The following is a 72089-nucleotide window of genomic DNA, read 5'->3' as shown; positions in this document are numbered from 1 at the left end:
AACGGCATATAAAAAGAATTATTCACCATGATCAAGTGGGATTCATTCCTGGGATGCAGGGCTGGTTCAACATTCGCAAATCAATCAACGTGATACATCACATTAACAAAAAAAAAGAGAAAAACCATATGATCTTGTCAATCGATGCAGAAAAGGCCTTTGACAAAATCCAGCACCCTTTCTTAATAAAAACTCTTGAGAAAGTCGGGATAGAAGGAACATACTTAAAGATCATAAAAGCCATTTATGAAAAGCCCACAGCTAACATCATCCTCAACGGGGAAAAACTGAGAGCTTTTTCCCTGAGATCAGGAACACGACAGGGATGCCCACTCTCACCGCTGTTGTTTAACATAGTGCTGGAAGTTCTAGCAACAGCAATCAGACAACAAAAGGAAATCAAAGGCGTCAAAATTGGCAAAGATGAAGTCAAGCTTTCGCTCTTTGCAGATGACATGATATTATACATGGAAAATCCGATAGACTCCACCAAAAGTCTGCTAGAACTGATACATGAATTCAGCAAAGTTGCAGGATACAAAATCAATGTACAGAAATCAGTTGCATTCTTATACACTAACAATGAAGCAACAGAAAGACAAATAAAGAAACTGATCCCATTCACGATTGCACCAAGAAGCATAAAATACCTAGGAATAAATCTAACCAAAGATGTAAAGGATCTGTATGCTGAAAACTATAGAAAGCTTATGAAGGTAATTGAAGAAGATTTAAAGAAATGGAAAGACATTCCCTGCTCATGGATTGGAAGAATAAATATTATCAAAATGTCAATACTACCCAAAGCTATCTACACATTCAATGCAATCCCAATCAAAATTGCACCAGCATTCTTCTCGAAACTAGAACAAGCAATCCTAAAATTCATATGGAACCACAAAAGGCCCCGAATAGCCAAAGTAATTTTGAAGAAGAAGACCAAAGCAGGAGGCATCACAATCCCAGACTTTAGCCTCTACTACAAAGCTGTCATCATCAAGACAGCATGGTATTGGCACAAAAACAGACACATAGACCAATGGAATAGAATAGAAACCCCAGAACTAGACCCACAAACGTATGGCCAACTCATCTTTGACAAAGCAGGAAAGAACATCCAATGGAAAAAAGACAGTCTCTTTAACAAATGGTGCTGGGAGAACTGGACAGCAACATGCAGAAGGTTGAAACTAGACCACTTTCTCACACCATTCACAAAAATAAACTCAAAATGGATAAAGGACCTGAATGTGAGACAGGAAACCATCAAAACCTTAGAGGAGAAAGCAGGAAAAGACCTCTCTGACCTCAGCCGTAGCAATCTCTTACTCGACACATCCCCAAAGGCAAGGGAATTCAAAGCAAAAGTGAATTACTGGGACCTTATGAAGATCAAAAGCTTCTGCACAGCAAAGGAAACAACAAACAAAACTAAAAGGCAACCAACGGAATGGGAAAAGATATTTGCAAATGACATATCGGACAAAGGGCTAGTATCCAAAATCTATAAAGAGCTCACCAAACTCCACACCCAAAAAGCAAATAACCCAGTGAAGAAATGGGCAGAAAACATGAATAGACACTTCTCTAAAGAAGACATCCGGATGGCCAACAGGCACATGAAAAGATGTTCAGCGTCGCTCCTTATCAGGGAAATACAAATCAAAACCACACTCAGATATCACCTCACGCCAGTCAGAGTGGCCAAAATGAACAAATCAGGAGACTATAGATGCTGGAGAGGATGTGGAGAAACGGGAACCCTCTTGCACTGTTGGTGGGAATGCAAATTGGTGCAGCCGCTCTGGAAAGCAGTGTGGAGGTTCCTCAGAAAATTAAAAATAGACCTACCCTATGACCCAGCAATAGCACTGCTAGGAATTTATCCAAGGGACACAGGAGTACTGATGCATAGGGGCACTTGTACCCCAATGTTCATAGCAGCACTCTCAACAATAGCCAAATTATGGAAAGAGCCTAAATGTCCATCAACTGATGAATGGATAAAGAAATTGTGGTTTATATACACAATGGAGTACTACGTGGCAATGAGAAAAAATGAAATATGGCCTTTTGTAGCAACGTGGATGGAACTGGAGAGTGTGATGCTAAGTGAAATAAGCCATACAGAGAAAGACAGATACCATATGGTTTCACTCTTATGTGGATCCTGAGAAACTTAAGAGAAACCCATGGGGGAGGGGAACAAAAAAAAAAAAAAGAGGTTAGAATGGGAGAGAGCCAAAGCATAAGAGATTGTTGAGAACTGAGAACAAACTAAGGGTTGATGGGGGGTGGGAGGGAGGAGAGGGTGGGTGATGGGTACTGAAGAGGGCACCTTTTGGGATGAGCACTGGGTGTTGTATGGAAACCAGTTTGACAATAAATTTCATATATAAATAAAAAAAAAAGATGATATTGCTAAAAAGAAAAAAAAAAGAAATTATGGATTCATTCTTGAACTTACTTGCTGTAGCTGACAGGTCTCATGCCCAGTACCCTTATTAGCCTCCCATGGTTAAATTTTTACAACTAGTTGTTATCCAGCAATATTCTATACTTTGCCAGGCTTAACAAACAAAAAGTATATAGGCAAACTACCCATAGGTGGGACAGCAACCACAAGTTGAAGAATCAAACTATTAAGTTAGAACAAGATTTCTTACAACTTTGGTACTATTGACATTCAGGTGACACTGTTTGACATAATTTTTTGTTGTGGGGTGGTCCTATTCATTGTTAGGATGTTTAGTGGCATCTCTAGCCTCTACCTGCTAGATGCCAGTAGTGCCCCCCAACTCAAGTCATGTCAATCAAAAATGTCTCTAGATGTTGCTAGATGTCCCCAAGGGACAAAGCTGCCCCCAGCTGAAAACCCCTGGATTAGAAATAGAATTTTCCATGTGGTGTTTGTGTTCTCTCTGCTTCCTTTTTTAGAGGACATACTAGGGGATTACTACTGGGGGAGGTCATGGCTATCCTTTTTGGTAATAGACTTAAAGTGTTTCCTATTGGACTGAGATCCTCAGTTCCTCAGGAGCAAATGACCAGAGGCCTCCCTAGGTTTCCTTGCTGCATTGACTTTTTCATGGGGTGGCTCATTAAATTTTTTTTTAATGTTTATTTGTTTTTGACAGAGAGAGAGAGAGACAGAGCATGAGCGGGGAGGGGCAGAGAGAGAGGGAGACACAGAATCCGAAGCAGGCTCCAGGCTCTGAGCTGTCAGCACAGAGCCCGATGCAGGGCTCAAACCCACAGACGGCGAGATCATGACCTGAGCAGAAGTTGGGCACTCAACCAAATGAGCCACCCAGCACCCCAAGGGGTGGCTCATTAAAAAGATAGTTGATTTCATCAGAACAAGGAAGCAAGAGAAAAAGAGAAAATGCAAGCAAGACCAAGTCAGTCTTTTGTAACTTAATCTCTGAAGTGATATCCATCAATTTTGCCTATTCTGTTCATTAGAAGTAATGAACTAGGGCCAGCCCATACTCAGGCAGACTCACTGGGGGCCACTTTAGACACCTGACTACACTGGGATGCAAGGGAGGTAAAATTTTTTTGAAAGTCTGCATGTCTTAAAAAGGTCTTTTTTCTACTCTCATATTTAATCAATAGTTTAAGCATAGAATTCTAGGTTGAAGGTGATGGGCTGGCTCTCCTCCCCTAACCTACCTGAGGGTGAGCTGCCCTAAGAAGATAGGAATGGGAGAGCTGGACCTGCAGGGAAGGGACACCTAACTCCTTCACAGCCTCCACTGCACAAGGAAGAGTCAGGCCTGTTCTTCTTCAGGCTCCCCGGGGGGACCTGGCCAGATGCAGAAGTAGCTGAAGATTATAGAAGAGCAGACTTAAAAGATAAAACTTAGAAGAGACAACATTACTGATTATGTGCCAAACACTTGGAGACCCCTACAATCTGCAGAACTAGTCCTTATAGGACAAATTTTTATCGTACAAGTTGTCTGAACAATCTGCATTATAAACATAGAAAGTGAATAAAAGAACTGAGTGAAGATGAAATCAGGACATTGAAACATAAAAAAAAAAAAAAAGAGAGAGAAAAAAATTGATGAACCTTCTGTCCAGGAACAAAACAATAAAGACATACACAGCTATGCCTAGAACCCCAATGCGGGAGGTAAAGAACTGGATGAAGACATTTTACCTCTAACTCTTGAAGAGAAGGAAAACAATACCTAAAATCTTTATTTGAAATTTTGATTCTTATGTAAACAAAATCTACCTCTGGAAGGACCTGAAGCTGATGAAATCCCATAAACTCTCTATATTCCTGTATCTTTCAAGCATTGCTGAAGTGCAGGATAAATTCTAGTGAAGAGGTCTTGAGAAAGCACTTCAAGGCACCAACTAACAAGTTCCATTGAAAAACAGCAAGAGTCAGACACTGGATCTGTGAGTGCTGCACTCAGGAAGAAACCATCAGGCAACTGAGATTCACTTCCCTTTCATGATCACTGGTGGTATGTGGACATAGTAGGGGAACACCCACCTGTTGATGAATCCATACCTGGGAGAAGAATTTGTGGGCTTCTTGCCCTATGAAGATAATGTCTGCCTTAATGAAGATAATTTTGGGTGTGAAATTACACACAGTAATAACTGTGAAGTGGGGACTAAATATGGAGTACTGTCAAGGCCAGGAGTACCATATGTCCAGTAGATTTTCATCAAAAATGAAAACTGCTTCAAGACTTTTAGAGAAATAGTCCTAAGCTCTCTACACACTCTGCTCTTCCTGTGCCTTAAATATGTGGTTGGCAAACCAGTGCCTGTTATGGCAGTATCAGTTGCATTGGGAACGATTGAGGAAGTCTGTTCTTTTACCCATCAATCACCACAACTCATATATGACAATGTAATTTCTGTATTTTCTCAGAACAATGAAGAAAAGAGTAATGACCTGAAGGAAACTTGTCATTCTCAATTGAGAGATGAGCATGGTGTTTTTGAAATTTTTATAGATTTCCTACAAGCACTTGTTTTATGTTTAGATGGTATAGTGACATAAGTATTAGATGGAATAACTGTAACTGGCCGAGAATCTGTCCCTCTGCCATCAACAGATTTTAATTTTATTTTTGTCATTACTGTTCTTAAAAATAGCCTATCTTGGGGCACCTAGGTGGCTCAGGCAGTTAAGCATCCAACTCTTGGTTTTGGCTCAGGTCATGAAATCATGGTTTCAAGCCCCGCAGTGCGCTCTGTGCTGGCAGTGCAGAGCCTGCTTGGGATTCTCTGTCTCCCTCTCTCTCTGCTCCGTGCCCCCTGGCCCCCACTCACGCTGTCTCTATCTCTCTCAAAATAAATAAATACTTAAAAAAAAAAAAAAGTCCTATCTTTTACAAGAGTCCTTGGACAAAATCCCCACATGACAAATCTTGGATGTTTTCTTTGCAGCTAGCAGCTTCTCTGCAGTTTTGCATTCACTAATAAGGTGATGGAAAACTCTAAAACTTACCACCGATTTTGGCTTGAGGAAGCCATAAATTTGATAACCAACCTGATATTCAAATGAAACTCCCTAAGAAATTCCACAGAGCTCAGCAAGGTAACTTGGAATCTCAACTAACCTCTGAGAATTACTATAAAAGATTCCTAAGTGTTGCAGGACAAGTAATAACAGGACAAGTTATTACTCAGGAACTTAAAGATATATTCTCAGAACAACACCTCAAAGCCTGAAAATGCTTATTTTGGGTATTGTCTGTCAGGGGACAGCTCAAATTCAACGTAACAGAGAGCCCCATGCTGACTGACTTGTACAGAAGTGACTTAGCCAATCCTGACACTCTCAGCCCAGCTTCCCTGTTAGAAAATCACATAGAAACACAGAAGGAAAGAGGTAGAGCTCCCATCCACCACTTAGGAAGCCCTCCATCTGCCTGGCTTCAAGTTTCTTCCTAATGTTTATGCATTGCTGAAAGTCTTGTGTATTCTTCCTGTGATTTGTTTGAGAATGACTGCTGTGAAAACACTCAAAAGCATCTCAAAAGCATTCCTGGGGAACACTTTGACAGAATGAAGGTTAAGGAACTTGGCTTTGCCTAACATAAATGTTTTATATAAAACATTATCTGTATTTAATGGTAGACCCATATATCAATCTCTACACAAACAAGTCAGTGCTACACAAACAAGTCAGAATTGCCTACAGGTAATTGATAAACCATAAAAAAATACCTTTAAAAATGCTTAAAAATAGGTTTTCTTCTATGTTTAAAATTTGAAGGCAAAGTTGTAAGATATATGTAGGCTGTTTAATCACTGAACATCTTTTTCTATGGGCCTCTTACTGAATATATCAGCCACTTGGTTCGTTTGAGCAACCACTATTTTAATGCTCACACCTTGAAGATATATTTGTTCTTCCAGAAGACAGTATTACAAGTACCATATTTCATTTCTGCATGATCTCCAGTTCTGGCACTCTAGGAATGTTTAAAATCATTTTGGATATAACATTTATTATCACTGAAGATCCAATTGTATTGAGTTATCACTTCTTTGAAGGAATAAATTTTGGGGAGGTGTGGGAGGAAAAAATAGATTTTATAAAATGTTACAAAGAAATTTACAATTGACCTTTGACTAGTTGGGTTTTTAAGTATATTGTTAAAGATTTGTAATGTACAGTTAATGGAATTATCAAGGAAAGGAAAACGGTGAGCTCATTAAACAAGAGTGTCAGTGCAGGTTTTATCTTTGTTAAGTGAACCTAAAGCAACAAGTTACAGTTGAAGTTCAAATGGAAGTGACTGCCATCCCTGTTCCATATCTGGTTGTTGTATTTGTTATTTTATTGAGCGTACACCTTTCTGAGTCTTAAGCTTTTAATCAGGTATATGTTAAACACTTCTGTTTCATGATCAAACCAGAATCAGAGGCCATGGATACTGACAATTGGTATATCTATTTTCTTCTGTCTTTTTCTGTGACTGTATCTACTTCCTCATCTTGATCTGGAAAACTTACAAAAATAAGGGGCTTGTGGTTTATCTAAGAATAATGCAGAAAATATGGCTATTATTTTTAGTGAGGAAAATCAATTTTATTTCAATCTAAATAATAAGTGAATTTTAATTTCATCTTATTTCAGTGAAATAAGCTTATTTCAATCTAAATAAAATATGGGTTTTTTTTTTCAAATTTGTTTTAAAGAAAACATTATTCCCAGATGGGTTCACTGGTGAAATCTACCAAACATTTAAGGAAGAAATCACACCAATTCTCCATAATCTCATCCTAAAAATATAAGCAGAAGGAACACTTCCTAACTGCTTCTAAGAGGCCAGAATTACCATGATACCAAAACCAAAGACATTACAAGAGAAAGAAACTATAGACAGACTCTCATGAATATAGATGCTAGAATATTTAACAAAATATTAGTAAACCAAATCCAATAATGTATAAAGAGAATTATATGCCATGAACAAATGGGATTTATCCCAGGTAAGCAAAGTTGGTATAAGATTTGAAAATCAATTCATGTAATCCATTATGTCAATAGGTTAAAAAACTTACATGATCATATCAATAGATGCAGAAAAAGTATTTGACAAAATCCCACTCCCATTCTTCATAAAATCTATCAGAAAACTAGGAATAGAGGGAAGCTTCCTCAACTTGATAACAACTAACATCATACTTAATGGTGAGAACTAGAAGATTTCCCACTAAGATCAGGAACAAGGCAAGAATGTCCCTTTCCACCTTGGCAGGGTGGAACATCACTCTGGAAGTCCTTGCTAATGCAATAGGGCAAGAAAAGGAAATAGAAGGTAAACAAATTGGGAAGGAGGAAATAAAACTGTCTTTATTCACAAATGAAGTGATTGTCTATGTAGCAAATCTGAAAAAATCAACAGAAAAACTCCTGGAACTATTAAGCAATTATAGCAAAGATGCAGGATAAAAGATTAATACAAAAGCCAATCACTTCTCAATTTACCAACAATGAAGTGGAATTTGAAATAAAGCAAGGTTCTAAATGGCTACATAATCATCCCAATGTCATTTATTTACTAATTCTTTTCCACATTGATTTCAAATGATGCCTGCATCATACAAAAAATTCCCATATATATTTTCAATTTTTAGACTCTCAAATACTATTTCATTTAAGTGTAGATTTCTGCATAATATACCAAACTGTTTTTACCATTGTAATTTGAAGATTAAATATCTAATTGGGTCAGTGTATTAGTAATTATTCCTGCATAGCAAATTACCCCAAAATGTAGCATCTTAAAACAACATTTATTATTTTGCACAATTTCTAGAGTCCAGGAATCTGGTAGCAGCTTAACTGAGCAGTTTTGGCTGTCTCTTACAAGACTGCCGTAGAGGTGCTGGCTGGGGCTGCAGTCATTTCAAGGCTTGACTGGGGTTGAAGAACCCACTACTAAGCCCACTGACATTGTTGACAGACATCAGTTCCTCACTTAATGTTGACCAGAGGTTTTAGTTCCCTGTCATGTAGGACTCTCCATAGGGCTGCTCACAACATGGCAACTTGCTTCCTCCAGGGGAGAGACTGGGGAGCGGGAGGATGCCCAGGATGGCAGCCACAGTCTTTTATAACCCTATCTTGAAAATGACATACCATTACTTTTGTCATATGCTACTGGTCAGACCAACCCTGGTTTAATAGGTTTCCAGATTTAACAAATAAAAATATAGTACTCCCAGTTAAACTTGATTTTCAGATAAAAACCAAGACTTTTTATTATAACTATGTTGCATGCAATATTGAAGATACACTTATACTAAAAAATATGCATTGCTTGTCTGAAACTCAAATTTAGTTGGGCATTCTATATTTTATCTGTCAACCTTACCCTGGTACAGTGTGGGAGGGGACAACATGAGGGTGTGAAAACCAGAAGACAGACAGAGATCATTAGAATCCATCTTGGAGGCTGGCTGCCAGAGCTAAGTCTTCCCTTATAAGTCTTTATTTATTTTTTTTTCTGATCAGTTTCATGTAATTACTCTTCTAGTTGAACTGAAAATTAAGTTACAAAAAAAATGCAGTTATAGTTTTGGGGGGATTTCATTGAATCCATAGATTAAGGCAGTAAAAATAGACATATTTATAGCACGGAGTCTTCTGATCAAGACTTTCTACATCCTTGGGGCACCTCAGTGGCTCAGTGGGTTGAGCATCAGACTTCGGCCCCGGTCATGATCTCATGGTTCATAGAGCTTACTTTGGATCCTCTGTCCCTCTCTCTCTCTGCCCCTCCCCAGCTGGTGCTCTCGATCTCAAAAATAAACATTTTTTTAAAAAAGACATTTTACAGGCTCTACTAAGTTTTATATTTTTATTCATCTAGATTCTGTATATTTCCTATTACGGTTTGCTGGTATTGCTGTTTTGATTTGATATTGTAATAATTTTACCTATAATATTTTGAACAGGTTGTGGTTTAAATATAAAAATGCTACTGATTGTTACACATTTATTTTCTAAGGTTGACTTACTGAATACTCCTCGTGTTTCTTCTTTTTAAAGTTTATTTTGAGAAAGAGAGAGAGAAAGAGCGAGCATGCACGGGCGGCAGAGAAAGAGAGAGAGAGACTCACAAGTAGACTCCGCGCTGTCAATTAAGAGCCCAGGCAGGGGCTTGAACTCACAAACTGTGAGATCATGATCTGAGCTGAAATCAAGAGTTGGACGCTCAGCCAACTGAGCCACACAGGCGCCCCAAATACTCTTTAACTCTTAATAACTTTTAAGTTGATTCCCTTAGGTTTTCCGGTATATTGTGTCATCTGCAAATAATAATAATTTGCCACCTCCTTTTTAATGTTTAAACCTCTTATTTTGTTCTTTTGATTGATTACACTATAAAGCAGTTATCACTTTTATGAGAAAAATTTAGGACTAGGAAGTCTTCTGAATTGGGTAAAGTAATATATCGGAAAACTATTCTACACATTTTATTATTTAAATTGAGATATAAATGTGCTATGCTGTTTCCAAACTACCTTCCCCAAATGCTTAGAACCAAAACTTGCGACATTAAAAGCTTCCCAGAATTTTTGTTTGTTTAAATATCCCATATCTGCATTGCAACAGAGTCTGGCTTCCAGACAGTATCCTGACTTTTTCCTTACTTAACATTTCAGGCAAAATGTTCAAGGAGGACTTTTCACAGTACTTTAGACATGTCACTTCCCAAAGAATTTAATACATAATAAGCTTTGGATCCGAATCACACTTGTAAAGATAAATAAGAGCAGAGTCCTTTGAAAATCCAGAATATAGGCCACAGCACAAAAACAACATAACCTAAGAGGAGAAGGAAAGACAAGGAAATGAGAGACTCAGCTCTCAGGGGAATGCTACATCCTTTGCCAGGCATTGGCTCCCATTCTTTATTTTTGGCTCCCATCTTTAACAAGAGTTGTTAACAATCTCTTGAGCATTGGGAGTGTCAGGTTTCTTTCCCATGAACCACTAAGGAGTAGCAGTCTGGTGGAAAGGGGAAGCTACAGGACTTGTCTTTTTTTTTTTTTTTTAGTGTTTATTTACTTTTGAGAGAGAGAGACAGAGCGTGAGCAGGGGGAGGGGGAGGGGCAGAGAGAGAGGGAGACACAGAATCTGAAGCAGGCTCCAGACTCCGAGCTGTCAGCACAGAGCCCTGACGTGGGGCTCGAATTCACGAAAGATGAGATCATGACCTGAGCCAAAGTCGGATGCTTAACCGACTGAGCCACAGGCACCCCGCTACAAGACTTGTCTTAACTTCATGTTGCTTCTGCATAGTAAGCACGCTGTTTTTACTTAGATTGCATGCTACACAACGATAAAAATAACATGTTTTCTAAATATGCTTTTATTTGTAATTCATAAACATTTTTCTTTTTATGTATTAATTATGATTCTGGAGGAGGGTTGCAAGGTTTATGAAAATTGGTGGGGGGAGCTAAAGCTCTCCTAGGCTACTCCTTTGTGTTACCAAGACTATAAAATAGCACTCTTCTTTTTTTTTGTTTGTTTATTTTAAGAGAGAGAGAGAGAGCACACACATGAGCAGGGGAAGGGCAGAGAGAAAGGGAGAGAGAGAATATCCCAAGCAGGCTCTATGCTGTCAGCACAGAGTCCGACATGGGGCTTGATCCCACAAACCCTGAGCCAAGAATCAAGAGTTGGACACTTCACCAACTGAGCCATCCACGCGCCCTTACAATAGCACTGTTCTAAACTGTATACAAGTAGGAAGCTTAAAAAGATATAATTCTCACTTTCAAAAAAGCACAGTCCAAAGATGCAAGCAAATAGGTACAGAGAAAATGCAGAGTGAATAAAGAAGGTGAGTGAGGTAACTGAGGATTATAAGTACAGTACAGAATACTCAACCTCTTAGGTGCAAATGAAAACATTGATGTCGAGATCTAAGATTGATTTTTAAGCTCTGCCTTAACTCTGTGTTGATGATGGCAAAATATTCCTGTGCAGTGGAGGATAAGAAAAAGGAAGGAGATGTGCTTTTTTCTAACATAACCCAGTGATACGATCCTAAGCCATGATGAGCCTGGAGAGGCACTCACTCCCACAGTTTATTATGTAACAGCTTTTTGGGAAATAGGTAATAGGAGGTATTTTGAGTCCTATTGAGAGTTCAAATAAGGTCTGAAAACTGTAAAATGATCCAGATGGAGTGGCTTCAATCCAACACGTATTTATTGAGTACATATGTATCAGGCACTATGTTGGGGACAAGACATGGTCTCTATCTTCCAGTCAAGGGAAGAAGTTTTCACCTCTGTCATCTCAGAATCACACTCAGGATCTTACCTATACATAGCAACCTGAGAGGATCCATCAAAATAAGTGGTCTTGCATTTCTAGAAGCTTCTTGTCCTTAAGATGTGTCCTCCATCTGAACAGAATACAAAAAACAAAATGTAAAATGTGCTGCCTTGTTCTCCTTAACTCTCAAATACCCAGCCCGGGGCGGGGGGGGGGGGGGGGGGCGGGGGGGAACCACTAAAAATTTAAGCTGATTTTGCTATTGCTCCATAGAAGGAAAGAGTTAACAGCAATTTTTAACTTAATGAATGCCAAGTGTGAACTAATTTAAACCAAATATGCCAGTCCAAGCCATTCTGTTGGGCAGTAGATTGGAGCAAACTCCATCGTAGCCTGGTTAAGTGATGTCCACCAGAACCCAAATGCCTGGGGAGGAGCAATTTAATTAACATTCTACACTGAACTCTTGATTCTTATCCATCATCCTGTCCTCCAAAACTTCTCTCCCTGCAAGTCTTCACCCAAGAAAATGTCAACCTGTGCACCCAGCCACTTGCTCAATCCAGAGATGTTAATGCATCTGCTCTCTGACCTCCCACATCCAAGTCCTATCAATTCTACCTCCAACATATCTTGAATCCATCTACTTTTCTTTCTCCTAACACCATCCTAATCCAAGTCGTCTATATCTCCCACCTACAAAACTGGTGTTACTTCCACCTTGACCTCTATCAAACTCCTCCGCTAGAGATGTGATTTGATTTAACTCGTTTTTTGGATATTTCTCCTCTCAGAATGTAAGCTCCATGAAGACAAAGACAATGTCTGATTTTCTCCCCTGGGTTATTGCTAATGCCTAGCATATAGTAGGTGTCAATAAAACTTGTTGAGGGGCACTTGGGTGGCTCAGTCAGTTGAGCATCTGACTCTTGATTTCAGCTCAAGTCATGATCCCAGGGCCATGGGATCAAGCCCTCAATAGGGCTGGGTGCTGAGCGTGGAGCCTGTTTAAGATTCTCTCTCTTTCCTTCTGCCCCTCTTCCCTGATTGTGTGCTCTCGCTCTCTCTCTCAAATAAAAATTTAAAAATAAATAAAAATAAAACTTGTTGAGAGAATGAACACATGAATGTTTTGTAAAATCCCTTCATGACAGAAGTCCTCTTCTCTAAAACAGTTACAGCTCAGAGTCTATTCTCTTAAAAGTCTTTTTTACCATCAGAGCCTCATGGAACCAATTCTTCAGAGAACTGAATCTTTTTTCTTCTTTCAGGCTGATTGTATGGTAACCTTTTAGCAGAGCCTTTTAGGAAGAAATCAGAGTAAGAGCTCTGATAGAGTATGACTAAGGAAATAACCCAGGCTCTTTTCTAAAGCTTTGGAAAGAAGCAGAGAAATTTTATAGACAAAAACACCCTCATTGAAATAGAGCCTTTGAGACAATACTGCCATCTGATGGCAATAATCTTAATCTGCAGGCAGCCAAAAGAACTCTGCTTTGCCTTTGTCTAAAGTTTTCTGAAATTTTACAACCATGGTTTGTTTTTGTTTGTTTTTCTGGTGTTTCTCATTTTATTTTATTTATTTATTTTCAATATATGAAGTTTATTGTCAAATTGGTTTCCATACAACACCCAGTGCTCATCCCAAAAGGTGCCCTCCTCCATACCCATCACCCACCCTTCCCTCCCTCCCACCCCCCATCAACCCTCAGTTTGTTCTCAGTTTTTAAGAGTCTCTTATGCTTTGGCTCTCTTCCACTCTAACCTCTTTTTTTTTTTTTTTCCTTCCCCTCCCCCCATGGGTTTCTGTTAAGTTTCTCAGGATCCACATAAGAGTGAAACCATATGGTATCTTTCTTGTATGGCTTATTTCACTTAGCATCACACTCTCCTACAACCATGGTTTTAACCCTGGTATGAATCTCCTTTGATCCATCACAACTTCTATTCTGGAAATTTATGCCTTCAAGTTCTGGGAAATTTCCTTGAATTATTTCTTTGATGTTTTTCTCCTCACCATTTTCCCTGTCCTTGTTTTGTTTGGAATTCCTGTAACTTGGATATTAAATCTCCAGAACTGATCTTTTTTTATATTTCTTATCCTTTTTCTTCCACTTTCCTAAGTGTTTTCTTGTAGGTTTTTGTTTCTTTTTTTATTTTCTTTTTTAGTGTTTATTTTTGAGAGAGAGAGAGCAAGAAATAGAGACAGAGCACGAGTGGGTAAGGAGCAGAGAGACAGAGGGAGGCACAGAATCTGAAGGAGGCTCCAAGGCTCTGAGCTGTCAGCACAGAGCCTGATGCAGGGCTCAAACTCACAAGCAGTGAGATCATGACCTGAGCAGAAGTTGGACACTAAACCGACTGAGCCACCCAGGTGCCCCTGTACTACTTTTTAAGAAGTGATGATTTTGGCTCCAAAAAAGTATTGTTGAAAATCCTGTTGATAAAATTAAACTTGAGTTTATTCCTACTGAGGGAGAGCACTAACTGGACAGTCTACTAGTAGCTTCTCAGAGGGGGAAGAGCAAAGTTGAGATATTTGTGAGATTCCGAAGACTGGTTTAAGGCGGGTCTTTCAACGCTACCACTTGATTAGGATTGAACAAAGATAATAGTTAGGGATGGAGGACACAGCAAGGATTTTGAGATGGGATCAGAGTCTTGAGGGATAAACTGTCACCTGATCCTACAGGTTAGCTAACCCGTTTGTGTTCATTTAAATGGGCTTCCTGGGCAAGGAAATTCCCAGAACAAAGTTATTTCTATCTTTATTGCCCTGTGAAAGAATTTCTTGTAATAGTAAAGTTCTGTTGGCGACAAGATTGAAACAGAAGTTTTATAAATGTAAACAGTAAGTTGTGTTAGCCTAGCCGGTTTCAGTTCTGAGGGGTCTCCTCACCTTGCATTTTCCTTACTTTTTGTTGACTTTTTCGCTGCTACTATATTATTTTCAATTTTACAAACATCTTTTTTTCTTCTGAATGTTCCTTTTGAATATGTTCTTTCCTTTGTGGGACAAGGATATCTACAAGGATAGGCAATAGGGTTTCTTAAACAAGTTTTCCTACCAACTTCATTGCCTCTAGTTTCTCTGAGTTCTTTTTTGTTCATTTTGGTCTCTTGCATGCTGCAGGCTTTCCTTGATTGCCTGAGGGTAAGCCTTGGCTGTTTAAGAGAGGAAGACCAATAGCAGGGGTGAGGCAGGATAGGAGGTTGGGTTGGTCAGTGTAGGATGATCTTATTAGGATTGCAGGATTTTGCCCTTCTGGGCCTACCAAATTTCCCCAGTGAGGAAATCATCCAATCACCTGTGGACGGAGGCAGGAACGGAGTAAGCCTGGCTGCCAGCACTCTCAGAGCTGAGATGAAGAGGAGACTGATATGTCTCACCATCTGATGCTGACTTCCACGTAATTCCCATTTTCAGTACAGTATCCCTGTCCTCAGCTACCCCTCATTTTTTTTTCTCACTCACACTCCTCCTTTCAGAGGAGTACCTCTGAAAGTTACCTTCACTAGTACCTCTAATGCCTAAGCTGTCCTGTGGGTTCTGAGAATTGGCTTGCTCTGGCTTCCCTACTAACAGCTTAGTGAGTTTCTACTCTGCAAAGTCAGGTCCCACACTTCTTCCTGCTTTACGGCTTCCAAAATATGGTTGCTGTCATCTGTTCACCAAAAACTTATGCATTTTGAGCTTACTGTCTTTTTAGCGGACTTTGGATAAGCAGCAGAGTTAAATAAATGTGTTCATTTGATCACATTTAAGTAGGAGTCTGCATTATATTCCTAAGCCCCCCTCTAATTCTGAATTCTCCTATTTTAAGTGAATTTTCATTGAAGCAAGAGTAACATAGTTGGGAATGATAACCGAAACAAGTACCACTCAGGAATCTCATGTCCAAATTGATTAAGAGAAGACAGATAATTTTTCTTTTCAGTAATCAATCTGGGGAGGCTCAAAGACAAAATTTGAGGAACTATTTATATGATAACAAATGCACATCTTGGGGTGCCTGGCTGGCTCAGTTGGTTAAATGTCTGACTTCAGCTCAGGTCCTGATCTCACAGTTTTGTGAGTTCGAGCCCCGCGTTGGGCTCTGTGCCGACAGCTGAGAGCTTGGAGCCTGCTTCAGATTCTGTGTCTCCCTCTCTCTGCCCTTCCCCTGCTTGCTCTCTCTCTCAAGAATAAACATTAAAAAAAATTTTTTTAATGCACATTTTGACACAGAGTAGATGAAATAATCTTTTAATAACTGAACCTGAAACCTTATTATACATTTTAAGAGCAGCAGGGGTGGAAGAGAAGTTGAGGAGGTCTGCAGCCTCGTTCTTGATCCAGAGTGCAATAGCAACCTACCATCAGGCTTTAGGTAGTAAGATGGTAGAAGAAAGGCAGTGAAAGGAAAGATGTAGGAAACTTGGGTATCAGCTGGAAAGATAACTGAAGGAGGAAGAGACAATACCCCAAAAACAAGGGTTTTTTGTTTTTGTTTTTTAAAAAACAGGCAAGTCAGTCTTCTAAAATTCATAGAGAATAGCATGGAGCCTGATTAGCCAAAACAATACTGAGACACAAGAACAAAGAACAAAGTTGGAGGACTCCCCTCCCAATTTCAAAACTTCCTACATGGTTACAGTAATCTAAAAACTGTGTGGTACTGGCATAAGGACAGACAAAAAGACCAATGAAATGTAACTGAGAATCCAGAGATAAACCCATACATTTATGGCCAGTTGATTTTCAACAAGGATGCCAAGACCATTCAATGAGGAAAGAATAGTTTCCTCAATAAATGGTGCTAGGAAACTAGATATCCATACTGCTACCTCATACAATATACAAAAATTAACTAAAAATGGATCAACAACCTAAATGTAAAACTCTTAGGAAAAAGCATATGGGTAAATCTTCACAACTTTGGATTCTGAATGGATTCTTAGATAGGACATCAAAAGCACAAGCAAGAAAAAAAGATAAATTAGACCTCATCAAAATTAAGGACATTATCAGAAAAATGAAAAGATAGGCCCTAATAGATCTAAAGAATCGGGCCTATCTCATGCCTTAAAGACCTACCTTGGAGGCATTGTGTCCCATAGGGACATTAGGTCTCCTTCAGGATTTCATTACAAAGTGCATGATTCACCTCTTTACAAAAATAAATAGAAGTACAGAGAGAGAGAGAGAGAGAGAGAGAGAAATAAAAGAAAGAGAAAGAAAGAAAGACAGACAAATGTTAAAAGATGACCCGCAGGATAGGAGAAAAGTATTTGCAAATCATGTATCTGATAAAGGCTCTAGTGTTCAGAATATATTAAGAACTGTTACAACTCAACCACAAAAAGATAAGCAACCAAAAGTAAAAATGTGCCAAGAACTTGAATAAACATTTCTTCAAAGACGTTATACCAATGGCCAGCAAGCACAGGAAAAGATGCTCAGCATCTTTGATTATTACAGAAATGCAAATGAAAACCACAATGAAATACCACTCTATGCCCACTAGTGTGACTATTTTTAAAATAGAAAATAAGTGTTGACGAGGATCAGGAGAAATTAGAACCCTTGTGCGCTGCTGGTAGAAATGTAAATAGGGCAACTGCTATAAAAAACACTGAGGGTTCCTCAAAAAGTTAAGCATAGACTTACCATATGACCCAGCAATCCCACTCTTATGTATATACCCAGAAGTGAAAACAGGGGTTCAAACAAGTAGACGTACATACATTTTTTCATACTAGCATTACTCACAACAGCCAAAAGGTGGAATCAGTCCAGATGTCCTTTATATACATACACACACACATACATATATGGTGGAATTTTACTTGGTCATAAAAAGGAATGAAGTACTGATACATTCTACAACGTGGAGGAACCTCAAAAACACTAGGCTTGGGGCGCCTAGATGGCTCAGTCAGTTAAGCATCCAACTCTTGATTTCAGCTCGGGTCATGATCTCATGGTCTGTGAGTTCAGGTCCCACATTGGACACCACGCTAACAGTAGAGAACCTGCTTGAGATTCTTTCTTTCTCCTCCACCACTCTCACTCTCTCTCAAAAATAAACAAACATTAAAAAAAAAAAAACCACTAGGCTTAGTTACTGGAAGAAACCCAACCCTAAATGCCACTTATTATATGATTTTCCTTACATGAAATATCCAGAACAGGTTAATCTATAAAGACAGAAAGTAATTTTGTGGTAGCTAAAGACTTGGGATAGGGAAGAGTGAGGAGCAACTATGAGTACAGAGTTTTCTTTGGGGATAACGAAAAGGTTTTGGAACTTGATAGAGATGGTGATTTAACATCATGAATGTTCTAAGTATCACTGAATTATATATTTAAAATGGTTAATTTTGTTATGTGAATCTCATCTCAATTATTTTTTAATGTTTTGTTTATTTTTGAGAGACAGCATGAGCAGGGGAGGAGCAGAGAGGGGAACAGAAGATCCCAAGTGGGCTCTGTGCTGACAGTAGTCATGAACTGTGAGATCATGACCTGAGCCGAAGTCAGAGGCTCAACCAACTGAGCCACCCAGGCCCCCTCTCACCTCAATTTTTTAAAAAATTGAATGGAGATGCTGAAGGACCCATCAAAAAAGCCTTAGGAGCAAGACAAAAAGACCAAAAAACAAACAAAAAAAGTGAAACACATACAAATATAAAGCAAAAACAAAACCAGAAGGCATAAAACAGAATTTCTCCTTGTAAACAATGATGGATGTGAACATTCTTAGCTCAAAAAAAGGGGACAGAGTATACATAATCATAAAAGAAGCAAATGAAAGAATTTTCTAATTAGCAGAGTTCTGGGAATGCTGGTTGGATAGGTGAAATATCTAATTATCATTTTAAGTTCATTAAGATACTAAAGGGCAATAAACCTAAGTGGGATAGAGACAGGGAAGAACCCCTGCTTTTCTGAGAACTTAAGAATTAGAAGGAGATAGCTCAGATTGGTTTGAAATTGGATACAGAGTAGACTAGAAAAGAAAAACGATTGCACTAAGGATCAGGACTTACAGAGATATAATGTAAGACAGGAAGATAGTGAATACCTAACAGAGACTATTAAAGCTTTAAGAAATACACCATCTAAGTAATTTGAGAGGAAACCTGAATTGTATCACAATTATACATATGTGTATACAATGCACAGCATATACATATACTGTAGTACATGTGTTTTCAAACTCCAGGAGTTGAACCACAAGAGACAGGAAAATCTGAGGATTAATTAAGCTGTAATCTAACATCTTATTCTCAGGAAATAGTATCAAAAGGTTAGGGTAATGAGTGTATAAAGGTATGCATATGAATGTTCATTGCAGCATTGATTATCTTAGCAAAATAACTGATTCAAAGTAAACATTCACTAGTATGGGAATGGATAATTTATGGTAACCATACAATGAAATATTATGAAGACATTAAAAAGGGTGAGGTAGATTTTTATATATTGGTTTAGAAAGAGGTCTAAAACATAATGAAGTGGGGGGAAAGGAGATTGTAAAGCAATATATGGAGGTTTCCATTTTTGTGAAACCAAAGAAAACAAAAAGCCCCAAGGAATAAAATTCTATATATGTCTGTGTTAGCCTAGAAGAAAAATCTAGAAGACTGCACACCCAACTGTAAACAGTAGTTACCTCAGATGGTAATGGCTGGGAGACTGTACTTAACATAAGTAAAGTCCTTAGAACAGAGTCTGGCCCATAGTTGGTGTTCATTATGTGTTAACCACTATCATTTTTCTTTTATATAGTTTGATACTGAATTACTAAAAGGGATTATTTTTGTAATAAAAAAAATGTTCACAGAATGACAGAAAAACAAATGGTCAAAAACATATGAAAAGATGCCCAGTCTCATTAAGAATCAAGAAAATACAAGTTAAAATAACAGTATCAGGGCACCTGGGTGACTTAGTCATTTAAGCATCCAACTCTTGATTTCAGCTCAGGTCATGATCTCACAGTTTGTGCGATTAAGGCCTGCATTGGACTCTGTGCTGACAATGCAGAACCTGCTTGGGATTCTCTCTCTCTCTTTCTCTCTCTCTCCTCCCTCCCTCCCCCACTCATGCACGCTCTCTGTCAAAATAAAGAAATAAACATTTAAAAAAATAACAGTATTGGGGTGCCTGGGTGGCTCAGTTGGTTGAGTGTCCAACTTTGGCTCAGGTCATGATCTCACAGGTCGTGAGTTTGGGCCCTGCATTGGGCTCTGTGCTGACAGGTTAGAGCCTGGAGCCTGTTTCAAATTCTGTATCTCCCTCTCTTTCTGCCCCTCCCCAGTTCATGCTCATGTGTGTGCGCTCTCTCTCTCAAAAGTAAATAAACATTAAAAAAAGAATAACAGTATCATTTCCTGCCCATCATATTGGCAAAAAAGGAAAAGGTTTATAACATCCATTTTGGTGAAAATTTGACTAAACCAGCATTATCACACACAAGAATATCAATTTGCATCATATCTACCAAAGTTTAAAATATGTATATCCTGTGATCCAGCAATTTCACTTATAGATATCAAACCTAAAGATATAGTTGCCATACAAAGTGATACGCATAAGGATATTCACTGCTTAGCAGTGAAAAACTGTAAATAGGCTAATGTCCACCAGTGAAATGAAGACGAATGGAATTATGCAATCATTAAAAAAAGATCTCTATGTATCAACATGGAAAATTCTCTAAGAAGTGAAAAAAGTTAGTATCATATCTGTGCCAGTCATCAGTTATTGTCCCTCGACTCCAAATCTATCCTTCATTGCCCTGTTTTGTGATACTAGATAATTACATTTTTCCTTTGCCAGCTGATGGTTTTAAGCTGTATCACTAGGGGGTGCTAGAGGGACACTGCAGGAAGAAGGGGGATTCTCTTCCTGGTTCCTGGATACTTTCCTTGTTTTTGTTTTTTCCTTTGTATTAGAAGAACGCCCAGTGATGCTTGCCTACCATCAAGTTTCAACAGCACGACAATCAGGCAGCTTCCCAGTGAGTTTCAACAGAATTCTTGTGACTTCGCATTTAATTCTGCCAGCATCCTTGTGAGCAGTTTCCTGGAATCTCAGTGGTTTTCTGGAGAGTTTGTCAGCACTCCAACTCAGCAGTCCAGCCCACAGTTTCCTGCATTCCAGTCTCAATGCACAGCAATTCATCAAACTTCATCATCCAGTGACATCATCTGTCATACGCTCTTCCGTAAAGTCCAATTATTAGTCTTGGAGGAAAGGGGCCTCTTCCAAATTCGTTCCTTCCTTGAGTACATTGCCTCAACCTTAGAAGCCGTGGCTGCTCCCTATATCTGCTACTGTATTGTTTTAGAGTTCTTTTTACCCCTTAGTAGTTAATCCCATTACTAGTTAATAATTCTTTATATTAAATTTTCCCTGTTTAACATGTGGTTTCTGTTTCCTGACTGAGATCCTAGCTGATACAACATCTCATTTATATTTTAAAAAACTGTGTGTGTGTGTACATACTTATGTAAATATATAGATGACACAGAAAATACCAAATTATTATCAGTGATTATTACAGGAAAATGAATGGAATTACAAGTATAGGATAAAATAAGATTTTCTCGGGGCACCTGTGTGGCTCAGTTGGTTAAGCATCTGACTTCAGCTCAGGTCATGATCTCATGGTTCATGGGTTCAAGCCCCACATGGGCTCTGTGCTGACAGCTCAGAGCCTGGAGCCTGCTTCAGATTCTGTGTCTCCCTCTCTCTCTGCCCCTCCCCTGTTCACACTGTCTCTCTCTGTCTCTCAAATAAATAAATGTAAAAAAAATTTTTTTTGAAAAAAAATAAAAGAGGATTGTCTCATTTACTCTATATACTTCTCATTTTAATTTTTTTTTTTTTTTTTAAATTTTTTTTCAACGTTTATTTATTTTTGGGACAGAGAGAGACAGAGCATGAACGGGGGAGGGGCAGAGAGAGAGGGAGACACAGAATCGGAAGCAGGCTCCAGGCTCTGAGCCATCAGCCCAGAGCCTGACGCGGGGCTCGAACTCACGGACCGCGAGATCGTGACCTGGCTGAAGTCGGACGCTTAACCGACTGCGCCACCCAGGCGCCCCTTTAATTTTTTATAGTAAGCATTAATTCAGGTATTATATAATTCAAAACAACTACATATGTATTTAGTATATAAAATACATATATCATGCCAATTTCTAGGGATTAAAACATGGTATTAGAGGACTGCTTCACGACTGAGGGTTGCTCTTGGAGAGATTAACTATAAACAGAAAAGATGATACATTGGGATGTATGGCTGGCTCAGTCAGTAACGCATGTGACACTTGATCTCGAAGTTGTAGGTCTGAGCTCCATGCTGGGTATAGAGATTGAAAATCAAATCTTTGGGGGAAAAAAGTGACAAATTATAAAAAGGCAATGACTAGTGTGAAAAAGACAAATTCTAAGTGCTAAGGATTTGAGATTACTGCATAATTTTATGAGATGCCAGAAATTATGGCACTGCTCACAGGGTCAAGGGTTGCACATGCAGGAAAAATGGCAATAGGAAGATAACCAACTCCAGTTTCATGGTATCAGTAAGCAGAAGTTAGTACAGAGAGTCTAAGATGATCATTTATAGGTTTAGAGCTTGCCTAAGCCACTCCTAAAACCTGGAGGCCTCGAGTTTAGGGGAAGGCAATAGAGTAAGCCCTAAAGTGCCAGCAATTGTCATTCCAATGATTTCCAGCTTTATTTCTCAACTTCTTCCAACCCCTGCCTAATTGCCAATTCCAGAGAAGCCATGGCAAAATCTACTGCCACAGTCAGAGCTGTAAAGTCAGCATTCCCTAACTTAACAGGGAACCCAAAATATAAATTTCTCTTAAGATAGGAGTGTTTTTTTATAGAACCAAAATAAGGGAATGAGCTCAAGGTAGTGAAGCAGACTTACATGCTATTCATATACAGTATAGATAACTGAACTTGCAAAACATATAAAGAGCTTTAGACTTAAAAAATGGAAACTGTAGTGTGATTAAAGAAAAAAAAAAAGCATTCAGACTGAATTGGAATCACAGTCCTAGCACTATCTAGGATTTCTTTTTACTCAATTAGTTAATTGAGTTTGTTTTTTTTTATTTATATATGAAATTTATTGTCAAATTGGTTTCCATAGAACACCCAGTGCTCATCCCAAAAGGTGCCCTCCTCAATACCCATCACCCACCCTCTCCTCCCTCCCACCCCCCATCAACCCTTAGTTTGTTCTCAGTTCTCAACAGTCTCTTATGCTTTGGCTCTCTCCCATTCTAACTTTTTTTTTTTTTTTCCTTCCCCTCCCCCATGGGTTCCTGTTAAGTTTCTCAGGATCCACATAAGAGTGAAACCATATGGTATCTGTCTTTCTCTGTATGGCTTATTTCACTTAGCATCACACTCTCCAGTTCCATCCACGTTGCTACAAAAGGCCATATTTCATTTTTTCTCATTGCCACGTAGTACTCCATTGTGTATATAAACCACAATTTCTTTATCCATTCATCAGTTGATGGACATTTAGGCTCTTTCCATAATTTGGCTATTGTTGAGAGTGCTGCTATGAACATTGGGGTACAAGTGCCCCTATGCATCAGTACTCCTGTGTCCCTTGGATAAATTCCTAGCAGTGCTATTGCTGGGTCATAGGGTAGGTCTATTTTTAATTTTCTGAGGAACCTCCACACTGCTTTCCAGAGCGGCTGCACCAATTTGCATTCCCACCAACAGTGCAAGAGGGTTCCCGTTTCTCCACATCCTCTCCAGCATCTATAATCTCCTGATTTGTTCATTTTGGCCACTCTGACTGGCGTGAGGTGATACCTGAGTGTGGTTTTGATTTGTATTTCCCTAATAAGGAGCGACGCTGAACATCTTTTCATGTGCCTGTTGGCCATCCGGATGTCTTCTTTAGAGAAGGGTCTATTCATGTTTTCTGCCCATTTCTTCACTGGGTTATTTGCTTTTCGGGTGTGGAGTTTGGTGAGCTCTTTATAGATTTTGGATACTAGCCCTTTGTCCGATATGTCATTTGCAAATATCTTTTCCCATTCCGTTGGTTGCCTTTTAGTTTTGTTGGTTGTTTCCTTTGCTGTGCAGAAGCTTTTTATCTTCAAAAGGTCCCAGTAATTCACTTTTGCTTTTAATTCCCTTGCCTTTGGGGATGTGTCGAGTAAGAGATTGCTACGGCTGAGGTCAGAGAGGTCTTTTCCTGCTTTCTCCTCTAAGGTTTTGATGGTTTCCTGTCTCACATTCAGGTCCTTTATCCATTTTGAGTTTCTTTTTGTGAATGGTGTGAGAAAGTGGTCTAGTTTCAACCTTCTGCATGTTGCTGTCCAGTTCTCCCAGCACCATTTGTTAAAGAGACTGTCTTTTTTCCATTGGATGTTCTTTCCTGCTTTGTCAAAGATGAGTTGGCCATACGTTTGTGGGTCTAGTTCTGGGGTTTCTATTCTATTCCATTGGTCTATGTGTCTGTTTTTGTGCCAATACCATGCTGTCTTGATGATGACAGCTTTGTAGTAGAGGCTAAAGTCTGGGATTGTGATGCCTCCTGCTTTGGTCTTCTTCTTCAAAATTACTTTGGCTATTCGGGGCCTTTTGTGGTTCCATATGAATTTTAGGATTGCTTGTTCTAGTTTCGAGAAGAATGCTGGTGCAATTTTGATTGGGATTGCATTGAATGTGTAGATAGCTTTGGGTAGTATTGACATTTTGACAATATTTATTCTTCCAATCCATGAGCAGGGAATGTCTTTCCATTTCTTTCAATCTTCTTCAATTACCTTCATAAGCTTTCTATAGTTTTCAGCATACAGATCCTTTACATCTTTGGTTAGATTTATTCCTAGGTATTTTATGCTTCTTGGTGCAATTGTGAATGGGATCAGTTTCTTTACTTGTCTTTCTGTTGCTTCATTGTTAGTGTATAAGAATGCAACTGATTTCTGTACATTGATTTTGTATCCTGCAACTTTGCTGAATTCATGTATCAGTTCTAGCAGAGTTTTGGTGGAGTCTATCGGATTTTCCACGTATAATATCATGTCATCTGCAAAAAGCGAAAGCTTGACTTCATCTTTGCCAATTTTGACGCCTTTGATTTCCTTTTGCTGTCTGATTGCTGATGCTAGAACTTCCAGCACTATGTTAAACAACAGCGGTGAGAGTGGGCATCCCTGTCGTGTTCCTGATCTCAGGGAAAAAGCTCTCAGTTTTTCCCCGTTGAGGATGATGTTAGCTGTGGGCTTTTCATAAATGGCTTTGATGATCTTTAAGTATGTTCCTTCTATCCCGACTTTCTCAAGGGTTTTTATTAAGAAAGGGTGCTGGATTTTGTCAAATGCCTTTTCTGCATCGATTGACAGGATCATATGGTTCTTCTCCTTTTTTTTGTTAATGTGATGTATCACATTGATTGATTTGCGAATGTTGAACCAGCCCTGCATCCCAGGAATGAATCCTACTTGATCATGGTGAATAATTCTTTTTATATGCCGTTGAATTCGATTTGCTAGTATCTTATTGAGAATTTTTGCATCCATATTCATCATGGATATTGGCCTGTAGTTCTCTTTTTTTACTGGGTCTCTGTCTGGTTTAGGAATCAAAGTAATACTGGCTTCATAGAATGAGTCTGGAAGTTTTCCTTCCCTTTCTATTTCTTGGAATAGCTTGAGAAGGATAGGTATTATCTCTGCTTTAAACGTCTGGTAGAACTCCCCTGGGAAGCCATCTGGTCCTGGACTCTTATTTGTTGGGAGATTTTTGATAACCGATTCAATTTCTTCGCTGGTGATGGGTCTGTTCAAGCTTTCTATTTCCTCCTGATTGAGTTTTGGAAGAGTGTGGGTGTTCAGGAATTTGTCCATTTCTTCCAGGTTGTCCAATTTGTTGGCATATAATTTTTCATAGTATTCCCTGATAATTGTTTGTATCTCTGAGGGATTGGTTGTAATAATTCCATTTTCATTCATGATTTTATCTATTTGGGTCATCTCCCTTTTCTTTTTGAGAAGCCTGGCTAGAGGTTTGTCAATTTTGTTTATTTTTTCAAAAAACCAACTCTTGGTTTCGTTGATCTGCTCTACAGTTTTTTTAGATTCTATATTGTTTATTTCTGCTCTGATCTTTATGATTTCTCTTCTTCTGCTGGGTTTAGGCTGCCTTTGCTGTTCTGCTTCTATTTCCTTTAGGTGTGCTGTTAGATTTTGTATTTGGGATTTTTCTTGTTTCTTGAGATAGGCCTGGATTGCAATGTATTTTCCTCTCAGGACTGCCTTCGCTGCGTCCCAAAGCGTTTGGATTGTTGTATTTTCATTTTCGTTTGTTTCCATATATTTTTTAATTTCTTCTCTAATTGCCTGGTTGACCCACTCATTCGTTAGTAGGGTGTTCTTTAACCTCCATGTTTTTGGAGGTTTTCCAGATTTTTTTCTGTGGTTGATTTCAAGCTTCATAGCATTGTGGTCTGAAAGTATGCATGGTATGATTTCAATTCTTGTAAACTTATGAAGGGCTGTTTTGTGACCCAGTATATGATCTATCTTGGAGAATGTTCCATGTGCACTCGAGAAGAAAGTATATTCTGTTGCTTTGGGATGCAAAGTTCTAAATAGATCTGTCAAGTCCATCTGATCCAATGTCTCATTCAGGGCCCTTGTTTCTTTATTGACCGTGTGTCTAGATGATCTATCCATTTCTGTAAGTGGGGTGTTAAAGTCCCCTGCAATTACCACATTCTTATCAATAAGGTTGCTTATGTTTATGAGTAATTGTTTTATATATTTGGGCGCTCCGGTATTCGGCGCATAGACATTTATAATTGTTAGCTCTTCCTGATGGATAGACCCTGTCACTATTATATAATGTCCTTCTTCATCTCTTGTTACAGCCTTTAATTTAAAGTCTAGTTTGTCTGATATAAGTATGGCTACTCCAGCTTTCTTTTGGCTTCCAGTCGCATGATAAATAGTTCTCCATCCCCTCACTCTCAATCTAAAGGTGTCCTCAGGTCTAAAATGAGTCTCTTGTAGACAGCAAATAGATGGGTCTTGTTTTTTTATCCATTCTGATACCCTGTGTCTTTTGGTTGGCGCATTTAATCCATTTACATTCAGTGTTATTATAGAAAGATATGGGTTTAGAGTCATTGTGATGTCTGTATGTTTTATGCTTGTAGTGATGTCTCTGGTACTTTGTCTCACAGGGTCCCCCTTAGGATCTCTTGTAGGGCTGGTTTAGTGGTGACAAATTCCTTCAGTTTTTGTTTGTTTGGGAAGACCTTTATCTCTCCTTCTATTCTAAATGACAGACTTGCTGGAGAAAGGATTCTCGGCTGCATGTTTTTTCTGTCTAGCACACTGAAAATCTCGTGCCAATTCTTTCTGGCCTGCCAAGTTTCAAAAGAGAGATCAGTCACGAGTCTTATAGGTCTCCCTTTATATGTGAGGGCACGTTTACCCCTTGCTGCTTTCAGAATTTTCTCTTTATCCTTGTATTTTGCCAGTTTCACTATGATATGTCGTGCAGAAGATCGATTCAAGTTACGTCTGAAGGGAGTTCTCTGTGCCTCTTGGATTTCAATGCCTTTTTCCTTCCCCACTTCAGGGAAGTTCTCAGCTATTATTTCTTCAAGTACCCCTTCAGCACCTTTCCCTCTCTCTTCCTCCTCTGGGATACCTATTATGCGTATATTATTTCTTTTTAGTGTATCACTTAGTTCTCTAATTTTCCCCTCATACTCCTGGATTTTTTTATCTCTCTTTTTCTCAGCTTCCTCTTTTTCCATAACTTTATCTTCTAGTTCACCTATTCTCTCCTCTGCCTCTTCAATCCGAGCCGTGGTGGTTTCCATTTTGTTATGCATTTCGTTTAAAGCGTTTTTCAGCTCCTCGTGACTGTTCCTTAGTCCCTTGATCTCTGTAGCAAGAGATTCTCTGCTGTCAGCTATACTGTTTTCAAGCCCAGCGATTAATTTTATGACTATTATTCTAAATTCACTTTCTGTTATATTATTTAAATCCTTTTTGATCAGCTCATTAGCTGTTGTTATTTCCTGGAGATTCTTCTGAGGGGAATTCTTCCGCTTGGTCATTTTGGATAGTCCCTGGCGTGGTGAGGACCTGCAGGGCACTTCCCCTGTGCTGTGGTGTATAACTGGAGTTGGTGGGCGGAGCCGCAGTCAGACCTGATGTCTGCCCCCAGCCCACCGCTGTGTCCACAGTCAGACTGGTGTGTGCCTTCTCTTCCCCTCTCCTAGGGGCGGGATTCACTGTGGGGTGGGGTGGCCCCTCTGGGCTACTTGCACACTGCCAGGCTTGTGATGCTGGGGATCTGGCGTCTTAGCTGGGGTGAGTAGGCAAGGTGCACGGGGGCAGGAGGGGCAGGCTTAGCTTGCTTCTCCTTAGGTGTTCCACTTCAGGAGGGGCCCTGTGGCAGCAGGAGGGAGTCAGATCCGCTGCCAGAGGTTTGGCTCCGCAGTAGCGCAGAGTTGGGTGTTTGCGCGGAGCGAGCAAGTTCCCTGGCAGGAACTGGTTCTCTTTGGGATTTTGGCTGGGGGATGGGCGGGGGAGATGGCGCTGGCGAGCGCCTTTGTTCCCCACCAAACTGAGCTCTGTCGTCCGGGGGCTCAGCAGCTCTCCTTCCCTTTGTCCTCCAGCCTTCCCGCTTTCTGAGCAGAGCTGTTAACTTATGACCTCCCAGACGCTAAGTCGCGCTTGCTGTGGGAACACAGTCCGTCAGGCCCCTCCGCTTTTTGCAAGCCAGACTCGGGGGCTCTGCTTGGCCGGCGAGCCGCCCCTCCGCCCCGGCTCCCTCCCGCCAGTCCGTGGAGCGTGCACCGCCTCGCCGCCCTTCCTACCCTCTTCCGTGGGCCTTTCGTCTGCGCTTGGCTCCGGCGACTCCGTTCTGCTAATCCTCTGGCGGTTTTCTGGGTTATTTAGGCAGGTGTAGGTGGAATCTAAGTGATCAGCAGGACGCGCGGTGAGCCCAGCGTCCTCCTACGCCGCCATCTTCCCTCTCTCTCCAGTTAATTGAGTTTTAAAGTCAGATTCCTTGGGATGAAATCCCAGCTCTATCACACATTAGTAGGTTAATCACTCTTAGCCTGTTTTTTTATTTATATAAAGAGGACGAAAGTACCTACACCCTATGTTTTTTGAAGAATATATAGAAGATATGCACAGTACCTGGTACTTACTAAGGTCTCAATACTGTCACTTTCACTCACTTTTTGAGTCTCAAGGGTTTTTATTCGTTTTACCTAAAAATGAGGGGTCCCTGCTAGATTATCTCAAAAGCCCCATTCCTGCTTTACCACTCTATATAAGTCTACAGATCAAGGATAGGTTTCTTAGGTGGCGGTGGGATGGAGGGAGGTACTACTAGAGAAAACAGTTTAAATGAAAGTCAATGAAAGTTTTATCAGATAGGTGGCAAATAATTCAGTAGAAACTGTCTTCAGGGAGTTTATGTCAGAGAACGCGTCACAGGAGTCAAAGTGCCAGGTATCCTGTAAAGGCAGAGGCAAGAAGAGAGATGCCTTTCTCAAAACTGGAGGATGTGATGGTGATCTCATAGTTACTCAGAGGATAAATCTGCTGATCTGGTTGTGTAAGCCCAGTCCTTTGAGAAGACTGACAAGCCCACACAGAGGGGCTAAGGATAACTCCCTGTATCAGTCACCTCTTAACGGGCCAGACATCATCTCTGCACTCAAATTAATTTGCGTGCCAACTAATACAAAAGGAGTGGATAACTTGGTGATAGAGGGGCCCAGACAACAGCTGTCTTTCAACACACCTCCAGGCTTTGCTTTACTGCCCCATTCGGGGTGAACCCCTAGGGCATCTCATACTGGGGGGGGGGGGGGGGTCGGCGGGGGGCTATCTTACTCTTCCCCTTACCCGGTGTCCGCCCCGCATTCTCCTTTCCTTGTCCCTAAGTCTGCTCACCGGGCCTCTCCCCCCACCTCCCTCCTTCCCCCTCCCCATTTCTCTGGCCCCTCCCGTGCTCCCACTCTCTTTTTCTCTCCGCCCCCCCCCATTGCTTCCTATTTCTCATCTCCGACTGTCACATCTCCCCTCTTTCCCGTTTCTATCCCTTTTCCCCCTCCCCGTTGTTGCTGTTTTCCCGCGCTCACCCTTCTCTAGCCGACCGCCGCTCGCGGACCCAAGCGGAAATTTAAAGGCCGAGTAGCCTACAGCGCAGAGGCGGGCCTAAGGTGGGTGGACGTCCCGATTCTCCCGCCCCCTGAAGGCGGATCCCGAGAGCGATTGGTCCCCACGGTACGCCTCCCAGGACGGGCAGCTCTTCCCACCACAGCGTGTCCAGACCATTTCCGCCCCTCACTGTGAAAGACCCGCTTCCACACCCCACTCTTGCTAACTCGGAGGTCGGGATCCTGGTGGGGTTTTGCCCGGTTCCGCTGTACCTCTTACAACTTTTCAGTGTATTGTGCAGGCGGCGTTTCTAGGATCTATGGTATTTCTTTACTGCCGCCGAGGTTTTCTTTGAATAGGAGGCAGTCAGAATTAGAAAGCCGGTCCTCCCTCTCTCTCCAGTGTCTTCCGTGTTCACTGCGTGTTGGCCACATTGGTAAAGCCCAACAAACTGATTCGTAACCGCGGGCTGAGCTCCATGATAATAATAGTAGCTAATACTCCAAACTTACTGTGCGACAGCTACTATTATAGACGTTTTGTAAGAATTGGCTCCTTTCTCTGTAAGGTAGATGTGTATTATCCCCGTTTTACAGATGAGGCAACCAAGTTACAGAGAGGTTAAGTATCTTCCTCGAGACCAGCTCTTAATGCAGCTAAAAAGTGGCAGTTAGGGTTAGAACCATGTAGACTCCGCTAAGCCAAACCCACTGTAATAACTGCCTGTGGGACCCTAGAATAAATCCTGCTGCAACTCAAGAAGCAACTTTTGAGACTTACCTCTTCCTCTGAATCAGGTCTAGAAAACATGGAGGAGGAAGGGTGAGGATGGGCAAGGCCAAGAGATTCTTTGTTTTGGCTCTATGTTCTCTAAATTGCTTGGTGCATTGGAGGATAAGGTGGATTCATTACGTGGATATACAGTGTATGGATATCCTTTTGAAATCATTCTTTAAAGGTAACTTACTAAAATATTAAGGGGTAAAAACTATTAAATGATCTTTTATTAAAATGGGAAAAACGGGGCGCCTGGGTGGCGCAGTCGGTTAAGCGTCCGACTTCAGCCAGGTCACGATCTCGCGGTCCGGGAGTTCGAGCCCTGAGTCAGGCTCTGGGCTGATGGCTCGGAGCCTGGAGCCTGTTTCCGATTCTGTGTCTCCCTCTCTCTCTGCCCCTCCCCCGTTCATGCTCTGTCTCTGTCTGTCCCAAAAATAAATAAAAACGTTGAAAAAAAAATTTTTTTTTAAATAAATAAAATGGGAAAAACATAGTAAAGAGTTTTAAGGTGCAGGATATTCTTTAGGGGGTTATAAATAGTATTTTTGTTTCTGTATTAATATTTAAAGAGATATATAGTAGCTGTGCAAATGTTGGGGCAGGGGGGAGGCTTGCCCATTAAGGTTATATGTACCTTTCAAATGATTGAGTAGTCACATAATAGTCACATAAATCTCAGCTCACTTGTCGAAATTCCAGAAGCAGAGCTTTTCTCCACAAGTACTATTACTCATCATACCACATTACATCATATAATTTATAGAATGACTTCCAGGAACAAAAATGTCAAAAATTTATTTGATATGATATTTATCATTTCAAAAATAAGTTCAGGGAAAGTCCATAGACAATTTCAAATATTATTATTCAGTAAGTTTTCCTTATTAAGATACAGTGAACAAGATAAACATTTTTATTAAAGATCTTGGTAAGTTGATTGTAGAGTAGGAATTTAGTTAGCTTTACCAATAAAAAGGTAGTCTGAATAAGGAATGGTGCAGAAATGGATCAGTCTTAGGCACAGTAGTCTACTTAACCACTGAACTCATTTCCACTTAAGGACTAGAAAATGATGGTGATCTTTGGAGAATACTGAAATGAAAAGGCAGAGGAATACATAGCCGTTCAATTAAAACAGAGCAACAAAACTGTGTCAATAATGTTATGTAGCCAGAGGGGAAGCCTTTAGCAATGACTGAGTAAAAATGTATTTTTCCTTTCATACCTCAAGTTACACCAGTAAGGAACTTTGGAAGATGTGTTAGGAGAACTAGTTTCTTTCCTGTCTTCTTCCATGCTTCATACTTAACTCTGCCGCTGTTGGGATGCTTTGGTTCATGCTTTGCCAAGTAATTTCTTTGTGGGCCTCCATCATAAAAGTTGAGTTAGGTATCCTCAGGTCTCTTTACTTTTGAGGGAGAGAAGATAGAGACTGAGGCTTAATGTCTAGTATTGATGGATTGGGTAAAAGTTCTTCCTTCAGATTCTGAATATTAATGGCCTTCATTATGGAGACATAGGCAAATAGTTAATTCTGGTTCTGAAGGAAGTGATATAGAAACACTGCATTTTTTTAAAGTTTATTTATTTTCAGAGAGAGACAGAGAGCATGCAAGGGAGGGGCAGAGAGAGAGGGAGAGAGAGAATCCCAAGCAGGCTCTGCATTGTCAGTGAGGAATCTAACTCAGGGCTCGAACCCACGAACCACAAGATCATGACCTGAGCTGAAATCAAGAGTCAGATTCTCAACCAACAGCCACCCAGGCTCCCTGAAACACTGCATTTTGTTCATTTGGGCATAATATACATGAACGACGTGACTATCACTGTGAACAAAATGGCTATTTTTATATTATTCTTTTACTACATTTGGCCCTAATTTTGACACAGAGCCACAATAGGATCAACAGAAGAAAAAAAGAAAAAGAAAAAAAAAAGGCCAGGTCAAGATTATCCAGCTCAGAATTCTAACAATGGACCAAAAGGACTGAATTGGAGAACTAGATTGCCTTCCCTGATGTTAACTTGGAAATTCAATAGGATAGCATCCTATAACTTTACATGTATAGAGCCAGGATAGTGAACATGATACCTCTATTGTGACTGTCATTTATTTGCTGTTGGCTCAAAAATCTACATCTTCAGCTCTGATTTCCTATCCTGAACTCTAAACTGCAATGGTCTTTATCTCTACCTGGATGTCCTGGGTATCCCACAAGCATCTCCAGTCCCACCTGTCCAAAACTGAATTAACTCATCTCCTCCCTCACCCACCCCAGAACGATGCTTTGGTGAATGAATAGTACCCCTTTAGACTCAAGCCAAAATTAGAGAACATTCCAGATCTTTTCCTCCCCTCACCCTTCCTTCTCACTCATCTAATTAGTGGCCAATCATACCTGGTCAATTCTACTTGGTTCAATGTATCAGGCACCTACATCCTTATAAACAATTAATACTGGTTGTCTTAGGTCTGGTTCCCTAGCAGGAGAGTCTAGAAGAGGATTTGGGATGCACGTGATCTATTGAGGGAATGAGTTTCAAGAAAAACCTACTACAAGGGAGGGATAGAAGCAGACTAGGGAAAGGAAAAGAGCCCGACAAGCAGGTAGTCTCAGGTAAAATCTAGTTTGGCCTGATCCACAGGTAAGGTACTTGAAGCATTAACCACACAGCAGAATTATGCCCCTGAAGGCAAGGGGGCCAATCTCTTATACCCCTCTAGCAGTCATTGACTGAAGGCAGTCGTTGGCAGGGGGTGGGCATCATAGTTTGTTTTCTGGGTGAGGTGGCTGCAGTCAGTGGTGGGTAATTCTCTAGAGAAAGGGTCAGCTATGAGTTGTTAGCATCCACAGTCACTGCTGGGGATGGGGGCTCCCACTTGGTGACAGGTGATCCGGGCAGGACACCACATTGTCTACCACACCAGCCCTTATCATCTCTCATTTGAACTACTACAGTAGCCTTCTTGTTGGAATTTCTACTTCTAGACTTAATTATTTTTAATTCACTATCCAACCAAAATGATTTTTCCAAAAAGAAAATCTTATCATGAAGCTATTCAAAAGTATAGAGGAAAAAAAGCAAAACTCATGAACATTTCACATCAACCCTTCATGTTAAAACCTTATACCACCTTCCTAGTCTTACTTCCTAGAACTCTTCATCCACCTACACTTCATGACTATCTCACACTTGCGCACACACACACACACACACACATGCAAGTCTTGCACACATGCACACACTAACCTTTGCTCTAGAAATATCAAATGCAAACACTTCATACTTTCTCATGTTACCATGCTTTTACACTGTTGCTTGATCTGTCTAGAAGATCTTTCTCTCCCTATTGCCACTTAGCTACCTGAGAAATTCTGGTTCCTTTCCAGAAATAAGTGTAGCAACACCTATAAATTTATTTCGCCAGACCCAGCCAAAGCTCTCATGGTACCAAATTATGGCATGTGTCTCACTGTACTGTAATTGTGTACTTAAGCACATGTCTTTCCAGTTAAAAATAAGCTCTTCATTTTACCTCTTGGGACTGGCTTGAGGCTAAGGCTCAATAAATGTCACTTGTTGATCTTTCAGCTTTATCACCCCTTGAATAACATGTTCCATTAGTTTAACACTCACTGTTTCATGTGATCCTACCTCACACGCCCCCAAACTGTCTTCTTGAGGCTCCATGACATATCCCCTTCTTTTAACATTGTCGAATTTGGTAGGCAAGCCCATGGTCACTCATGATTTTACTAACTTCAATGTCATTTTTCATGAGTCTTATGCATTTCTAACTAATAATTTATATTTGAGCTGAGTAAGTTTTAAAAACTGAGTACAATTCCTATAGATGAGGAATGAGAAAGTATCCTTCAAGACTTAAGAACCAGCATGGACAAAGGCAAAGGAATGAGAGTACTGGTCAATCAGAGCACTAACTACAGTGTCAGGAGGACAGAGGGGTGTGATGGAGAAGAGACTAGAGACCAGTGGGTGTGGAGCCTTGAATGCCTCCCTGACTGAGATGCAGGGCACAACTGTGTAGTCAGAGGGTGCTTAAGTCCTGGCTCTGCCACCTCTTAGCTGGTTGATCTTAGGTAAGCATCTTAACCTCTCTGAGCATTGCTTTCCTCATTTGTAAAATGACAATGCTATGAAAACCTTTAAAAATATGTAAAACCCAATTAAAATTTTCTGACTGAATGCTAGCGGGGGGTGGCTGGCAGAAGGGAAAGAGAGAAAGACCAATTCCAAAGAAGGGGAAGAGCTGGCTGGGACCTGGGAGGACTCTGTCACAGCTGTCCGTGGCCCTCCATGGGCAGATAGAAGCAGAAGGATGGAACTGATTCCTTGGTCAGACTGAAACATCAAAAAATGACTCAAAAGCGGCTGTATACTAAGGCCCAGCTATTGCCCAAGCAGATTAACTTCCTTATTTTTTTGATGTTTATTTTTTGAGAGAGAGAGAGAGAGAGAGCGCAAGTGGGACAGAGAAAGAGGGAGACACAGAATCCGAAGCAGGCTCTAGGCTCTGAGCTGTCACCGATGCGGGGCTCAAACTCTTGAACCATGTGAGATTGTGACCTGAGCCCAAGTCCGCCACTCAGTGGACTGAGCCACCCAGACGCCCCAAGTAGATTAACTTCTTAGGAGAAGTTTCCCATGTGGGCTGAGAAATAGAAAAGTGGGCCTTTCCCAACTGGGAATCAGTTTGGGGGAGGTGATCCAGTGGTTCTGGCTCTGTACCTGGCACAGAGTTGCTTGCCTGAGAGCTGACAGCACATGCAAATAGTGAATAAGCAGTACCAACCCCAAGAGCATTCACACCCATGGTAAGAATAACACATTGGTCTCTGTGGATGGTAGGACCAGAGAAGAGGAAATCCCAGGCCACTGCATGGCTCAGATGCACACCAAGATAATTGAGGAGCTCCTAGGGCAACCTACCAACACCTGAAAAACAAGAGTTTCCTCAAAACAAGACTTTTGAGGGATAGCACTTATGTTCAGTCTTTGTGTTTCCAAGTAGAAAGACTTACACTAGAAAGAGGTTCCCCCTGCTCACTCCTCTTTTGGGGTTTTATATTTGAGATGTGCTAGCCAGACACTCATGTGAATGATGAGTTTGGGAGAAGGGACAGGAAATATAAGGCTCAGCCTCTAACTTCATCCTCTTTGGGACCCAGCCTGATCTCAGTATGCAAATATTTTAGTCTGTAAAGACACTGTTCCTGCAAGGAAAGGCCTGAGGTTGTCCTCAGCTCTTTGCCCTGGGCTGAAAAGTGCTATATGTTCTTCAACTTAGCTTTCCTCAGTTGAAAGAAAGCAAAAAGAAAAGAAAAGTAAAGAAAAGTAAAAAAAAAAGAGAGGAAGGAAAGAAAGAAAAAGAAAATAAAAGGAAGGAAGGAAAGAAAGAAGAGAAAGAAAGAAAAAGGAAAAAAGCTGACATTCCTTTTAATTTTTTAAATAACTTTTGAAATGGATAAATTACTAACTTTGTTGAAAATTAATTTGATTTTATTTTCAAACTATGAGAATATTTTTAAATATTCCCCTCACCCAGATTTCTAATTATAAACATCTTATCACATTTGCTCCATAACTGTGTGTGTACATGCAATATAAATTTATTATGTTTATATATTATATATAATTATATACATGTATAAAATAATTAGCTGTGTTCTGAACCTTTTTTTTTTTATTTTTTTTAACGTTTATTTATTTTTGAGACAGAGAGAGACAGAGCATGAATGGGGGAGGGTCAGAGAGAGAGGGAGACACAGAATCTGAAACAGGCTCCAGGCTCTAAGCTGTCAGCACAGAGCCCGACGCGGGGCTCAAACTCACGGACCGTGAGATCATGACCTGAGCCAAAGTCGGCGGCTTAACTGACTGAGCCACCCAGGCGCCCCTGTTCTGAACCTTTTGAGAACAAGTTGTGTCCATGATGCCCTGTCACCCCTAAATACTTCAGTGTGTATTTCCCCAAATCAAGGACACTTTGCTGCTTACCTACCATATAACCCCCCAACATTAATAAAACATCATCATCTAATTCATAGACTTGTGTGTCTCCCCCCTCCCCCATTCAAATCTCACCAACTTCCCCAACAACTTTTCTTCCTTTCCGGCACACTGTCCCTTCCAGGAGCACACGCTGCTGTTGTCAAATCTCTTCAGCCTCCTAGTCTGAAACTGTTCTCCCTTTTCCCTGCCTTTCATAGCCTCAGCAGTTTTACCTCTTATGTCTGTGACAGTTTTAAAGAGTACAGGTTGCGGGGCCCCTGGGTGGCTCAGTCGGTTAAACATCCGACTTCGGCTCAGGTCATAATCTCACAAGTTTGTGAGTTCGAGCCACACATCGGGCTCTGTGCTGACAGCTCAGAGCCTGGAGCCTGCTTCGGATTCAGTGTCTCCCTCTCCCTCTCTGCCCCTCCCCCACTCATGCTCTGTCTCTCAAAAATAAACAAACGTTAAAAATAAATAAATATAAATACATAAATACATAAATAAGAACACAGGTCGTATACTCTGGAGAGATGATCCTTAACCTTAGTCAGTTTGATGTTTCCTCACCACCACACTTGGGTCTGGCTTTCTTGGCAGGAATTCCTCAGAAATGATGCCATGTACTTTTTAAGGGTTGAGACGGGGCATGTGTTGTTAATCCATCTCACCACTGGTGGTGTTACTGTGAATCATCTGGTTATGTTGGCATCTGCAGTTTTCCCTTTGTAGCTGACTAGTACTTTGTGAGGATGTGTTGCAAAACTATGCCATCAAATCTCCAATTAACAATCCTAGCCTTCCCGGACAATGAACCGCTACCTCATCTGAATGTTGATCTGAGTGTTCCTGCTACATGCATAACTGCTGCATTTATTTGTTGATAGCCTCCTGTAAAGAGTTTTCTCTCCTCCCCACTTATGCTTTCATTTACTGATATCAGTTTGGAGCCGTGGTTTTCTACTTTATTCACTGGTTATAATAAATTGCTATCATTATTTTCATGCATAAGTTGATCCACGTTGGGCTGATGGGATTTCCATTAAGGGGCTGCTATGATCTTTTGACATGTCTTCATCATTTTGTGAATACTTTCTTGCTTTGTGAAACAAGATATTCCAGGATTTTCTTGTCCAACGTTCCCTTCCCCAGCCCTGGAGTCAACCATTTCACCAAGGAGTCCTGGTATTTTAGAGAAGAATGGTATTTGAAAACAAGATCTGGCTACTAGAAGTGCTCATTGCTACTAGACTGTCATGGCTTCTAGACTTCTCAGTAGGCAGACTTAGGAAGCGTATATATGTATATACATATCCCCGAATTTAAAGGGTTTTTTTAAATGTTTATTTATTTTTGAGAGACAGAGTGCAAGCAGGGGAGGAGCAGAGAGAGAGGGAGACCCAGAAGCAGGCTCCAGGCTCCAAGCTGTGAGCACAGAGCCCGATGCAGGGCTGAAACTCATGAACTGCGAGATCATGACTTGAGCCAAAGTCAGACGCTTAACTGACTGAGCCACCCAGGTGCCACAACATATCCCTGAACTTATACCAATACTTCTAATGCCAGTACATTTCAGAGTTCTTTCAAACGTTGCCTCTTTCCATGTTTTACCTTCTCCAATGGTGAGAAACCTGGCTCTCTAATCCTGAACGTATTTAATTATTTGCTCAATCAATTTTCTTATTTGCTCATTGTAAACAGTCTCCCAACCATGTGGGTTGTCTCCTCTGCCTAACTGCTGTGTACACCATCTCTTCATTCTTGGGCACCAGTGGGCACGACATCGATGTGCTTCTATGCAGCTTCTTCCCTTCCACGTCAGTGTGCTGTGTCCTTGGGTGTGAGTGAGCATGCTGTCAAATCACCTCCAAGCAGCTCACCACACCACTCCCCACCTCACTACCTCTCTGCCAGGGAGGAAAGAAAATGACACGGAGGAGAAGATGGGAGGAGAAGGGACAACTGAAGGAGAATGGCAGATTTTCTCTCATATTAAAGATATCCATCTGACCAACTCCTTTGTCTTTCAGTTGACTCTGAACTGGGGCGGGGAATGAAATGTTTTTTATAGACACCCTCCCTTCACTGCATGCAAAAGTCCAACAATGGAATTTAATTCCCTGAGAGGCAAAGATTGATTTATTTTATATTTGGCTATTCCCCCACAGAGACCAGTCGCATTTTCGCAAACTGCTTGAAATTCAATGTAACTTCATTCATTCTCCTGCTGGCTGAAGCTCACTTCCTCACCTTAGAAGGCACTATCTATCCTGATCAAACTACTAGCCAAAGTAGGTCTCTATAATGTGGGAGGGTGCTTGGGTGCTTTAAGTGTTTATTTGAGCTGAAGTGACATCCCTGACAGACAGAATTGGGTTGGTCAAAAGGCCAACGGGAGTTGGAAAACCAGGGAAGGAAGGGGAGAGATGCAAGGGGTGGGCATGGGCAAACAGCAGACAGCCTGGACTAAATCGAAGTGAGGCTGGGTGCAGCTGGGGTAAGGAGTACTGAGATCACCAGCCAGGGCTGTGAATGAAGAGGAAGGCTGAGCCACAGGTAGGAGCTTTGTGCACTGCTGTGATGCTCTGGAAAAGGACCCCCAGGCCTTCACACACAGCACTCAGCTTTCTGTTTAATGTTTGCTTCAGACTATAGCAAACCTGTCCTTGTAAGCTAGTGATGGAGTTCAGTGTCAGAGGTCCACAAAGGCCAGTAGGTACTTTTGGTGGTGGGCCTCTTAGCAGGCCCCGCCACCCACCTCACCTCCTTGATGCTAGAACAGTGCTGCCCTTGTCTCTCCAAGGTAGGGAGTGCTGGTGGAGTCAGCCAGGGAGTTTTGCCACTTGAATTCTTGGTAAGCTGTCCTCCCTCAAGAAGGAGGGTGGGACAAAGCCTTCGCTGGCTCTTTTCAATCCAAGCCTATGGTTATTGGTAGAAGAGATTCTTCTGGATTTTTAGTTTGTAGATGATTCCAACCTTAGTTGTTGTTTTAAAAATATTTTTAAATGTTTATATTTGAGAGAGGAGGGGGGAGGGGCAGAGAGAGAGGGACACACAGAATCCGATGCAGGCTCCAGGTTCTGAGCTGTCAGCACAAAGCCAGATATGGGGCTTGAATTCATGAACTGCAAGATTATGACCTGAGCCAAAGTCAGCCACTTAACCAACTAAGCCAACCCAGGCACCCCTCTCCAACCTTAGTTTTCAGTAGTGACAAATTATTTACCCCTATATCCATGCTCTATTGATTATTTCAGTGGACTTTTGGGAGGGAATTAAGTGGCTTCCCTACTCTACCACTGTCCTGCTCAGAAGAGTTATACATGAGGAACAGGCAGAAGAGTCTTAGAAGGAGCAGTCAGAGAAGTAAGAGGAAACCGGAAGAGGTCAGTGTCACAGAGTTCAACGTGAAGAGGAGTGCTCAGCAGTTTCAAATACATCAGTAAACAATAGACTGAACCTGGCAATCAGGAGATGACTGAAGACAGTTGAAAGTACTATTTCAAAAAACTTACTGGAGCATAAGCTGAGTCTTACATGGAGAAATGGAAACAGCAAATGTGACTACCTTTTAAAGACATTTGTCAATAAACAGACAAGGAGAGTGATGGGATACAGGTTGAGAGGGAGTAAGGTGGAGAGAAGGTTTTGTAGGGTTGAGCCGATGGAGGCAGGTGTGGATCCCAGTGTTGGCAAGCACCCGAGGCTCGCTGATCCCAGATCCCCACTGCTGCATAGCACAGTTTGCTTCATTCCTACTTCCAGGTTGCGGAGTAGGACCTGGGAAGGCAGGTCACCTAGGAGAGATCACCCTGATGTCCCCTCCAGGCTTTGTGACTTACAAATGTAACCTAGACCACATTGCATCTTGCAAATCATGGCCGGTAGTGCAACTGAGGGCCCAAAGAGTGGCTCTACAGAAGTCCTAGCAACAATGACAACAAACTAACATGTTGAATACATACAGTAGACCTCAACTGTCCTAGGTTTGTATACCTCATCTGTTCCTCACAACCTCTCTTTCATGTGGGGGTATTAGGACTCACATTTTATAGATGAGAAAACTCAGGTTAGGAAAGTTAAATTAGTTGTCCCAGGCATAGGGTTGGTAAGCAAGGAAGCTGAGGTTCAAAATTAGATCTTTCTGATTCCAAAGGCTGTACTTTTTCTCCTTGGGCACCTGAGGCCAAAATACAAGTGACAAGCAACATGAAACCTAAGGACAGACCACGAGTAGCCTAGATTCACAGAGAGTATTGAAATATAGGACCAAATAGAGAGAAGTTAGGGCCAGAGAGGTTTGCCAGATAAAATACAGGATGTCCAGTTAAATTTGAATTTCATATAAACAGCAAATAAATTATTAGTATAATTGCATCCCAAATATCACATGTGATATACTTACACAAAAAAAATTTTTTTATCTAAAACTCAAAATTAAGGGTCCCTGGGTGGCTCAGTCCATTAAAGCATCTGACTCTTGATTTCGGCTCAGGTCATGATCTCACAGTTCATGAGATGGAGTCCTATATTGGACGCCATGCTGAGGGTACAAAGTCTGCTTGGAATTCTCTCTCCCTGACCCTCCCTTGTGCTCTCTCTCTCTCTCTCAAAAATAAATAAACCTTAAAAAGTAAATTCTTTAAAAAATTAAATAAATTCAAAATTAATTGGGCATCGTGTATTTTTATTTGCTACATCTGGCAACTATGTGGCCAAATGTGAAATTACTAAAAAATTTAGGCTTTATTTCATAGCGAATATAGACCCATGGAGGATTTTGGCACAAAGGAGTGACATTGGTAAAATGGTACTTAAGACCAGCCAGACAACAATGAAATTCCAAAATATAAGAGTAGGATGGTGGAAGAAGGGAACAATGCTGATTAAGTATGGACAGATGAAGAATAAAGAGAAATCTAGTATGACAGGTTTTTGGTCTGGATGACCAAAAAAAATGACAGCTACTGATGGAAAGAGACATATCTAGAGGAGGAATTGCTTTGAAAATAAGTAAAAATGGACTTTGAGTTGATGCTTATATATCTAAGTGAATTTGACAACAGGAAAAGTAATTAATTTAGCTTTTCTTCAGCACCTTCTTCCAAGTACCGCAGAGATGGGATGTTACTCCTCAACCTCACAGCCACCCCCCCAGGTCCCTGTGAGGACCGAAATTTTCTAACAGACAAAACTGGCACCACCAGCAGGTGGCAGCATCAGGATTTGAAGTACCAGGCCTCGTGAATCAAGTCTGGGCTTATTTCCACTACTCCACACTGCCTCGGATTAGAGATCTAGAGCCATCCCCAGGGAAATTGCGGGGGAAGCCCTGACGGCTGAGACTTGAGAAGTAGGAGCTGAAAGAGAGGATACATTTGCTAAGAAAACATGGAGGACGGGGGGTGGGAGAGAACTTTAGAGCATCTCTGGCAGAGGACACAGAATGGGAAATGACTGGGAAGCTTGAGTGAGCCTAGCATTTTGAAAACAGCAGCATAATATGATGTTTCAAGAAAACAGGGAGAATGAGGATGGTGAAGCAGAATACAGGAAAGGCATATAGGTGCCATGTCAGACAGGGCCTTCTGTGCCACGCCCAGGATCTTAGAATGATCCTATAGGCAACGGAGAGTCACTGAGCATTTTGAGCAAGGGGTCTGCATGACCAGATTTGTCTTTCAGAAGGACCATCCTGGTGGAGGTGGTGTGGGAGGTGGACTAGAGGCCAATTAGGAGGCAGCTGTGACAGTCCAGGGGCAAAAAAGTGAGAAGAAAAGGCAGAGGAAATAGATGTTTGAGACAATCAAGGACATGGAGAGGAAAGAGATGTGAGGTGACCAAGAGGCCTTTCCCAGGGTGACTGGGAACAGTGATAATATTTATAAAACGTAGAGGGTGCAGGAGGAAGAGCATTTTGGGAAGGAAGTGTGAAGTTATTCATCTTTGTATACCTACAACATAACTTAGAGCTGACAGAGTAGACAAGCATGTTGATTTGAGTTTGATTTTGGACATATTTAGTTTGAGATATCAATGGAACACACAGGTGGAAATGTTTGGCAAACTGTTAGAAATATAGTTTCGGAAGCTTTGAAGAACAATGAAATCCTGTGGATTAGCTTTTTAAAATCAAGATATAAATAATGGAGTAAGAAAAGCCCATTGACAAAATCCCTGAAAATACTTAACACATAAAGAGCAAGTGAGGGGAAAAACAAAAACAAAAACAAAAACAACCAAATGAAGCAAACAGAGAATAGGCCGCCAGAGAGGTAGATGAACAAGAAAGTTTGGCATAATGGAAACTCCTACTTCTTTCCAAAGACACTCAAAACTAGACCATTGGTTTTAACTGATGGATAAGCCCCATTCTATCCCCCATACTTATTATCTCCTTTTTCTCTTAATTCTATGTCCCTGACACACCTTCCCCAAATGCCCACTAAAATAATGAAAGTCCTTGTGCATATCAGTTCATGCCCACAGCTTACCAAAGTGCTATTACTTTTCCACAGATTCTCTAAACTGCCAATTTCTGAATACATTTGGAGATCAGTTAAGACACCCCTCTATAGAATGATGGAGTTGATGAATCTCCCACCTAAACACCATTTGGTGGGGGATTCACTCCTGGGTTATTTTCCTACAATGTACATTATTCAAAAGAACGTGACATCAGAGATTATCTCAATCTTCTATCCTACCTAGAACCAAAGTCTTTTCAAATCTGGCTCTGCTTCACTTTTGTCAAGTTCCTTCCTGTATTATTCTGATCCCCACATATTCTCAATTATAATTCTTTTGGAATGTAGGTGAATCCCTTCTGCCTAGGACCTGCACTTCCCTGCTCAGGCTGTGCAGAGCTCTAACACCAGTTATCAGACTGAAGGCAAAACCGGTGATGGAGGCATGTCTTGAGGAAAACAAGCATCATCTTGCAATGAATGAATCTATTTCAGGTGAGTTCATACATGGTCTCCAGGCATGGGGAGGTTGTTTTCCTCTGTTAAGAGGAAATGGTCTGCTTCTTTTGGCTAAGAAGATTTAGGTACAATTGGGAGCTCAAAGTTCTGAGGCTCATCCACCCATATATTTCTTGGCCAGGTGTTAAGGTCTCACATTTTTCCTATCTGGAAAAGACTTTGACACGGAAGACCTATTGAAACTATGCATTCAATCTCTTTTGCAGCTCTGCCACGCTAGATCTTGAACTTAATTTTCAACAGTGTCCAACTTACTGCTGCAAGAGATGGGAGTCTCCTTTATGTTTGCCACAGAAGTCCTCTGGCTTTCATAATGTTCTTACATTGGCGATTAGCTGCTTCAAGCTGTTGTTGTTGTTTTGCAAGACTTCTAATGCTATTAAAAGCAACCAGTCTATTCCTCAGTTCTTATCATTATCATTTTTCCCATACCAGTCAGGTACAGCATCTACTTGGTACCCCAATGCCTTATCTTCCACCTGCACCTCATCTCACCTTTACTGTAGGTGAAAAGCTTGGTTACAGTAATGCATGCCACCACATAGCAGGAATTATTATCTCACTTGCCATCAAGAAAACCATTCCTATTGCTTTCAGATAGGTTATGAGGGTCTGGTCTTTTTTTTTTTTTTTTAACATTTATTCATTTTTGAGAGTGAGAGAGACAGACCATGAGCAGGGTAGGGGCAGAGAGAAAGAGGGAGACACAGAATCTGAAGCAGGCTCCAGGCTCTGAGCTGTCAGCACAGAGCCCGACACGGGGCTTGAACTCACAGACTGTGAGATCATGACCTGAGCTGAGGTCAGACGCTTAACTGACTGAGCCACCCAGGCACCCCTGAGGGTCTGCTCATAAAGACCACTCCTGGTACGAGCATTTTTAACTGAGGTTCTAAGAAAATAAAGCTGGAAACAAAAGATTATGTGCAAATGTTTTATTGATGGATGCAATTCCCCCAGGGAAGTACATGTGAGAGAAAACAGAAGTGAAGTAGTGAAAAAGCAAAAACAAACATAAGGGATGTATTACCAAGATGGACATAGCTCCATTGCAAACAAAGCTGATTGTTTCATCTTACAGGGCATCTCCAGAGAGTACTTACAAAGCTACTGCTTCTCACAACCATCCACCACACAGGAGGCAGCGTTTACAATGCTGGCTTCTTTCTGTCTCCAATCTCATTGGTTAAGGTTTACCACACCCCCAGACTTTAACTCCTCAACACTTCTGGATTGTTTTACCCAGCCCCATCAGGTAGCTTCTTGAGAAGCTAGAGCCTCTGCAGTCTATTCTGGCCAATTTTCAGGTGCTTTGGTCCCTCCTCCTAGTCAGTTCTACATGTGGGGGCCAAATAGCAGCAGGGGCTATGGCTATGGCTTTATGACAATTGGATGCCTCATAGGGTTTTTGTGAGGACTGTCAGGCAATACCCAGTATAAGTGGCTACCCATAGCTCAGCAAATGTTACTGTTATTATTAATAGTAATTGAGATTTTTGTGTGTGACTATTATGTGATATGACTGTTATGAGCATTTCTCCTACCCCTTCTAAGACTTTATTAAACACCGCTGGACTCAGTCAGCACTTTGATACAGAGCCAGACACATGTGAGTGGTTCAACAATGCCATGGGCTGTTGTCTACAGCAGTAGGAGACAGCCAAGCAGCCAAATGCATTTACAACAAATTCATAATAATGGTGGCCACCAGCCAGGCGGGATGCAGTTATGCAATGCAGCTGAGCATTTTGCCCTTATAAAAACATGACTATCATAATGCCTTCCATTGTCTAGCTACTCTAAAAAATTATTTTAAACATCTAACTGGTCTCTGAAATCCACTAAGGAAATAAATTGGTATTGTTTTTTGTTCTGTAAGTTATAGCCATGTAGCTGAAGGATAATTTCCCCATTCACAGAGTCATACTTTGCTTCTAAAACCATGAATACAGGAGCCCTCCATTGTAAAATATCTGAAGGATAATATGTTCTTTGGGAAATTTCCTGCATCATCCTGAGTTTGGTTAATCATAAATGAATATCCTTCACTTAATGAATAATTCAAATCAGTCTTGTCACCATGGAAAAGGGGTTACCCTCCTCTAATGTTTCTTTATGAGGCATTCAGTGCCACAGACATAAATGTTTACTTCCCCTGAGGGAATGACAGCTCTTGACAAGTAGAAATATGATTTCAGCAAAGAAATTACTGTTCTCTAAGTTAAAAATGGCTTCAATATTCCTGTTTGGATTCCTGCTTAAAATATATGGAAAGGATTTTTATAGTCAAAGTAAATCTCTGTACTTTTGAATGTGATAAACATGAGCCGTCTTTGAGACAGTGAAAAAGTGAATTTGGGGAATTCAAAAATATGCCTTTGCCTTTCTGGAAGCAAGAGTTGAGTTTTTAAAAATAAAAACTGATAGAAGTTACTCAGTCTAATGAAAAAGGTAAGCTTCTTATGTCATGTAATTCTTCTAATGTAATTTCTTATGTCATGCTCTTCTTGTTGATGACTAGTGTTTACCATGAATGTCTCGTATTTGTTTTGAATTCATTTGATGACCTAGTTGTCTCTTTTCCCTGATCTACATCATCCCCATCACCTAAGAACAGATTTGGTTTCATCAGTTCTGATCTTTGGCCTTGTGCCCTAAACATGGCAGGAGGCTCCTGTCTGGATGCTTCAAGCCATCCCGAGCAGCCTCTAGCTACCAGCCTCTGGCCCCTTCTGAGACTATCTTTGGTCCCAGGAAGAGTGGTAGGACTTGCACAGGATATGGAATCAGGTGTCATCAAAGTTGCAGAGAAATATAAGGAATATATGGTAGAATTCTGCAGGAAGTATTGAACTTTAAGTTGGAAGATATTAAAGAGAAAGAAAGCCAGGGAACCAAGGAGAGAACATTCTTTAAACATCTTTATGTTCCAAGTGCTTTAAGGTTAAGACATTTAATCTCCACAACAACACTTTAACAAAGCCATTATTATCTTCATTTGCATAACTGAGAACAGAGGCTCTGAGAGGTTAGGTGCCTTTTCCAAAGTCACTTAGGTATAGATTTCTTAGGGAAAGTCAATAGTTCTGTGTGGTGATCATGTACTTGGACAGGTGGCATGAGACAGTGGTAAGAAGGAGATTGGAAAGCTAGATATCATCCAGAGAGTGAAAATCCTTAATAAGGCATGTCCTTTTTCACAATACAAGGCTGGCTTAGGTCCTTGTTAGCTTTGTAACCAAAAGCAAGTATTTAACCTCTGTCTGCCTGATTGTCCTTGTCTTTAAAATGGAGGGGGGCTGGACCATGACACCATCACACCTACCACAAAAGGTTTTGTTAATTTCAGTGAGTTAGTGTAAAGAAAAGAAATTCAAACATAGAAAAGTGCCATACAAATTCTACTCATTTCTTGTCATTTCTAGTTGCAAAAATTTACAATCCAGCTGGGAGGACATGACATACATACAATGTACACAGAATAAATAGAATAACCACAGAAGTGTAACTTTAGGTTTAGCTGTCTTGATGTCCCAAAAGTCATCCACTGGAGAATCTCCCATCCTATAAGACTTAATGGAAATGGTTTTGCACCAGCATCCTAAATGAGAATCTCTGTTGACTGGACTGCCTATACCACACCATCAACACTGCACACCCTCTGAATTCTTGAATTCTCCAAAATATTGGAGGTATTCTCCAAAATACCACTGGCAGTGGAATATATAGAGAGTGGACTTTTATTGAAGATTTGAGGGCAAAACTGTTGGGGTTAAGGCAGGGTAGATATTAGGTACCTTTGTTTTCTCTTTTTTTTTAAATGTATATTTATTTTAAGAGAGAGAGAAAGACAGCATGAGCAGGGGAGGAGCAGAGAGAGGGAGAGAGAGATTCCCAAGCAAGCTTCATACTGTCACTGCAGAACCCAATGCAGGGCTCAATCCCATGAACCATGAGATCATGAACTGAGTGGAAACCAAGAGTCAGACACTTAACTAAGTGAGCCATGCAGGTGCCCCGGTATCCTTGTTCTTAAATGCCCTTTGTCCTATTCTGCCTATGAGAAGTCCTCACTGGCCATCTCTTCACAAATAGCCCTAGCCCAGTATCATTTTGCTCCATTTCTTCCTTTTTTTTTTTTTTTTTTTTTGCCTTCCCATTTTCTACCTTTCCACAAACCTATTCATATTATACTTATGTAGCAATAATAACTAACATGGATTTAAAATCCTATTTTGGGAGTGCCCAGGTGTCTCAGTCAGTTAAGCTTCTAACTCTTGATTTTGGCTCAGATCATGATCTCATGGTTGGCAAGTTCAAGCCCTGTATCGGGCTCTGAGCTGATAGCACAGAGCTTGCTTGGGATTTTCTCTCCCTCCCTCTCTCTCTGCCCCTCCCCCACTCACGTTCTCAATCTCTCTCTCTCTCTCAAAATAAATAAGTAAACATTTAAAAAATAAAAAATGTTACTTTGTACCAGGAAGTATAAGTGCTTTATCTGTGTTCTTTGATTTGGCAGACATTTCCTCTCCTTTTGTTGTGTCCCAGGTATTCAAGCCCAAACCCTTGGAGTTTCATCTTCTTTGTTCTTCACAAATATTAAACAACTTGTGTGTGTGTGTGTGTGTGTGTGTGTGTGTGTGTGTGTGTGAGGCACAGTGCTAGCTCCTACGGCTTTGGTAACAAAACAGATTTGCTCTCTGCTCCTATGAAGCTCCACACTCAGAGAGCTGATAAAAGCAACTTGTTGAATGAAGACAATTCTGTCTTTGAGGGAATTGCTAGCTTGAATAGCAATCATTTTTTTACTTGCTGCAACAGAAGCCAACAGTAAGACAAATAGCAAAATGAGACAAAAATACAAAAGATGCCACACAGCAGGACATGATTGGCACACAAGTAGTTCAGAAAGTATAAATACTTTAGAAACTGATGGGATCATTTGGGTTAAACCTGTGGGCCTGGAATGGAGAAGGAAGGAAGGCAGGAAGGGCTGAGATGTTATAAGAGTGGACATAGTGATTAAGAGTAAGGCCTTTAATTTTTTTTTTAATGTATATTTATTTTAGAGACAGAGCACAAGTGGGGAAGGGGCAGAGAGAGCTGGAGACAGAATCTGAAGCAGGCTGCAGGCTCTGAGCTGTCAGCACAGAGCACGATGCAGGGGCTCAAACCCACAAGCCATGAGATCATGACCTGAGCCGAAGTCGGACACTCAACCGACTGAGCCATCCAGGCGCCCCAAGAGTAAGGGCTTTAGAATCAGTCACACCTGGGCTCAAATCCCAGCTCTGTCACTTACTATGTGACTGTAGGGAGCAAGTTAATTTAATTAATTAAGCAACTTAATTTAAGCCTATCTTTCCTCCTTTGAAAAGGAGGAAACTCGGAAAAGGGCACCTGGGTGGCTCAGTCAGTTGAATGGCTGACTTTGGCTCAGGTTAAGATCTCGTGGTTTGTGAGTTCAAGCCCCATGTCGGGCTCTCTGCTGTCAGTGCAGAGCCTGCTTCAGATCCTCTGTCTCACTCTCTCTCTGTACCTCCCCTACTTATGCTTTCTCTCTCAAAAATATACAAACATTAAAAAAAGAAAAAGGAAAACTGGGATAATACTAGTACCTTCTTCAAAGGGTTGTTGTATGGATTAAATGGAGGGAAAAGAAAAAAAAATGTAAATCTTGTTAAGCAATGCCAGGAGTGATAAGTACCAAGCAAATGTTCATGTATAAAGAAACAAAGCCTCTCTATATAAGGTCCTTACACTTTACTTGTGAAAAGAATATCTGGGGCACCTGGGTGGCTCAGTGGGTTAAGCATCCGGCTTTGGCTCAGGTCATGATCTCACAGTTTGTGGATTCAAGCCCCATGTTGGGCTCTGTGCTGATAGCCCAGATCCTGGAGCCTACTTTGGATTCTGTGTCTTCCTCTCTCTCTGCCCTTCCCCTGCTCTCACTGTCACTGTGTCTTTCAAAAATAAATAAACATTTAAAAAATTTAAAAAAAAAGAATATCTTTGGAGCACCTTACCATTTACACAATATGGTTTTTTCACATGCATTAATTCAAATTTCTAGCAGCTTGTAAGGTACATATGATTATCATCACATTCAATATGCAGAAATAGAACTAGACTAAGACCACTTACATGGCTGCATAGGGACTCTGGTCAGGACTCCAGATCTTCTGGCTCCTAATCTTTGTATTCCTGTCTTAAAAGGCAATTATTCCCACAGAGGCGATAGCCCTTTAAATGCTTGACAACCACTAGCTTAGCCAAGGGCTTTCACTAAGGGTAGATCAGGAATCTAAAGGTGAGTCAGAAGTGGGAGTCAAACACAAACTTTGCCTACCTCAAGTCTCTAGAAATAACTGGCCAAATATAAGCCAATCTAAATGTCCATGCATAAGGAAACACATACCTTAGCGTACCTCCTTATATGTAATAAATACCATGTAGCCAATAAAATAAACGAGGGAGATCTGTATGTACTGGCCTAGAAAGACGGCCCCACACATAAGCAAAGACGTCAGGCTGTGGAACAATATGCACGAGACGCTTTCCAGTGGTTAGAAATCCGACTCCACCCATTCAGTGACCCAGTCTGCCACTCTCCTCCTTTCCTCAAGCCCAAGGTCTCCTTTCCACACTGATACCCCACATCCCACCAGAGGCCCCCTTCCACAAACCCCACTTCTCCGGTCCTCTTTTCTCTTGCCCGCTCTCCCTTAGCCTCCACCCTTTTCTGCTTGAGAATCCTGTACCTGAGCTGCGGGTGTGGGGTACGGGGAAAGGGTGAGACTTCCATGCGGAAACCTGCCGCAGGCGCTCTGGCGCTTCCCAGGACGCCGAGTGGCACGTTTGCCCCGCCCCCAGGAAGGAGCCCGAGAGCGTTTGGTCTCCGTTGCGCGCCTCCCAGGAAGCACTGCGCCGCCCAGTCTTCTTCTGACCAAATTACTTTAGCCTTCTGAGGGTGCCTCTTAGCCCTAGGGGTCGGCGTAGCATTTGCTGAGTTCAGTACCAGATTTGCTGAGTTCAGTACCAGATTTTCCTGCTCGCTCCTCCCGCTTGTGAGACTGTTTTTGCAGGTGATGGTGTTGTCAGGCTTCCTGCTATTGCAGTGCGGTCCTATATGTGCGAGAGTTTAGACCAGATTTTCTTTAAATAGGAAACGGAGAATCAGAAAGCAGGCCCTTACCTATGCAAGGAGATATAGAGCTTTCTCCGTCCCGCATTCTTCCCTGTGTGGGCTAAATTGCATACATAACTCAAATCAATAGTCGTGAACTCAGTTCTTTAAGTAGTAATAATAGTAGTTAACCCTTACATTGGGCTTAACAGTGAGCACTATTTTGATCCCTTTAAAACCCCACCTAGGTAAAACCTTTACCTAGAATGCAGGTTCCATTATCCCCATTTTATAGACAAGGATGCCAAAAACTCAGGAAGTTAAGGAACTTGGCCAAGATCACCCAGGGGTAAGTGGCAGAGCCCCAGTCAGAACCCGGCCTACTGTCCAGTACCACCCACCACTGCACTGCACTGCCTCTCAGAAAGAAACCAGGCTAGGGTAAAATTGTTATTGTTCAGGTCAAGAAGCAGTTTATTGGGGCTTCGTTTTGTTTTATGTCAAGTTTGGAAAATATGGGAGAAGAGAGAGGAGTGGAGACTGGAAAGAAGACCAGGAGGTTCTGAGCTCAGATAATTGTAAAGGAGAAGAAAGTAGATTAGCTATGGGAACATACAAATACCCATATCCATGTTTAATATATCTATATCTAGATAGATAGATAGATAGATAGATAGATAGATGTGTATGTGTGTGTGTGTACTTTATTGAGGAGAAATTCACATACCGTAAAATTATTTTAAAGTGAAAAATAAGTGATATTTAGGGCGTTCACAATATTGTGAATATTGACAACATTTCCACCATCCCAAAGTAAAACTTAACATTCTTTGAATAGTCATTCCCTATTCCTCCCTTCCCCCAGTCCTTGGTAACCACCAATCTGTATTCTGTCTCTATGGATTTATCTATTCTGAATATTTCATATAAATGGAATCATACAAAATAGAATCACACAATAATAAGACTTGTGTCTGGCTTCTTTGAATTAACATAACGTTTTCTAGGTTACATCATGTAGCATATATATCAGTACTTCATGCTTTTTTATGGCTGAATAAAATTCTATTGTATGTATATAACACCATTTGTTTATCCATTCAGCAATTGATGGACATTTGGATTGTTTCCACATTTTGACTATTATGAATAGTGCTGCTATGAACGTGCCTGCACATGTACTTGTTTGAATACCTGTTTTCAGTTCTTTTGGGCATATACCTAGGTAGGAGTGGAATTGGGGGGCCATGGGATAATTCTATGTTTAACTTTTTAAGGAACCCCTGCATCCTTCTGAAACTCATTCTTAAGGCTATAGTATTATTCATATTATAAATAATATTAGATATATGAAATATATTAAACATTTTAAATCAGAGTATATCAGACTTGGCAATGTTGATAATAAGATCAGAGAATTCTTTGTTGTGGGGACTGACTTGTGCATTTGAAGATGTTTAGCAACAATTCTGGCCTTTACCCAGTAGATGTCAGTAGCATTCCCCAAGTTGTGGCAACTAATAAGGTCTCAAGATATCACCAAATGTCCTCTGCGTGGCAAAATTTCCCCCTCTTACCACTGAAACCCATTGTTTTAAAGGATTCTCTGTATACGTGAAGCAAGTTTGTCACTAAAACAAAACACTCAAAGTAAAGGCCTTTAAGAAATGTATGTTCCTTGCAAGTTTGCATACAGGAGATATTTTTTGTTTACTGTGTAATAATGTTAAGGAGTTTGCAGGTTTACATACAAATGTGTGACAACCAGAAAATTGTATCATTAAATATTCATGTAACTTTCATATGTACCGTTTGTACCATAAACTCAGCTCATCCACAGAACTCTAAGAAATATAGCTTTTTATCTCAGTATGTTATATACCAAACCACATTTACAGCACACTGTGTCACATAATTTTTAAGTTCTAGGCAATCACCATTCTGCTTTCTGATTCTCTGCTGGACTTTTTTTTGTTTTAGATTCCACATATAAATGATATAATGCAGTATTTGTCTTTGTCTAGCTTATTTCACTTAGCATAATTGTTTATCCATGTTGTTGCAAATACCAGGATTTTCTTCTTTTATAAGGAAGAATAATACTCCATTGTGTATATATACCACATTTTCTTTATCCATTCATCAGTCAGTGGACATATATGTTATTTGCATACCATGGCTACCGTGAATAATGCTGCAATGAACGTGGGAGTACAGATAGTGATTTCATTTCCTTTTAGATGTACACCCAGAAGTGGGATTGCTGGATCATATGGTAATTCTATTTTTAATTTCTTCAGCAACCTCCATACTCTTTTCCATAGAGGCTGTACCATTTTACATTACCATCAATAGGGTATAAGGGTTTCCTTTTCTCCACATCCTTGCCAGCATTTGTTACCTCTTGTCTTTTTGATAATAGCCATCCCAGCAGGTATAAGGTGATATCTCATTGTGGTTTTGAGTTTAATTTTCCTGCTAATTAGTGATGTTGAGCACCTTTTCATGTACCTGTTGGTATGTCTTCTTTAGAAAAAATGTCTATTCCTCTGCCCATTTTTTAATTGGATTATGGTTTTTTACTATTGAGTTGTATTGCTTGCAAATATTTTCTCCCATGCTGTAGGTTGACTTTTCATTTTGTTGATAGTTCTCCTTTGTTATGCAGAAGCTTTTTAATTTTATGTGGTCCCACTTGCTTATTTTTGCTTTTGTTGTTGGTGCTTTTGGCATCATATCAAAAAACTCGTTGCCAAGATCAATGTCAAGGAGCTTAACCCACTATGTTTTTTTCTGAGAATTTTAAGGTTTCAGGTCTCATGTTCAATTCTTTAATCCATTTTGAGTTGATTTTTGTCTATGATGTAAGATAGGAATTCAGTTTCATTCTTTTGCATGTGGATATACAGTTTTTCTGGCACCATTTATTGAAGAGACCATCGTTTCCCCATTGTATGTTCTTCGCTCCTTTGTCAAAAATGAATTGACCATACATGCATGGGTTTATATTTCTGGGCTGTCTATTCTGTTCCATTAATCTATGTGTTTGTTTTTATGAGAATCACTATAGTGATTACTATAGATTTGTAATATAGTTTGAAATCAGGAAGTGTGATGCCTCCAGCTTTGTTTTTTCTCAAGATTGTGTTGGCTAGTTAGGATCTTTTGTGGTTCCACATGAATTTTAGGATTTTTTCTCCATGAAAAAGAAATGCCAGTGGAATTTTGATAGGGATTTCATTAATTTGTAGATCACTTTGGGTGGTATGGACATTTTAACAATATTAATGCTGCTAATCCATGACCACAGAGCATCTTTCCATTTATGTCTTCTTTAATTTCTTTCATCAGTGTTTTATAGTTCTTAGTGTACTGATCTTTCATCTCCTTGGTTAAATTTTTTCCTAAGTATTTTATTATTGATGCCTTTGTAAATGGGATTTTTTTTTTATTTTTGTAAATGGGATTTTACAATCCCATTTCTTTTTCCGATAGTTCATTATTAGTGTATAGAAAAACAACTGATTTTTATATATTGATTTTATATCCTGAACTTACTAAATTCATTCATTAGGTCTTAACAGTTTTTTGGTGGAGTCTTTAGGGTTTTCTATACATAAGATCATGTCATTTCTACAAGCAGAGACAATTTTACTTCTTTTCTGATTTAGGTGTTTTTTTTCCCTTGCCTAATTGCTCTGGCCCTGACTTACAGTACTGTGTTGAATGAAAGTGATGAAGGTGGGAATCCTTGTCATATTCCTGATCTTAGAGGAAAAGTGTTCAGCTTTTCACTGTTGAGTACGATGTTAGTTGTTGGTTTGTCATATATGGCTTTTATTATGTTGAGGTACATTCCATTTGTCCCAATTTGTTGGGAGTTTTTATCATGAAAGGATACTGAATTTGTTCAGTGCTTTTTCTGCATCTATTGAGATGATATGATTTTTATCCTTCATTTTGTTAAACTGGTATATCACATTTATTGATTTGTGTATGTTGAACTATCCTTGCAGCCCAGAAATATATCCCACTTTATGTGAATGATCCTTTTAATGTCCTGTTGAATTTAGTTTGCTAATATTTTGTTGGGAAATTTTGCATCTATATTCATCAGGAATATTAGCCTATAACTTTCTTTTCTTGTGGTGTCCCTGTCTGGCTTCAGTATCAGGATAATGCTGGCCTCATAAAATGAGTTTGGAAGTGTTCACTCCTCTTATGTTTTTTGGAAGCATTTGAGAAGATGGGTATTAAATCTTTTTTAACTGTTTGATAGAAATCACCAGTGAACCCATCTGATCCTGGGCTTTTATTTGTTGGGAGGATTTTGATTACCAATTCAATCTCCTTCCTAGTAATCAATCTTTTTAGAATTTCTGTTTCCTCCTGACTCAGTCGTGGTAGGTTGTATGTTTCTAGAAATGTGTCCACTTCTTCTAGGTTATCTAGTATGTTGCAGTATAATTGTTTGTAGCAGTTTGTTATGATCCTTAGTATTTCTATGTTATCAGGTGTGATATCTCCTCTTTTATTTCTAATTTTGAGTCTTCCGTCTCTCTTTCTTAGCTGAAATTTTGTCCATTTTGTTCATCTTTTTTTTTTTAAAAATCCAGCTCTTAGTTTCACTGATCATTTCTATTGTCTCTTTTGCCTCTATTTCATTTATTTCTGTTCTGATTTTGTTCTTTCCTTTGTGCTTAGTTTGTTCTTCTTTTCTAGTTCCTTGAAGTGTTAAATATGTTTATTTTGAGATCTTTCCTTTTTAATAATGTATAAACTTTAATGTATAAACTTTATTAATGTATAAAAGCTATAAACTTTCCTCTTAGAACTGCTCTTGCTCCATCTCCTAAATTTTGGTGTGCGGTGTTTCCATTTTCATTTGTCTCAATAGTTTTCTCAAATATTCGCCCATTTTACTTAAATATAATTAACATATAACACTGTATAGATATAAGGTATGCAACATAATACTTTGATGTATGTATATATTGTGAAATGATTACCATGATTAAGTTTAGTTAACATCCATCATCTCACATAGCTACAATTTTGTTTCCTTGTTATGAGTCAAGATATTTTAATTTCTTTTTTGATTTTTTTGTTTTGACCCACTATTCAGGAGTATGTTGTTTAATCTCCACATACTGGGCAGTTTACCAGTTTTTTTCCTTGTTCTTGATTTCTAGTTTCATAGCATTGTGGTCAGAAAAAAATGCTTGATATGATTTCAACCTTCTTTAATTTATTAAGATTTGATTTGTGACCTAACATATGATCTATGAGATAATCTCCCTGTATAACTGAGAAGAACATGCATTCTGCTGCTGTTGGGTGGACTGTTCTGTAAATGTCTGTTAGGTCCATCTGGTCTAACATGTAGTTTAAATTCCCTGGTGGATTTTCTGTCTGGATGATCTATCCATTGTTGAAAGTAGAGTACTGAAGTCCACTACTATTATTGTATTGCTATTTCTCTCTTCAGATCTGTTAGTATTGGTCTTATATCTTTAGGTGCTCTATGTTAAGTGCATAAATATTTATGATTATTATAGCTGCTTAATGAATTGACCCTTTTATCATTATATAATGTCTCTTGTTACAGTTTTTAGCTTAAAGTCTATTTGTCTATTGTAAGTATAGCTACCTCTGCTTTCTTTCGGTTTCCATTTTCATGGAATATTTTTTCCCATCCTTTCACCTTCAGTCTGTATGTCTTTGAAGCTGAAGTGAGTCTCTTAGAGATAGCATATAGTTAGGACTTTTTTTTCTTTTTAATCCATTCAGCTACTCTATCTCTTTTGATTAGAAAACTTAGTCCACTTACATTTAAAGTAATTATTGATAGGTATGGACTTACTATTGAAAATTTGTTGTTTTCTGGCTCTATAGTAGTTTCTTTGTTTCCTTCTTCGTCTCTTTCTCTCTTCCTTTATGAATTGATGGTTTTTCTTTTTCTTTTTTTTTAAGTTTACTTATTTATTTCGAGAGAGAGAGAGAGAGAGAGCATGCATGTGAGTGAGGCAGGGATAGAGAGAGAGAGAGGAAAGAAAGAATCCCAAGCACTGCCAAATCTTTACCTACAACCTATCTATATTCCAGTCACATAAATACAGTACCTTCTTCTCAGGGAAACCACCCTTCCTTACTTCTTCCTCTGGCCCTCCACTTCTCAGTACCCTACCAATACAGGTAAAATCTGTCACTTATGCATACTAGAGCTACTACTGAGGATGCACCTAATGAGAGAAAGGGACACAAATCTAGACTACCACATATACCAATCTCTTTTCATATACTATATTAGCATCCACATGATTATCGAGACCTTATTTCTCCCCACTCCCAGAAAATTCCTGAGTGGAGAATAGAGTACAAGAGAAGGGAGCAGGAATCTTGGTGCTCACTCAACTCCGAAAGAGGTCTTTGCAGCACACATAGGCCTTGTAGGTGCTACTGGTGAAACCTGTGTTTAGGAAGGAGACACAGTCAGTTTCAGCTCCCTGGGGACATAGAAGATTCCTACATAAGGAAGACAGAATTACTAAGAAAAAGACTTTACACATATTCCTTAAGGCTCTTAATTCTTGGGTGTGAATTGAGAATGTTGTTTAGATGCCTTTTCTATGCATCTTTGAGATGGATGGTTAAATCAATATTCTCAGAGAGATTTTTTTTGGGATCTAGGTAAGGGATTTCTGCCAAGAGACTAAGCTGAGGTGCCTACGTGCCACACAGGCAGCGATAAAGGATACATAGGCCCCTGTGAAGAGGGCACTGACCTCAACCTTGGAAACAAGTCACTCTTCTGGTGGAGTACCATTGATGCTATAGACAACAAAACACAATAACTTGATCTCTTCCCCACCAGGCAATCAGGTATACCCAGTGAGCACCCACCTAGAAGAATGCAGAGGAACAAACACAGCAGATGAATACGATCCCTACCACTGACCACCAGAAGCCAGCCAATGGTACCCCAACAAGTGTGTTTTATACATTAATCCTGATGGGTCACTAACTCAGAAATGCCCTAGGTCAAGGATTTGTATATGACCCTAACTTCATTGCTTCTGTGAACATTCCTAAGATGTATATGGATCAAGCAAAGCTCTTCATTGCTGCAGGCAGGCACAGATCCTTGGGTGTTCACTAGATGAGATCTGCATTCTTAAGCCAGGACCAGAATTAGATGGACTGCTTTGAGCCAGAGGGATAAGGAAGGCAACATTCACCTAAACCTCAGCCACATGATTCATTTCCCACTACTGGATGGCAATTGCAGTCAGACAGTAACCAGGCATCAGGATTAGAATCCAGCCAGTTGTTTAACAGAAAGGAAAAGATAAACTGAAATGAAATTGTTTCACTTTTAAGTTGTTCAATCAGCTACCAAATAAATCAATGTAATGGTTCTATTCCAGAATATGAGTGCCATAAAAAATGGACACACTGAAGTGTATTTCTTTTTATACATTATTTCTAACCTGGAACTTCTAAACTCTTAGAATGCTAGTCATTCTCCCTACTGCTACCCTCAGAGACAATTCCACTTTCCTCATATCATTTTCTGGCAATCATCACCCACATTCAGCAATATCTTCAGTAGTCTAACTGTATCTGTGCCTGCTTTACATACTTACACCTCCTACACCTGATGACCTGTAGCTTTTAATCCAACGCTTCATACCACTTGGACTTCCTGTCTATCTGCCTTATGTGTGCACTGTTTTTATTTGTATTTTGATTCCTTGTGCAACTTCTATTTCTATGAAGGTAGCTGGTGAGTACCCTAATTTCCAAAGGGACTTTTGCTACTGAATAGAACCCCAAATATCTTTACTTATATATCCACTATGCCCATTTAATGGCAAAAGAAAAATGTATCATTACAATCTTCCTCATAGAAAAAAATAAAAATAAAATTGGTCTTTTGGACCTCCAGTCAAAAGGGAAAAAAGTCACAAAAATTAACATTGTAAATCCAGATGGGATCCATGCATAGCCCAGTATCATGGTTGCCTTAACTCCAAATTAACTGCTGCCTGAGAGGGCCCATTTCACATCAGCTTCTCTATCTGGTCTCAAGTTGTACTGAAGTACCAGTAGTGCCCACTGGGATCTGGTTGGCTTATTGGGTAGTTGGGAAAATGAATTAACTCATTCAACCCTCCCAGTATGATTCCTATGGAACTGAGATTAGCAAATCCACAGTGTGAAAATATAATGATTTCAGCTGTCACTTAGGGAAATAAAAATAAATAAGTAAATAAACTCAGTCCCTTGTGTGCACTCATATAATCAGGATAAAAGTTCCAGAGTACTTAGAACCCCAATCTAGTCCACATTACCCTAAAGAATGTGGAAAGGATGCTCAGAAAATAATCAGTTCCTGAGTTGTTACAGGGATAATTACATGGAAACGACCATGGGCCTCTTTGCCCAACACTCTTCTTGTTGAAGCCTGTGAATAAGGAGAAGGCCTAGGAATGATAACGATCAAGAAGGGAAAGACAGAGGGAGAGAGAGAAAAGGAGATCAATTTATGGCAACTTAAACTTATAAATGAAGAAGGGACCTTAGACCATCAGTGTCCACCCTGGACTGCCCCGACTGTGAAGACCCAACAATTAATTACATTACAGAGAGAGGCTGGGTCAGACAGTGTTGGAAGAAGACCTCAGGGAAGCTTGGGTATTGGAGCTAAGTGTAAAGTTATGCTTGCTTTCTGGTTAGGGCTGGGACACTGGGAAGGGATCTGCAAGTATGAAACAAGCTTTTGTTTAACATGTTCTTTCTGCCCACAGACTATTTGTGCTTTTCAGGATTCTCACTTACAGAAATCCACTGTTTCTCTCCCCCAATCCACTCTTCTGCAGAAAGATGTTTGTTCTTATATTGAGACAGTTGCTGACAAGCCACCAACTCATTTGTGAAGAACTTGATCTCCACCATCATACTCACAGAATAGTCTGCCCCACTCTACACCCATCATGAAAACCATGGGCTTTAGTATGTAGGAGCAGTTGACCCGGGTGAAAGAAAGAGATATCCAAGGAAAAGGAGTCCTGGAGCCAAGGACTCTCTCTGGAGTCTTGACTCTGTCTCCTCCACCCTTCTCCTATCCATGTTCTCTCTTAGCTCACTAAGGGGCAGGGTATGTACAGTTCAAAGCACTACTTAACCACAACTAGAGGGATAGCCCAACAAATGTAACCCTTTATCTGGAAAGGGAGTTTCTGAATGTCTACCAATTCTCCTAGCCAGGAGAGGGCAACATTGATGTAGGACAACACGCCCATTAAAAGGCAATGAGGATAGCTGCTACATTACCAAAATGGTCTATGGCATCCATGGTTCATTACTGATAGCTTCCAGGACATTCTTCTCCTTCCTGTGGTTATTGGGCCTAAGGGAAGAATATGGTGTCTAGAGTAGTCTCAGCCCCTCAGAGAAGAGAAATTCCATGGTCCCTGCAGTCCAGGAACACAGGAGGAGAGGCAAGACCAGCTTAAGAGGTGAAAGGGGTTTGGTGGCAATCACAGTGAAACAATATCTGACTGAATTGCCATGAAATTATACTGACATCAAGGATAGAGGATAATGGCATGTAGAAGATAGAGGCTGGTGGAAGTATTAAATAAAAGAGGGAAATCAACATGGTTAGCTAGAGGCAGAGGTAGACAAGAGGGGATATGTAATCATTTTATTACTTCTCCAAGAGACTTGAAGCCTCTGCCATCACACCACTCTTGACCCTGCACTTGACCTCACCACCCCCTCAAATTATATGCTTCATTGGACTCATGCATAGGGTGATTTTACCTCCTCCATATTCTTGAACTTGGACTCATCCAAGTTATCAGTTTGACAAGGCAAGAGCAGAAGGAGCAGCCATCATAGAGGCAGAAATCAAGCAAGGATGATGCATCAATCAGTAAGGCCAAACTTAGGAATCAGTATCTGTAGAACCCAGACTAAAGCTCAGCAGGGTGTCATCAGACTATGCCTGCCCCGAAGGATTTGGAGGATCCCAACACAATGCCCAAAATGGTGGCAAACCTTCCAGTCATCACTGCATGGATTTCAGAGGGCATCGTGTCTGCAAGACATAGCAGATGAGCAGGGGTGCCTCTGTCATTAAACAAGGAGAGCTGTGTCAGATTCAGGAGGGTGTGGCTCCCCAGCCCCAGAGTGCCCACCCCATACCCCGGGATACATCCCTCCAGTGTGAGTGCCCTTTCAGCACTCAGCTCTGCTGTCAGACCTTCCCAGTGTCTGTCTCACTCCTTCTGGCACCTACTCATATCCTGGCTGGCATTGTTCTCATGTTTTCACATGAGTTTGTCTCATCAATTTAAATTTTAAAAAGCTATAGAAAGGAAATGGTATCTTTCTTGTGTATGCTCTCAGTGTCTAAAGCCATATACTTAATGAATGACCTTATGGAGTACATATTAGCTGCTTAAAAAGTACTTATTAAATGAATTGCAAATAGATTATTAGAGCCCGGTGTTGATGAAAGAATCAAAAGAAACCATGTTTGTCGTTACACTGTGTGTCAATTATACTTCAATTTAAAAGGCTGTGAAAATGTTGTGAAAGTATGAAGACCTAACTATATGCCTACTGCTGTACAAGATAATAGGGATATTAATATGACTAAGGCAAAGTTCCTGCTGTTAAGAGTCTAGCAGAAGAAACTAAGCTGATAATACATAATTGCAGCAAAATGTGAAGTGCTATGGTAGAAGTGTGCAGAAGTACCCTAAGAACATTTCAGAAACAGTTAATTAGCCTAAGCTTTGGGAGACAAAGACCTCAATACTAACTTCATGCCAATTTGACAAGCTATCGTCCCAGGCATTGAGCTGAGCAGTCAATAATAGCATATGCTGAGCACCTACTCCATAGAGACAAATGTATCAAATAAGTATTATGGGAGAGAGACTTCATGTTAGCCCTGAGCAAGGTAAGCTATTGCCTCATTAGAGATACTGGAAAACAAGGGTCTCAGAGAGAAACCAGAATATAGGGCAAATATCTGTCATAGTCCCCAAAGAAGGAGAAAAGTTGGACCAGGACATTTCCATGCATTCCTGTGTAAAAAGATGGGTCAGTGGTTAAGGATATCCAGAATAAGGGTGCCCAGATAAGTTTGAAGTATGAAGGCATGAAGTGTGAAAGCAATGAGCAGAGTTCCCTTGGAGCTTCTGAGTTTTCTTTTATCAGTGATTGGCTGCCCATACAGTCCTCATCTATTTGACTTACCAGAAAGCATACTTTCTCTCAATCTGTTTTCTGCTCCACTTTGTGTTCCCCAAAGAAAAGAAGATCAAAATGCCTTCGAGTGCTTACCAACCCCTCAAAGATGTTTCCTGCCACAGCCAGGGTATCTGTGACAAGTGGTACTCATGGTGATTTGCAAAAACCAGGTGACCTAAAGGAATATAAAGACCTAAAGCATTAACATTAGCAGGAATGTTAGAGAGTCTCCAGCAAAACCCCTCCTCCATTTTATTGGTAAGGAAACTAAGGTTTAGAGAAGTAGAGTGACAAGCTTAAGACCACAAAGCAAGTTACAAGCAGAGCCTGGACCAGAACTCAGGACTCTTGGCTTCCAGAACAAGTATATTAAAATAAATTAATTATGAAATAGTAGTCCAGCCTATTTTCTGTCCCTGCTCTGACCCTCAGCCTACATAGGGCCTGGACCTGACCATCTGAAATCAGGTATGCTTGAAAGGGTTTGCCTCTTCACATTGGGTTTACCACTCTACATCCTACATATGAGCATTTTTCCAGAATAAGTGTCAAAAGTGTCATTTCTTTTTTTTTAAGTTTTTTTTTTAATGTTTGTTTATTTTTGACAGAGAGGGACAGATCACAAGTGGGGGAGGGGCAAAAAGAGAGGGAGACACAGAATTCGACACAAGCTCCAGGCTCCAAGCTGTCAGCACAGAGCCCGACGTGGGGCTCAAACCCACAAACCATGAGATCATGACCTGAGCCGAAGTTGGAGTCTTAATTAACTGAGCCACCCAGGTGCCCCAAAAAGTGTCATTTCTTTGCCTCTTGACAGATCACAAGATGAAAGCCCACCCTGAGTGGTATAGGAGATGACTCACCTTCTGTAACACCCAGGTAGTAGAGAATGGGCATCATGCATCCAAAGAAAGGGATGATTGGTAAGGTCCATAAAAAGAATGACAGGGCATCTGGTGAGATGTTACACTGAATGTGTTCATGTATGCCATAAGTGAACTTCATTGCAGGCCTCTGAATTAAGCTCTTAGCATCCCAAGGATAGCTGATACAGTGTAGGTACTCAGTAGATATTTAAACACAGGCTATTTCAGGAATACATTTAAATGTACTACAAATCTATTATCCCATCAGTACTAAGCCACAAGGGGTCTTCTGAGCCTTCCTCCCCAACCCCTATTTCATTCCAATTTCCAAATATAATAATCAATGGGCAAGAGATTGATGCTGTTTCCTTTACTGATGGGATCAAATTCTCTTCTTAGAGTCAAACTGACATATATACTGGCTCATCTCTTGGACTCACATTTTCATCCTCTACACCTCTCCCAACACTGACACTCTCATTCCTCCCCATGAAAATTTATATGAGCTGAAAAGCAATGATATTCTTCACTGACATATCAAAATTGGAGCCAGCCACAGTATAGTTCAGGAAAATTTGAAAGAAAGAAAGAGTAAACAAAAGTGAAGCCAGGAAGGATGCAAGGGAGAGGGGATTGGCCTCATGCATGATTAGGACCTACTGCCGCTACTAAGTGGAGGGAGGGCTATGTCCTTATGAGCTGCTCATTTAATGACATAGGACTCAGCTGTTCAGTTCCCTTTATGCATATGGTTAGTTGTACCCCAGTGTACTTTTTACTTTCCTACCAGATCTCCTACTACCATCATTAACAAGACACAGCCCAACCTGCTCATGCTTCCCCTAAATTTCCTTTCTCTAGGGTTATAAAAGAGCAGAACCCTCACATTCAGTCTCTCATACCTGAACCTGGTCTCCCAGCCATTGAAGTGCATTAAATTGAGGATCAGTTCTGATGACCAAAATCCCAAAGGCAAGTTGAAGACCCAGGCCCAAAGCACTGCCCTCCAGGACACCTAGGACCAATTAGAACATTATTCCAATGTGAGTCTTGAATCCTAGTTGTCCATTACCTGGTTGGGGTTTTAAACATGAGTACATGTACTCTGGAACCAACCTAAGATATTCATAGTAAATCTGGGGTGATATAGAGTAGGGAGCAGGGGGAAACAGGTTAGTAATATATAAAGAGCCACATATGTCCATATGTTTTTTTTTTAAACTGTCTACAGGGTAGATGTCACACTTACATACATACAAATAAAAGCATCATAAATAAATACTTTAATATTATTATGTGCAATGTGGATTCTCTCTTGTATTCTATTTTCTTTCTTTCCTTCTTTATTTTTTTTTGTTTGTTTGTTTGTTCTTTCTTTAACACTGGCCTAGATCCACAAATTGACATCAAGATTCACTAATGGATCAGAACCTACAGTTTGAAACTAAGTGATCCAAGGCCTCTAAGAACTTTAAAATTTCTCTTAGGAGCAAAACTGTCACAGAAGCAAATTCCACAGATTGTTAAGAACTTAGTTCTGTGCCTTTGCAATCAATAATTAGTAACACATGGTCTTTGGCTATGTGTTGTTATACTTATCCTGCATACCCAAAACTCTGCATTGTGGAGTTTGGAGGAGGCAGAGGTAAGGATGAACATGCATATTCCTGCAAAGGAAAGACACAACTGCTCTGTGGGCTGTGTCTAGGGCAAGACATAGGATAGGGCCAACCAAGAAGACTCCTGCAAACACCCTGAAGAGGTAATGCCAAGACTATGTCACCAACTTAGTGAATGGATAACAAATAATTAAATTTACCATTGAAAAATAGAAGTTCACCCCAAGGGTAAGTGAAATAATTCAACAGATCAGACACAGAGACTTATCTTGAGAATTTTCATCTGGTAGTTTTCTGGTTACCATCTCTCTCCCCCGACTCTTACAGAATTAGGACACAAATCACATGACTTCTTTTTCTTCAAGTTTTGGTATCAGTAAGATGTAATACAAAGGTTTATTCTGTAAGATTGTTCTAATGAATAATCAAAATGTTTTTTAAGGGGGAAAAGTATACTTGGTTCTCCCATGGAACTCCACCCGATATCCAACCACTCCCAGGGCAAGAGCAAAGGCTAAGCCATAGATCAACTACTTTATGGTCCCTTGATGTACCAGATATGTCTGATCAATACACACACTGGTTTCCTCATGTCTGAGTGTTGGACAAGGACAGAGAATTAGAAGAGAGGTCACATATGAAAAGAAAACAAAAAGAGCATGTTGCTCATTAAGATGCCTCAGAAACAACAATGACAAAAAGCATCACAGGTCAACAGAGTTTCATTTCAGAGCTGTTCATGTTGTGAACTCATTGTACTTAAAGTGAATCAGATCTGGCTTCCAGAATCCATCCTCCTAATGAATGCGGTCTTTTTAGCTCTATCTCCTCAGTGCCAAATAAGTCAAGGATACAAAATTTAGGTTGTAGTCTTGGTGGGTTTCTCCAATTTCTCACTGTTGCAAACATTCTTAACACCTATTTTCTGTGCATCCATTTGGAGAACAGGCAGAAAAGAGGAACTTGAGAGAGAGAGTCTGGAAGTTACTCTCTCCCCCTAGGCCTGTTACCAGAGGACATGTACATGCTATAGTCAGATGAGCTGTGGCTGCTACAGAATCCAGTTCAGCATACACTGAACAGGAAGTTTGCTCCTTAAACTGTAAGGAATTGTAAAAGACACCAGTGGGTGCAGGAAGTTGGGAGGACAGGAGGGGAAAAAAGCATAAAAAGTATCAGGGAAGTAAAGGGAGACACATACGACCACCAAATCAATTCGATAGCTTAATGCAGCTGCAAGTCTCTTTGTTATGATCACTTTGATGAAAAGGAGTATGGTTTTTCTCATTTCTGACACAAGCCCTGATGATAAACAGACTGAAACTCTTCTCTGAAACATAACCCCTTCTGCCCCCTAGCAATGTTGAGACACGAGGCTACAAGAAACTGGACTAAAGTCCAGGGCACAGAAGTTTGTTGCTATTTTGCTCCCTGAGCCTTGGGTTTGTAAGTACAGAGGTGGGGGTTGAGAGACAGCTCAGGAACTGTCCAAGAAGAAAAAGGAAAGAGAACAGAGTTCGGGACAAGTTATGGAAACTGGGATACTGAAATTTTTATCTTTCTCATCATTTCATCCAAAGCTTCCGGCAGGAATTTTTAAAGGGCTTTAGACATCTTGTTAGTTTTTTACCAAAGAATCTTTTTCAAAAAGTGGTGAACCAGGATCAAGAGCAGCAAACAGGTGGGGTGCCTGGGTGGCTCAGTCGGTTAAGTGTACGACTTCGGCTCAGGTCATGATCTCACAGTTCGTGAGTTCAAGCCCTGCATCAGGCTCTGTGCTGACGGCATGGAGCCTGGAGCCTGCTTCGGATTCTGTGTCTCCCTCTCTGTTTCTACTCTTACCCCACTCATGGTCTGTGTGTGTGTGTGTGTGTGTGTGTATGTGTGTGTCTCAAAAATAAATAAATAAATAAATAAATAAATAAATAAATAAATAAACATTAAAAAAAAGAGCACCAAACAGGTAAGGACAGACAAGGCCAGAGCTCTCTGGAAATCCACAAGGCAGGCTGCCAGGCAATAAGCAACATAAAAGAAAGTACAGAGTAAGGTTCAGCAAACGGGGCTCCTCGGGGGCAAATGAAGCTCTAGTCATGAATGTTGGAAATAAAACAAGAAAAACCCTCCCACGACCTTGCTACCCAGCCCTAATTGTCAGACTGAGCTGTCATTCTCAAGGCCAGGATAGATGGCTGTTTTCTTCTTGAGGATTCCCAGGGAGAGTTCAGCTTAGTTTGAATACTACATTTTTTCACTTACCTCTAGTGAAATCTCACTCTCTTCTAATTTATCTGATATCCTCTTTCTGTCCCCTGGAGTAGATTTGATCAGTATCTACCACTAGACTCTTCAAAAGTCATCTGTTCTCAAAACTGTACAATCCCAGTCATTTTAACCTTTCCTCTGGAATAAAACCAAGTAAACAAGGCTACTAATAGGAAGTATAGCCATATAGTTCTCACCTCATGGATCCCTGACTCACCCCAAAATAAAAATTTTCTTTTCACTACTCCAGCTCTAACATTGTCATCAAAGTCCCATACATCACCGACAGTATATTTTAAACATGTTTTCTGTCTTTTTCAAATATTTTATATCATTTATCTTATGAATAAACCAGGAAATAAGTAACAAATACTAGGCTTCTCTTGTAAAGCCTATAAGAACCATGCCCTGCATGGTTATCAGATATAGGTAATTGAGAGAAGAAAAAATCATCTTTATCACCATGTAACTGAATCAATTCAAAAGGCTGCTTTAGGATCTCAAGAAACAAAAAAGAGACAAACCCAGATTCTCTCAAATATTTAAGTCTATCAAATAGAAAAGTTTCAAAAAATAGTTGATTCTCAGATTTTACCTATTCCTGGAAGTGCAATTCAATAAATTATGATTCACTTATAAGTAATTAAGATTTATACATCAAATAGCTCTTTAGATCAATTTGTGAATAGAGTTGCTTTCTATCTAGTAATTGTCTTGACACAAGGTCACTTTCCTAAAACAACTGTGTCTCTGGCCCCCATGAATTCTCACCCAAACAGGCCCAGCAGGATCTTCCTGAATAAGCCAGCGCATGTTCTGCAGAAACTTCTTGCCCTGGTGAAAGGTTATGTGTCCCTCCTGATAAGAACCCAAAAATTAAGTTACAAAAGTTACTCCATCCCATTTACATCAATTCCCAGAACTTAGATTATCTGGCCTGAGAAAGAATTTTCTGTTTCTCAATAAGGACAATTATTCAGCCAGAGGACGACTGATAATGTTGTGGCAGTGGCAAAAAAGCCAGATCAAATCTTGCCAAGGAGCAGCAGGTCAGAATAACCCTACCCTGCCTGGACTAGCAGTATCCCCAGTAATCTCTTACCACACAGGTAGACACTAGTTCCATCAGGAGAGACTCTTGGGACTTACTCCTTCCTTGCTCCTCAGGAACAAGGGATTGTTTAGCTTCCAGATTCAGTAAAGGGCCTATTCTGAAAGGCAGCTTTGACCATTCCTAAAAACCACACGAACCCATAATCCTGAGCAGTCAATCAGATATGCACTGACAGACTAGAAGGAAAACACCGCCACCCTCAAGAATCTCTGGTGGGCAGGGCCTGAGAGAAGATGCCCAGCAAGTAGAGCTATTCAAATGTGATTTAACATTTACAGTGTGCTTTCTATATGTGGGGCTCTTTGTAGGAACTTTACAAGTAGTAAGTCCTCCCAAGAATTCTTGAGGTGATTACTGTTATCTTTTCCATTTTGCAGATGTGGAAACTAGAATACAGAAGTTAAATAACTCTCCCAAGGTCATGGAAGCTATAAAGAGCAGACAGAATGTAAACTCAGGCAGCCTGGCTTCAGAATCTGAGCCCTCAATAATCATCCCATGCTGCATCTCACCTGGCCTCCAGACTTACCCGTCTCTGCCATTCCTAAGTATCCTCAGCACACTAAAGTCATGTAAGTAAAAACTTGAATTCTCAAACTCTTGGGAATTTCAAAGAAGGTGAGCCCAGCAAGAAGGCCCCAATTGGCCATTATGCTGAGTCAGAAATGCTTGGCCAGAGCTGGTGGGGCCAGTCGCTAAGCTCAAATGCCCAGGGGTCTTGGTTCACAGATTTCCATGACTTTCTCCACTGCTGTCTCTGCCATCTGAGATGTTCCCTCTTCCTATACATAGCCTTTCTTTTCCCTCTTCCCTCCTCCTCCCCTTCCTCCTCATTTCCCTTTGGCAGGGAGTCCAACCCTGTTGGACTGAGAAGAGTGTATATTATCAGATATAGGTAATCTGAGAGAAGAAAATATCATCTTTATCACCATGTAACTGAATCAATTCAAGAGGCTGCTTTAGGATCTCAAGAGCTCTTTTGCCTTTCCATGCTTAATAGAGAAAGTGTAAGTAAAAAGGATTGTTTAGAGGTGTCAGTATACCTGAAAGGGCATCATTATCTCCGGAACATCATTCACAAAGTGTGTCAAGGAATTGATTTAATTTTAATCCTAGACTTCTTGTGTGTGTCAGGTACCTTTGGTTTGCTTCTCCAGACCCACTCTCCACCTTTCTCTATACCCTAGGACCCTGACCCTGTTGACTCTGTCAATGGGCTCCTATGCCCTTTAGCTCCGCTAGTTGGGTTCTACCAGGGTGACTCAGAAGGAGATCAGAGTATATGAAAAGTCAGTGTATTGAGGAGCTCTTTATCTGACTTTCCTCCTCACTTCTCTTACGTCTTGTCCCTTCAGGCCTAGGAATAGCAAGAGTTCACTGCTTACAGGTTCTTGCACTATCCTTTCTTGTGGCTCCACCACATCTTGCACACATCTTTGTAATGGTCTCTTTGTAAATAAACCCTCCTGTAATTATCTGAATTTAAGTATGCCATCTGTTTCCTATTGGGACCCAAACTGATACACTAGGTGAAGCTGATTTAAAATTATACTCGGTCAAATGCCAGTTCAGTAAAGCCACTGCAAAATTAGAGGGGGCGCACTAGTCTAAAAATAAATATAAACCACATGCCCAGAAATGATTTCTGTCATCACTTCGCAAGCACATTCTACCATTTCCTGGGAAAGTTCAGTGGGTACCACAAGAAATCAGTTAAGAACAGTCACTTTAGGGGGCGCCTGGGTGGCCCAGTGGGCTGGACGTGGGCGCGGACTTCAACTCAGGTCATGACCTTAGGAGGCATGAGTAGGAGCCCCGCGTCGGGCTCTGTGCTGACAGCCTGAAGCCTGCTTCGGATTGTGTCTCCCTCTCTCTCTGCCCCCTCCCCCCACTTGCATTCTGTCTCTCCCTTAAAATAAAATAAAGACATAAAAAAATTTTTTTAACAGAACAATCACTTTAGTGGTGCCTGGGTGGCTCAGTCAGTTAAGCATCCAACTCTTGATTTCAGCTCAGGTTCATGATCTTGAGGTTTGTGAGTTTCAGCCCCAGTTGGGCCCTGCACTGACAGCACAGAGCCTGACTCTCTCTTTCTATGTCTCTCTCTGTCTCTGTCTCTGTCTCTCTCTCTCAATAAATAAACTTTAAATTTTTTTTTAAAAATAAAAAAAGGAGGGGCGCCTGGGTGGCGCAGTCGGTTAAGCGTCCGACTTCAGCCAGGTCACGATCTCGCGGTCCGTGAGTTCGAGCCCCGCGTCGGGCTCTGGGCTGATGGCTCAGAGCCTGGAGCCTGTTTCCGATTCTGTGTCTCCCTCTCTCTCTGCCCCTCCCCCGTTCATGCTCTGTCTCTCTCTGTCCCAAAAATAAATAAACGTTGAAAAAAAAATTTTTTAAATAAAAAAAGGAACAATCACTTTAGCAAAATCCATTAACAACCTGATCCTAGAATATCAAATTGAAACCAGACCTCTGTTGCAAAACATTAAAATTAAAAAACAAGAAAGCCATAAGGGGCATTGCAAAGGAAAGAAAAAACAAACTCTCACACCTTTTAAACCAACTGAGAAGCAGTACGTAGAATCACGTGAGTTCACTGTCTTGGTATCCTGTTTGGCTTGGGATCTAATACTATCAAGCTCTTTACATAATGGTACAATTTGAGGGTTAGTAACTGTGTTATATCTGGAAGCTGAATTGAGAAAAAAATCTATCTGATAAATGTGGAACATAATAGCTTGGCCATAACTTGCTGTGAAGTATGTACCCTCTGATAACTTCTCCAGGTATGTGTATGGGGGCTTTTCAGATATGGACTAACAATAATCCTTTCACGTGCCTACTGCCCGCAGCTTCAACTGACAAAGCGAGAAGAGAGTAGGGTAAAGATGATAGGTAGTGTTAGCGAAATAGAGCATTAGTGGTCACTACAGGTCAGGCTTAGCAGCAAAGGTGTTTGTGCATTTTCTCAATGGCCTTATCTATAGGATGTGGAAACTCCCAACTAACACAGACAAAGCTATGGAAACTCCCAGAGTCTGGGGTATTTGCATTTAGCAGTTAGGGTGGAAAGCTTAGGACAACTTTCAGAAAATCCATCTCTAGTGACTGTTGACATTGTGGCCGGGTTGATTCTTTCCTGCTCTAGCTTAAAGTAAGAATGACTGAGTCTAAGAAACAAAAAGGTTATCCATAAGCCACAGTGGAAAGCTAAATAGGAGCTGGAAAATCACAGAAGGCAAAAGAAAGCTCTATCAGATGGAGGCCAGCAAACTTACATTGAAGGAAGAAACTCCATGAACCTGGGGATGACCAGTTCTGAGAGCCATCAGCCCAGGTATAATGAGAAGGGAACCTAAATCAGAACATGGTCAGGTGCTTAACTGCTGAGTTGTGATGGATGTATTACCTTAGAAGAGAACTCTTTCTCCACAGAGCACCCACATCTGTTTCATGTGCCCATTTCAGACAACAGAAAACATCAGACCTTCTTCACACTAATGGTGGAGATCTAACGCCAAAGATCCACAAAGACAGTCAAGACCTATGGTGTGAAATATCCAAATGGCCCTTCAACCCACCCTCAACTTCTTCCTTATAGAACTCTTACCTCTCTGAGTTAGAGGTAGCACTGGTTCTGATGGGCAGTAAAGTCTTTCCCAAATAAGGTGCTCTCTCTCACTGGGGAGAATCATGACTTTAACTCCAGGGGCCTTTTTAAGCCAAGCCCTACGTTCTGTCGTTAGCAAAAGTTTCTCCTGGTTTCTAGTATAAACTTAATGCTGATCACTGACTTCCTGTGCTGATGCAATTTGCCCTTGTTTATACATTCTTTTCATGATTTCAGTAGGAATTTGAGGACACAAAAGCTCTAGCTCCTTCAGATGCAGATAGCAGGCTCAGGCCCTAATGAGAAAAAAAATGGAGGTGGGGAAGGAGCTCCTACCAAGGATGGGCTGCCTAAAATTCTTCACTTAGGATTTGCATTGACATGTAACATAGTCAGGCTGGAGACATTCTTCCAGACCTCCTCCCTGGTAACTTGTCCAGATCATACTCACCCACCTACCTTGCTATCCCCACCCAACCCT

The 72089-nt window shown here is 40.6% G+C and overlaps 2 long non-coding RNA genes and 2 pseudogenes across 2 annotated transcripts; 3 read left to right on the top strand and 1 right to left on the bottom strand.

The window, feature by feature from the left end:
• Positions 1-2744: 2744 nt before the first annotated feature.
• On the top strand, positions 2745-5053 carry LOC147580202 (52 kDa repressor of the inhibitor of the protein kinase pseudogene; annotated as a pseudogene).
• A 321-nt stretch (positions 5054-5374) lies between these two features.
• On the top strand, positions 5375-6182 carry LOC112855591 (52 kDa repressor of the inhibitor of the protein kinase pseudogene; annotated as a pseudogene).
• Positions 6183-10634: 4452 nt separating this feature from the next.
• LOC147580201 (uncharacterized) lies at positions 10635-21196 on the top strand. The gene is made up of 2 exons (XR_015252630.1): positions 10635-10797; positions 20729-21196. It is a non-coding gene; the product is annotated as an uncharacterized LOC147580201 (long non-coding RNA).
• Positions 21197-61138: 39942 nt separating this feature from the next.
• LOC147580200 (uncharacterized) lies at positions 61139-71767 on the bottom strand. The gene is made up of 3 exons (XR_015252629.1): positions 71609-71767; positions 63906-64018; positions 61139-62312 (listed from the first exon to the last, which is right to left on the bottom strand). It is a non-coding gene; the product is annotated as an uncharacterized LOC147580200 (long non-coding RNA).
• Between the last annotated feature and the right edge of the window lie 322 nt (positions 71768-72089).

Source organism: Puma concolor, chromosome B3, assembly GCF_028749965.1.
Source record: "Puma concolor isolate L17-30 chromosome B3, mPumCon1.1.hap2, whole genome shotgun sequence".
NCBI classification, from domain to species: domain Eukaryota; kingdom Metazoa; phylum Chordata; class Mammalia; order Carnivora; family Felidae; genus Puma; species Puma concolor.
The sequence above is the reverse complement of the archived record's forward strand: the minus strand, read 5'-3'. Positions and strand labels throughout refer to the sequence as shown.